This window comes from Carcharodon carcharias, chromosome 34 (assembly GCF_017639515.1).
Source record: "Carcharodon carcharias isolate sCarCar2 chromosome 34, sCarCar2.pri, whole genome shotgun sequence".
Classification (NCBI taxonomy): domain Eukaryota; kingdom Metazoa; phylum Chordata; class Chondrichthyes; order Lamniformes; family Lamnidae; genus Carcharodon; species Carcharodon carcharias.
The window spans coordinates 6,473,968-6,546,056 of NC_054500.1; the positions used below are offsets into that span (position 1 = coordinate 6,473,968).

Below are 72,089 nucleotides of genomic sequence, written 5' to 3' on the forward strand. Positions count from 1 at the left end.
CACTTCATGGGGCATTGGCACCAGTATTGGGACAGGAGGAAACTGCAATGTTAGATGGGCTCAACCTGAGCTGGGCTGTGACCAGGGTCTGAGCAGAAAGTATAAGTAGGACAGTCACGAGGACTTTAAACTAGTAAATTGGGGAAGAGAGGGTTCAGGTGGGAAAAGTTGGATAAATAATAGGTCAAGAATAAATGAGAGATGAGAGAGTAGAGTAAGTGCTTTAGACAATACCGATGAACTTAAGAACATAAGAAATAGGAGCAGGAGGAGGCCATTCAGCCCCTCGAGCCTGCTCTGCCTTTCAATGGGCTCATGGCTGATGATCTTCAATACCATTTTCCTACACTAGCCCTGTATCCCTCGATGTTTTAATAGTTAGAAATCTATGGATCTCAGTGTTGATGGGGTAAAGGGGAAATTAAAAGGTGTGATCTGATTAAACCAGGAGAGGGAAATAAGAAACATGTGAGTAAAACATTAGAGCAAAAGAGCAGGCTAGGGTGTGTGGTTTCATAGGAGAGCCAATATAAAAACACTTGGGGTACAAGGAACCAGCTGAATGGATTGCAGGTACAAACACAACTTGATGAGGGGAGGGGGGATATAATATGGTAGCCGTTATTGAGACATAGCTACAAGATGGTCAGGACTGGAAAATGAATAAAGCAGGTTATAAGGTCTACAGGAAAATTGTAGGACAGAAGCAGTAACCTTAGTGATTGAGGATGAAATCATTCTACTGGCCAGAGAGGACATAATAAGAGATAAATAAACTGTGGAGATGTTATAGCTAGACTTAAGAAATAGAAAAGGAATATTGCTGAAAAGAGATATGTTGGCGAAACCTTTCATCTTGCACTCATCAGGACAAACACAAGAACTCCCTCCCTAACAGCACTGAGGGTGTACCTACACCACATGGACTGCAGCGGTTCAAGAAAGCGGCTCACCACCACCTTCTCAAGGGCAATTAGGGGCGGGCAATAAATGCTGGCCTAGCCAGCGATGCCCACATCGCGTGAAAGAATTTTTAAAAATGCCAAATTTCAAACGATCACAACAATTTATACTGCAGGAGAAATGGCAAGGCAATTCTGATTGGCCAAGGTGTTGCCATGGAGAAATCAATGGGGAACTATAGGCTCCCCAAGATCCCCGGTGATTCATAAAAAGGCTCAAAGTTTGAACATATTCCTTTTGTTTGCAGCGAACTGACCCCTGCGTATGAATGTGTGTCACTTCTAGCAAGCGTAAGTGAGCTACATTTTGAGCTCAACTGATTATCTTAAATTGGTTGTTAGTGTTGCTATTAGCGCACTCAGGATTGTTCAGCGAGTGCTGCCCAATTGCGGAATCCCATCTAACAGTAGATTCAGTAGGGTTTCGTTTTGGGTTTTGCAAGTGAGGTTTGTACAGACTACAAGTTAAAAAGGGCTTACGACCATAGTGAGATTCATGTAAAGCTCCCCCTCCCCAGTAACAACTGTAAAGTGGTAGATTGTATAATTGCAGAGGTTAAACTTTTAATGGGTGTTTTTGACATCATATGTTAGAAAATTTCTTGAGCATGTCTGGGATAGTTTTCTGCAACAATATGTCCTAGAACTGACAAGGAAGCACTCAGTTTAGATTCACTAATGTTAAATGAGCCAGGTTTGTTAACAGTCTAATAGTCCATCCATATTTATCTAACTGTGATCCCAATATGGCCAAATTCAATGTGGCTTTTGAGAAGGGGCAATGTGAGGAAGCTACTAAAATTCTAGATTTAGGTAAGGCTGTCTTCAGTACGATGAGACACAACAAACTGGGGACATCTGTTAATGAATAAACTACAGAAGGCCAGCTAGAGGAGTTTAAAAAAAATCTAATACAAACCAATTTATACCCCTGACCAACAAATGTTCTAGGCACTTAAAAAAAAAAACTCTGACTAAAGAGACATTATATGACTGGAAGAAAAAGGCTTTTAAAACTGCCAAAAGGAGCACAGATCCTGGCAAGTAAGAAATATACAAAGAACAGCAAGAGTAACAAAACTGTAAGAGTTACAAAGAGGAGCATGACAATAAATTTGTGTGATATATCAAAATTAACTCAAAACATTTTTTTACAACTCTATTAGGAAAAAGAAGGCGTTCAGGAGCAATGTGGGTCCCTTGAAAACTGATAACAGTGATATGTCAATGAACCTAAGGAGATGGTGGATCTGCTAAATAATTACTTCACATCAGTATTTATAATAGAGGGAGAGATCAGCATGCCAGACATCCCAAGGAAATTAACATTGCATCAGGAACTCAGCAAAATTAACAGACAAAATAACAATAATGAAGAAAATAATGGCACCACAGAGAGACAAATCCCCAGGACCAGATGGTTTCCTTCCCAGGATTTTAAAGGAAGTGGCTGAGAGCATTGTAGATGCCCGAACTGCCAATTCCAAAGTTCTCTTGATTAGGGAAACCTTCCTTTAGATTAGAAAATTGTACATGTCACTCCGCTACTTAAGGAAGCTGAGGGAGAGAAAACAGGGAACTATAGACCAGTTAGCTTAATGTCTATTGTTGGGAAATGACTAATAATCAAAAATAGGGTGACTGAACACATTGAAAGTTTTCAGCTGATTAGAGAGAGCCAGCACGGGTTTGTAAAGGGTAAATCATGCCTGATAAATCTGATTGAATTTTTTTGCAGAGGTGATTCAAGGAATGGTAAAGAGAGTGTCTATGGATGTTATTTATATGGGCTTCCAGAAGGCATTTGATAAAGTTCCTCGTAAGAGACTGATCTTTCCCTCTACTATAAATACTGATGTCATGTTCCTCGTAAGAGACTGTTAGTTAAAGTTGAAGCTGATGGAATTGAAGGTAAATTGTTGGCCTGGTTAGGAAATTGAGTGAGTGAAAGGAGACTGAGAGTGGAGATAGTGGGCAGACACTCTTATTGACAGATGTGACTAGTGGTGTCCTACAAGATGTCACAACAATGAGAAATTGTGAATGAGTGAGATCTACCCAAACCTTCACCAGCTAACTAAGGATATAGTGAACTGTTTAAAGACACTGGCCAAAAATGGCTGCCACAAATCACCTGACAAAAAATGGCTGCCACAAATCACCTGATGTCTGGAATCGTAAGTTGACCTTTTCTGGAAAGTTACTATCTGGATTGCACTGCTGACATGTTGCTCATGGAATTCCACAGCTGGAGGTGTCGGGATCCACTACAAAAAAGGACTCATGAAAAGAAGGAATTAAAAATACAAAGTGCTCGACTTTAATCAGCTGGAATTCTGCCAAGGTGATGGGAGCTGCTGACCAGCCAGATACCCAATAAACATTGAAAGAGCATCTACAGGGAAAAGAAATTTTAAAAAAAACCTTTGTTGCAGGCAACTAAAGGGGCTGAATAAAGGAGAGCCAGTTCACTCCTCCACACTTGGTCGTAACAAAGGGCACAAGTCAGGGTCACAACCATTCACTTTACACTTTAGTTACTTAGGGCAGGATTTTGCCCTTGGTGGGCGGGCGGGCCCCACCAGCTTGGCAGGTGGGCAGACAGCCGACGCCCGCTGCCGAAACGGGGCCTGCCGCCATTTTGAGTGGGCTGGCCAATTAAGGCCCCACCCAGTGGGCTACCCGACGGGAAGCGTTATGCACTTCCTGTGTGAGGGGGGGGGGGGAGGGAAACCCCCAGTGTCAAAGTGCGCTCTGCTCCCTGAGGCTAAGTCCTGTCTCAGGGAGATTAGTGACAGTCTCAAAAATGTAAAAAATAGAAAAATAAAAATATTATTAACACGTCCCCCTCATGTGACAATGTCACACGAGATGGGACATGTTAATAATGATCACATTGCATTTATTAAAGTTTTTAAAAAGGAACATGAACACTCATCCCGCCGGTGGATGGTTTCATGTATTATCAGAAGCCGCTGGGGCTCCTGGCCTGCCCACCAGCTTTAAGGTTGGATGGGCAGGGCCTTTAGTTACTTTAATTACCCTGTCGATGGCCTCAATTGGCCATTGACAGGTTGGCGGGCGGACAGCTGATTTCACTGCCTGCCTGCCTTCCTGAATATTTAAAGGGACCAGGATGATGTTGGGGGTTCCTCCCAATGTCATCCCACGTCACTTTCCCGTTGGCGAGCGAGCTCCACTCCCAAATCGCCGACGGGAAAATTCTGGCCTTAGATTATGGGATAGAAGGATACTTATCCAAATTTGTCGATGACACAAAGATAGGCAGCATTGCAAGTGGTGCAAGCGAAAGCATAAAATTACAAAGAGATATTAATAAATTAAGTGAATGCGCAAAACTGTGGCAAATGGATTTCAATATAGGCAAATGTGAGGTCATTCACTTTGGCCTTAAAAGAGGATATAACAGAGTTCTGTCTAAATACTGGAAACAGTGAAGGTCCATTAAAATGTCAGGGACAGGAACAGAAAATAATCAAAAAGGCTAAGGGAATGCTGGATTTTATATCTGGAAAACTAGAATACAAGGGGGTTGAAGCCATGTTTCAGCTATGCAAAGCTGTGATAGGACCACACCAGGGGTTACAGTGAGTTGTTCTGAACTCTCCACCTGAGGAAGGATAGATAAATTGGCCTTGGAAGGAGTGCAGCATTGATTTGCTAGGACTTTGGCAGGTGTCCGCTCCGCTGACTTTATCGAAGGCCTTTGAGAGAACAAAGAACAAAGAAAAAAGTACAGCACAGGAACAGGCCCTTCGGCCCTCCAAGCCTGCGCCGATCATATTGCCTGTCAAACTAAAACATTTTGCACTTCCGGGGTCCGTATCCCTCTATTCCTATCCTATTCATATATTTGTCAAGCTGCCTCTTAAACATCACTATCGTACCTGCTTCCACCACCTCCTCTGGCAGCGAATTCCAGACACTCACTACCCTCTGCGTAAAAAACTTGCCTCGCACATCTCCTCTAAAGTTTTCTCCTCTCACTTTAAATCTGTTTCCCCTAGTAATTGACTCTTCCACCCTGGGAAAAAGCTTCTGACTATCTACTCTGTCCATGCCACTCATAATTTTGTATAACTTCTATCAATTCGCCCCTCAACCTCCATCGCTCTAGTGAGAACAGTCCGAGTTTCTCCAACCTCTCCTCATAGCTAATAACCTCCAGACCTGGTAGCATCCTGGTAAACCTCCTCTGCACCCTCTCCAAAGCCTCCATATCCTTCCAACAACCAACACACAGTGAAGGTCCAAGTCTAATTCCTGACACTTTATTTAAAGCAGTGAGTGGTTAGGATCTGGAATGCACTGCCTGAGAGTGTAGTGGAGCCAGATTCAATCGTGGCTTTCAAAAGAGAACTGGAGAATATCTGAAGTGGAAACATTTACAGGGGGACGGGGGAAGGAAAGGCTGGGGAGTGAGATGGGCTGAATTGCTCTTGCAGAGAGCTAGCATGGACATATCAGGCTGAATGGCCTTTTTCTGTGCTGTCACCATTCTATGACACTCTGATTTTCCTAAAGGTTGAATGGCTGTGAAGACCAAATCAGTCGGAGCTTTGCCTTTTCCGAATCCACACTGGCTGACAGGGAGGATGTTCTGAAGTTACACAGAGGCAGAGATGCTGGTCAGCGAAAGAACTGGGCAAAACTGTGGCAAATGGAGTTTAATCTGCAGAAGTACGAACGTACAAACATATGAAATAGGAGCAGAAGTAGGCCATTCGGCCCCTTGAGCCTGGTCCACCATTCAATAAGATTGTGACTGATTTGTTTGTGTTTTGAATTCCACATTCCCATTTACTGCCCCTCCCACAACCCACCCCCCGATAACCTTTGATTCCCTTGCCCAACAAGAATCTATCTACCTCTGTCTTAAAGATATTAAATGACCCAGCCTCCACCGCCTTCAGAGAAGAGACTTCCAATCCTCAGAGAGGAAAAAATTTCTCTTCTTCTCCAACATGAGGGGTCATTCATTTCGGATTCAGAAAAATGATTTGGAATGTTTTCTTAATGGGAAAACACTAAAAGCTGTTGGAGGGGACAAAGGAGATTGGGGTGTCTCTGTACACAAATCACTAAAACCCGCTACACAGGGTCAACATACCATCAGAAAGATCAATGCTTTTATCGCAAAGGAGCGGAATACAAAGGGGAGGAACAGATGCCTCATTTGTACAGAGCACCTGGAGCACTGTGTTCAGTTCCAGGCACCAAATGTCGGAATCGTTTTTTGGCTATGGAGAGGGAACAGTACAAATTCACCAGAATGATACCAGGGCTTAAAGAGTTACAGAAGCCTGAATCTTCTGATTCTCTTGAGCTTAAACGGTTGAAAGGATGACCCAAACAAGGTGGGTAAAATGATGAAAATATTTGACAGGGTAGGCACAGAGAAGATATTAACCCAGAACGCGAGTATAATCTTATTAGTTAGGCTATTCAGGGGTTAAACCGGAACATATTTTTCACACAGAGACAGGGGAAATGTTGAAATCACTCTCCCAAAAGACAGTGGACGCTGGGCCAATTGGAAATTTCGAAACTGAAATGTGGTGAGTAAAGGGATGTAGGATATGCATCAAAGGTGGGAAGTATCTGCAATAAGATAGGTGAACTAGTGGCACAAAGAGAGGTAAATGAAGCATCAGGTCAAACATGGGCAAGGAAACCTGTTGATTACCATGTACTGTCCCTCACTCCCTAAGCTGATGAATCGGTTCTCTTCCATGGTGAACACCACTTGGAGGAAGCAGTGAGGGTGGCAAGGGCACAAGATATATTCTGGGTGGGAGACTTCAATGTCCATCACCAAGAGTGACTCAGTAGCACCACTACAGACCGAACTGGCCGAGTCCTGATGGACATCGCTGCTAGGCTGGGTCTGTGGCAGGTGGTGTGGGAGAACGATACTTGACCTCATCCTCACCAACCTGCCTGCTGCAGATGCATTTGTCCATGACAGAATCGGTAGGAGTGACCATCGCACAGTCCTTGTGGAGACAAAGTCCCATCTTCACAATGAGGGTACCCTCCATCGTGTTGTGTGGCATTACCATCGTGCTAAATGGGATAGATTTTAAACAGATCATGGGCCTTAAAACTGAGCATCGATGAGGTGCTGTGGGCCATCAGCTGCAGTAGAATTGGACTCAAACAGTCTGTAACCTCATGACCCGGCATATTCCCCGCTCTACCATTACTATCAAGACAGGGGGTCAACCCTGATTCAATGGAGAATGCAAGAGGGCATTCCAGGAGCAGCACCAGGCATATGTAAAATGAGATGTCAACCTTGTGAAGTTACAACACAGGACTACTTGCATGCCAAACAGCATTAGCAGCAAGTGATAGACAGAGCCAAGCTATTCCACAACCAACGGATCAGATCTAAGCTCTGCAGTCCTGCCACATCCAGTCGTGAACGGTGGTGGACAATTAAACAACTCAATGGAGGAGGAGGAGGCTCCACAAATATCCCCATCCTCAAAGATGAAGGAGCCCAGCACATTAGTGCAAAAGATAAGGCTGAAGCATTCACAACAATTTTCAGCCAGAAGTGCTGAGTGGATGATGCATCCCTGCCTTCTCCAGAGCTCCTCAGCATCACAGATGCCAGTCTTCAGTCAATTCGATTCACTCCACCTGACATCAAGAAACGGCTGAAGGCACTGGATACTGCAAAGGCTATGGACCCTGACAATATTCCGGCAATAGTACCGAAGACTTGTGCTCCAGAACTTGCTGTGCCTCTAGACAAGCTGTTCCAGTACAGCTACAACACTGGCATCTACCCGGCTATGTGGAAAATTGCCCAGGTATGTCCTGTACACAAAAAGCAGGACAAATCCGACGCCCCCCCCCACCCCCCCCCCATCAGTCTACTCTCGATCATCAGTAAAGTGATGGAAAGGGTCAACAGTGCTATCAAGCGACACTTGCTTAGCAATAACCTGCTCACTGACTCCCAGTTTGGGTTCTGCCAGGGCCACTCAGCTCCTGACCTCATTACAGCCTTGGTTCAAACAAGGACAAAAGAGTTGAACTCCCGAGGTGAGGTGAGAGTGACTGCCCTTGACATCAAGGCAGCATTTGACCAAGTGTGGCATCAAGGAGCCCCAGCAAAACTGGAGTCAACGGGAATCAGGGGGAAAACTCTCCGCTGGTTAGAGTCATACCTAGCACAAAGGAAGATGGTTGTGGTTGTTGGAGGTCAATCATCTCAGCTCCAAGACATCACTGCAGGATAGTGTTCTCAGTCCAACCATCTTCAGCTGCTTCATCAATGACCTTCCTTTTATCATAAGGTCAGAAGTGGGGATGTTCACTGATGATTACACAATGTTCAACACCATTCGCAACTCCTCAGATACTGAAGCAGTCCATGTCCAAATGCAGCAAGACCTGGACAATATCGAGGCTTGGGCTGACAGGTGGCAAATAACATTCATGCCACACAAGTGCCAAGCAATAAACATCTCCAACAAGACAGAATCTAAGCATCACCCCTTGACGTTCAATGGCATTACCATCACTGAATCCCCCATATCAACATCCTGGTGATTACCATTTACCAGAAACTGAACTGGATCAGCCATATAAATAGTCTGGCTACAAGAGCAGGTCAGAGGCTGGGCATCCTGCAGTGAATAACTCAGCTCCTGACTCCTCAAAACCTGACCACCATCTACAAGGCACAATTCAGGAGTGTGATGGAATACTCTCCACTTACCTGGATGAGTGTAGCCCCCACAACACTCAAGAAGCTCGACACCGTCCAGGACAAAGCAGCCCACTTGATTGGCACCACATCCACAAACATTCACTCCCTCCATCACCAGTGAACAGTGGCAACAGTATGTACCATCTACAAGACACACAGCAGGTACTCACCAAGACTCCTTAGACAGCACCTTCCAAACCCACAACTACTACCATCTAGAAGGACAAGGGCAGCAGACACATGGGAACACCACCACCTGCATGTTCCCCTCCAAGTCACTCACCATCCTGACTTGGAAATACCTACACCCACATGGACTGCAGCGGTTCAAGAAGGCAGCTCACCACCACCTTCTCAAGGGCAACTAGGGATGGGCAATAAATGATGGCCTAGCCAACAACACCCACAGCCCATAAATGAATTTAAAAAAACAATATTTTAGAAAGACAGGCAGAATGGAAAAGGAGGAGGGATAGCTTTAATAGTAAAAGATGGCATAAGGGCATTAGTGAGAAAGGATCTTGTCTCAGAAGGTCATGAAGTATGAGTGGAAATTAGGAACAACAAGAGTCACAAACACTGGTGGGAGTAGTTTATAGGCCCCCTAACAGTAGTTATACCATTGGACAGAGCATTAAACAAGAAATTATTGGAGTTTGTAACAAAGGAAATGTAATATCTGTGGGGGCTTTAATCTTCATATAGACTGGAGCAATTAAACTGAAATGAGTGGTCTAGAAGATGAGTTTGTCGAACATTTTTGTGACAGTTTCTGGAAGCAATACATTGTAGAACTGACTAGGGATCAAGCTATCTTACATCTGGTATTGCATAATGAAACTGGGTTAATAAGTAATGTCATAGTAAATGATCCACTTGGAAATAGTGACCATAATATCAGTGAACTGCATGTTAACTTTGAAAGTAACAATACTCCAATCGCAAGCAGATATCTTAAACTTAAACAAAGCCAATTACATAGGTATGAGGGAGAACCTGCTAAAGTTACTTGGATAAATAGATTACAAGGTTGGGGGGGGCGGTAAATGAACAGTTAAAAACTGTTAAAACATTTAAAAACAACTCAACCTTTGACATAAATACATTCCCATTGAGAAACAAAAACTCAAGAAGAAAGGCTCATCTGTGGCTCACTCAGGAAGTTAACGATAATATTAGATTAAGAGGAGAGGCTTACAATGTTGCAAAAAATAGCATCAAATCTGAGGATTAGGAATGTTTTAGAAACCAGCAGAGGGCCACTGAAAAGTTGATAAAAAGGGAAAAAACAGAATGAGACTAAACCAGCCAGAAATGTAAAATCAGATTGTAAGAGCTTTTATAAATAGGAAGGGAGTAGCTAAAGTAAACATTGGCCCTTTAGAAGCAGGGACAGGAGAAATCATCATGGGGAATGAGGAAATGGCGGGGGCATTGAACATATATTTTGTGTCTGTCTTCACAGCACAAGACACGTATTTCATACCAGAAATAGACGATAACCTAGGGGCCTAAAATGAGTGAGGAAATTAAGGAAATGGATATCAGTAGAGAAAAAGCATTGGTGAAACTTAAGGGACTAAAATCCAGCAAATCCCCAGGACCTAATGGCCTACACCCTAGGGTTCTAATTGAGAGAGCTGCAGAAATAGTGGATGTGCTGGCTATGAATTTCCAAAATTCCTTAGATTCAGGAACGGTCCCATTATATTTGAAATGGGCAACTGTTACACCACTTTTCAAGAAAGGAGGGAGAGAGAAAACAGTGAACAACTGGTCAGTTAGACATCGGTTGTTGGGAAAATACTGGAATCTATTACTAAGGAAGTTTTAACAATGCATTTAAAAAAGCGTAGTGTGATTAGAACAAGTCAACATGTTTTACTAAGGGGAGATCCAGTTTGACAAATTTATTAAAGTTTCTTGAGGATGTAACTAGTAGAGTAGATAAAGGGGAACCGGTAGATGTAGTATACCTGGATTTCCAAAAGCCATTCAATAAGATGTCACACGAAGGTTTAATAGCCAAGATAAAGGCTCATGGAGTTGGATAGAGGTCTTGTAGTTGTGGATAGGAGCAGAGAGTGGACATAAATGGGTTTTTTTTCAAATTGGCAGGCAGTGAATAGTGGAGTGCCACATGGATCAGTGCTGTGGCCTCAGCTATTTACAATCTACATTAATGACTTAGATGAAGGGACAGGGAGTAATGTATCAACATTTACCGAATGACGCCAAGCTAGGTGGGAAGGTAAGCTGTGGGGAGGACACAGAGGCTGCAAAGAGGTATACACAGGTTAAGTGAGTGGGCAACAGGATGGAAGACAATATAGGGAAGTGTGAGGTTATTCACTTTCATTGTAAGAATAGAAAAGTAGAATATTTTTTTAAAAGGTATGAAACTTGTAAATGTTGATGTTCAAAGAGTAGGGTGTGCTTGTACAAGGAACACAGAAAGTTAACATGCACATACAGCAACCAAGAATAAAGCAGTCCTGCTACAATTGTACAGGTTCTTATATTCTCTGGAGTTTAGAAGAATGAGAGGTGATCTCATTGAAGCCTATAAAATTCTGAAGCGGTTTGATTGGGTGGACGCTGAGAGATTGTTTCCTCTGGTCAGGGAATCAAAAACACGACAGCATAGTTTCAAGATAAGGGATCGTTTAGGACTGAGATGAGAGGAAATTCTTTCACTCAAAGGGTTGTGAATCTTTGGAATTCTCTACTCCAGAGGGTTGTGGATAGCCCATCGTTGAACAATTTAAGGCCGGGACAGACAGATTTTTTATCTCTCAGGGAATTAAGGATATTGGGAGAGGGCGGGAAAATAGAGTTGAAGTCCAAGATCAGCCAAGATCGTATTGAATGGTGGAGCAGGCTTGATCGGCTGAGTGGTCTACTCCTGCTCCTATTTCCTGTGTTCTGGTATTCTTGAAAGTGGGGTTGGGATATAAATTAAATACAATCTAATTGAATACAAAAACAGAATTACCTGGAAAAACTCAGCAGGTCTGGAGCATCGGCGGAGAAGAAAAGAGTTGACGTTTCGAGTCCTCATGACCCTTCAACAGAACTGATTGAATATTAGAAGACAGGTGAAATATAAGCTGGTTCAAAGTGGTGGGGGGGTGATGTGGTTGTAGGGACAAGCAAGCAATGATAGGAGCAGAGAATCAAAAGATGTCACAGACAAAGGAACAAAGAGGTGTTGAAGGTGGTGATATTACCTAAACAAATGTTCTAATTAAGAATGGATGGTAGGGCACTCAAGGTACAGCTCTAGCGGGGGTGGGGTGGAAAGACTAGCAAGGCACACAAGATTTAAAAATAATGGAAATAGGTGGGAAAAGAAAAATCTGTATAAATTATTGGAAAAAACAAAAGGAAGGGGGAAGACACAGAAAGGGGGTAGGGATGGAGGAGGGAGTTCAAGATCTAAAGTTGTTGAATTCAATAGTCATTCCGGAAGGCTGTAAAGTGCCTAGTCAGAAGATGAGGTGCTGTTCCTCCAGTTTGCGTTGGGCTTCACTGGAACAATGCAGCAAGCCAAGGACAGACATGTGGGTAAGAGAGCTGGGTGAAGTGTTAAAATGGCAAGCGACAGGGAGGTTTGGGTCATTCTTGCGGACAGACCGCAGGTGTTCTGCAAAGCGGTCGCCCAGTTTACGTTTGGTCTCTCCAATGTAGAGGAAACCGCACTGGGAGCATTGAATGCAGTAGACTAAGTTGGGGGAAGTGCAAGTGAAATGCTGCTTCATTTGAAAGGAGTGTTTGGGCCCTTGGACGGTGAGGAGAGAGGAAGTGAAGGGGCAGGTGTTGCATCTTTTGCGTGGGCATGGGGTGGTGCCTTGGGTGGGGGTTGAGGAGTAGGGGGTGATGGAGGAGTGGACCAGGGTGTCCCAGAGGGAACGATCCCTACGGAAAGCCGATAGGGGGGGTGAAGGGAAGATGTGTTTGGTGGTGGCATCATGCTGCAGTTGGCGGAAATGGCGGAGGATGATCCTTTGAATGCAGAGGCTGGTGGTGATAAGTGAGGACAAGGGGGACCCTATCATGTTTCTGGGAGGGAGGAGAAGGCGTGAGGGCGGATGCGCGGGAGATGGGCTGGACACGGTTGAGGGCCCTGTCAACGACCGTGGGTGGAAAACCTCGGTTAAGGAAGAAGGAGGACATGTCAGAGGAACTGATTTTGAAGGTAGCATCATCGGAACAGATGAGACGGAGGCGAAGGAACTGAGAGAATGGGATGGAGTCCTTACAGGAAGCGGGGTGTGAGGAGCTGTAGTCGAGGTAGCTGTGGGAGTCGGTAGGCTTGTAATGGATATTGGTGGACAGTCTATCAGCAGAAATTGAGACAGAGAGTTCAAGGAAGGGAAGGGAAGTGTCAGAGATGGACCATGTGAAAATGATGGAGGGGTGGAGATTGGAAGCAAAATTAATAAATTCTTCTAAGTCCCGATGAGAGCCTGAAGCAGCACCGAAATAATCGATGTACCGGAGAAAGAGTTGTGGAAGGGGGCCGGAGTAGGACTGGAACAAGGAATGTTCCATATACTCCATAAAGAGACGGGCATAGCTGGGGCCCATGCGGGTACCCATAGCCACACCTTTTATTTGGAGGAAGTGAGAGGAGTTGAAGGAGAAATTGTTCAGTGTGAGAACAAGTTCAGCCAGACGGAGGAGAGCAGTGGTGGATGGGGCTTGTTCGGGCCTCTGTTCGAGGAAGAAGCTAAGGGCCCTCAGACCATCCTGGTGGGGGATGGAGGTGTAGAGGGATTGGATGTCCATGGTGAAGAGGAAGCGGTTGGGGCCAGGGAACTGGAAATTGTTGATGTGACGTAAGGAGTCAGAGGAATCACGGTGGGAAGGGACTGGACAAGGGGAGAGAGAAGGGAGTCAAGATAACGAGAAATGAGTTCCGTGGGGCACGATCAGTCTACCGGGACAGTTCTGTTTGTTGATTTTGGGTAGGAGGTAGAAGCAGGCCGTCCAAGGTTGGGTGACTATCAGGTTGGAAGCTGTGGGAGGAAGATCTCCACAGGAGATGAGGTCAGTGACAGTCCTGGAAACAATGGCTTGATGTTCAGTGGTGGGGTCATGGTCCAGGGAGAGGTAGGAGGAAGTGTCTGTGAGTTGACGCTCAGCCTCCGCGAGGTAGAGGTCAGTGCGCCAGACAACAACAGCACCACCCTTGTCAGCGGGTTTGATGACAATGTTGGGGTTGGACCTGAGAGAACTGAGTGCAGTAAGTTCAGTGAGAGACAGATTAGAATGGGTGAGAGGAGCAGAGAAATTAAGATGACTAATGTCACGCCGGCAGTTCTCAATGAAAAGATCAAATCTCCCTCCAACTGGACCCCTCCCTCTAGATTCTTACCTTCTCGTGATCTTTTCATTGAGAACTGTCGGCGTGACATTAGTCATCTCAATTTCTCTGCTCCTCTCACCCATTCTAATCTGTTTCTCTCTGAACTTACTGCACTCAGTTCTCTCAGGTCCAACCCCAACATTGTCATCAAACCCGCTGACAAGGGTGATGCTGTTGTTGTCTGGTGCACTGACCTCCACCTCGCGGAGGCTGAGCATCAACTCGCAGACACTTCCTCCTACCACTCCTTGGACCATGACCCCACCACTGAACATCAAGCCATTGTTTCCAGGACTGTCACTGACCTCATCTCCTCTGGAGATCTTCCTCCCACAGCTTCCAACCTGATAGTCGCCCAACCTCGATGGCCCGCTTCTACCTCCTACCCAAAATCCACAAACAGAACTGTCCCGGTAGACCGATCATGCCCCACGGAACTCATTTCTCGTTATCTTGACTCCCTTCTCTCTCCCCTTGTCCAGTCCCTTCCCACCTACATCCGTGATTCCTCTGACACCTTACGTTACATCAACAATTTCCAGTTCCCTGGCCCCAACCACTTCCTCTTCACCATGGACATCCAATCCCTCTACACCTCCATCCCCCACCAGGTTGGTCTGAGGGTCCTTAGCTTCTTCCTCGAACAGAGGCCCGAACAATCCCCATCCACCACTACTCTCCTCTGTCTGGCTGAACTTGTTCTCACACTGAACAATTTCTCCTTTAACTCCTCTCGCTTCCTCCAAATAAAAGGTGTGGCTATGGGTACCCACATGGGCCCCAGCTATGCCCGTCTCTTTATGGGGTATGTGGAACATTCCTTGTTCCAGTCCTACTCCGGCCCCCTTCCACAACTCTTTCTCCGGTACATCGATTATTTCGTTGCTGCTTCATGCTCTCATCGGGACTTAGAAAAATTTATTAATTTTGCTTCCAATCTCCACCCCTCCATCATTTTCACATGGTCCATCTCTGACACTTCCCTTCCCTTCCTTGACCTTTCTGTCTCAATCTCCGGTGATAGACTGTCCACCAATATCCATTACAAGCCTACCGACTCCCACAGCTACCTTGACTACAGCTCCTCACACCCCGCTTCCTGTAAGGACTCCATCCCATTCTCTCAGTTCCTTCGCCTCCGTCGCATCTGTTCCGAAATTGCTACCTTCAAAATCAGTTCCTCTGACATGTCCTCCTTCTTCCTTAACCGAGGTTTTCCACCCACAGTCGTTGACAGGGCCCTCAACTGTGTCCAGCCCATCTGCCGCGCATCCACCCTCACACCTTCTCCTCCCTCCCAGAAACATGATAGGGTCCCCCTTGTCCTCACTTATCACCCCATCAGCCTCCGCATTCAAAGGATCACCTCCGCCATTTCCGCCAACTGCAGCATGATGCCACCACCAAACACATCTTCCCTTCACCCCCCCCTGTCGGCATTCCATAGGGATCGTTCCCTCTGGGACACCCTGGTCCACTCCTCCATCACCCCCTACTCCTCAACCCCTACCTACGGCACCTCCTTAAGCAAACGCAAAATATGCAACACCTGCCCCTTCACTTCCTCTCTCCTCACCATCCAAGGGCCCAAACACTCCTTTCAAGTGAAGCAGCATTTCACTTGCATTTCCCCCAACTTAGTCTGCTGTATTCGTTGCTGCCAATGCAGTCTCCTCTTCATTGGAGAGACCAAACGTAAACTGGGCGACCGCTTTGCAGAACACCTGCGGTCTGTCCTCAAGAATGACCCAAACCTCCCTGTCGCTTACCATTTTAACACTCCACCCTGGTCTCTTACCCACATGTCTGTCCTTGGCTTGCTGCATTGTTCCAGTGAAGCCCAACCCAAACTGGAGGAACAACACCTCATCTTCCGACTAGGGACTTTACAGCCTTCCGGACTGAACATTGAATTCAACAACTTTAGATCTTGAACTCCCTCCTCCATCCCCACCCCCTTTCCGTTTCTTCCCCCTTCCTTTTCTTTTTTCCAATAATTTATATAGATTTGTCTTTTCCCACCTATTTCCATTTTTTAAAAATCTTTTATGCCCCACTAGTCTTTCCACCCCACCCCCACTAGAGCTGTACCTTGTGTGTCCTGCCATCCATTCTTAATTAGCACATTCGTTTAGATAATATCACCACCTTCAACACCTCTTTGTTCCTTTGTCTGTGACATCTTTTGATTATCTGCTCCTATCACAGCTTGCTTGTCCCTACAAACCACCACCCCCCCAACTTCTCTCCCCCGCCCGCCCGGACCCCGCCCCTCCCCACCTTAAAGCAGCTTATATTTCACCCCTCCCCTAATATTACTCAATTCTGTCGAAGGGTCATGAGGACTCGAAATGTCAACTCTTTTCTTCTCCGCCGATGCTCCAGACCTGCTGAGTTTTTCCAGGTAATTCTGTTTTTGTTTTGGATTTCCAGCATCCCCAGTTTTTTGTTTTTATTACAATTTAATTGAATGATGGCATTGGTTCAATGAACTGAAGGGACCACTGCTATTCCTTTATCCATTACCCATTCTAGTACCAGTCCTGTATTAGTGCCAGTGTGCCCATTACCCACTCCAGTACCAGTCCTGTATTAGTGCCAGTGTATAGCATCACTCCTATGTCATTTTCATGATGTTTGCAATATATTCCAGTATCAATCCTGTATTAGGGCCAGTGTGCCCATTACCCTTCTCCAGTACCACTCCTGTATTAGTGCCAGTGTGTTGATTACCCACTCCAGTACCAGTCCTGTATTAGTGCCTTCGTGCCCATAACCCACTCTGGTACCAGTCCTGTATGGTGCCAGTGTGCCCATTACCCAATCCAGTACCAGTCCTGTATTAGTGCCAGTGTGTTGATTACCCACTCCAGTACCAGTCCTGTATTAGTGCCAGTGTGCCCATTACCCACTCCAGTACCAGTCCTGTATTAGTGCCAGTGTGTTGATTACTGACTCCAGTATCAGTCCTGTATTAGTGCCAGTGTGCCAATTACCCACTCCAGTACCAGTCCTGTATTAGGGCCAGTGCGTTGATTACTGACTCTAGTACCAGTCCTGTATTAGGGCCAGTGTGCCCATTAGCCAATCCAGTACCAGTCCTGTATTAGTGCCAGTGTGTTGATTACCCACTCCAGTACCAGTCCTGTATTAGTGCCAGTGTGCCCATTACCCACTCTGGTACCAGTCCTGTATGGTGCCAGTGTGCCCATTACCCAATCCAGTACCAGTCCTGTATTAGTGCCAGTGTGTTGATTACCCACTCCAGTACCAGTCCTGTATTAGGGCCAGTGTGCCCATTACCCAATCCAGTACCAGTCCTGTATTTGGGCCATGGTGCCCATTACCCACTCCAGTACCAGTCCTGTATTAGTGCCAGTGTGTTGATTACTGACTCCAGTATCAGTCCTGTATTAGTGCCAGTGTGCCCATTACCCACTCCAGTATCAGTCCTGTATTAGTGCCAGTGTGCCAATTACCCACTCCAGTACCAGTCCTGCATTAGGGCCAGTGTGTTGATTACCGACTCTAGTACCAGTCCTGTATTAGGGCCAGTGTGCCCATTACCCAATCCAGTACCAGTCCTGTATTAGTGCCAGTGTGTTGATTACCGACTCTAGTACCAGTCCTGTATAAGGGCCAGTGTGCCCATTACCCAATCCAGTACCAGTCCTGTATTAGGGCCAGTGTGCCCATTACCCAATCCAGTACCAGTCCTGTATTAGGGCCAGTGTGTTGATTACCGACTCCAGTACCAGTCCTGTATTGGTGCCAGTGTGCCCATTACCCACTCCAGTACCAGTCCTGTATTAGGGCCAGTGTGCCCATTACCCAATCCGGTACCAGTCCTGTATTAGTGCCAGTGTGTTGATTACCAACTCCAGTACCAGTCCTGTATTAGTGCCAGTGTGCCCATTTCCCACTCCAGTACCAGTCCTGTATTAGGGCCAGTGTGTTGATTACCCACTCCAGTACCAGTCCTGTATTAGTGCCAGTGTGCCCATTTCCCACTCCAGTACCAGTCCTGTATTAGGGCCAGTGTGCCCATTACCCAATCCGGTACCAGTCCTGTATTAGGGCCAGTGTGTTGATTACCCACTCCAGTACCAGTCCTGTATTAGGGCCAGTGGGTCCATTACCCGCTCTGGTCTAAGTCCTGCACTAAAGTCAATGCGTTCTGTTTCATTGTGCTCTTCCTGTATGTCACTGTGTACACTATCCACTCCTGTCATATTGACCAAACCAGTGAAGGAGCAAAAAAAGACTTTTGAAAGATTTAGTCCCAGGTTCATGTTTCCAAAACCCAAACACCTGCTCAGCTTTGCAGTGTTTACCCACTGCACCTTTGCCAATAAAGCACTTGATTAACCGATGGTAGAGCTGGATGCCACCTGAACACCCTGGCAACCCCTCACGTTTGCCAAGTACTTTCACCAGGTTTACCTCGGGACCTGAAGGTTCTTTGGTGTCCAGAAGCTCCTCGGGCCTCTTTGCTTCTTGTGCTGAGGACGAGGGTGTGGAAAAAATGGCCTCCGTTTCTTCCTCCTCCCAGTTAATGACCTCCGTGGAAGGTTCCTGCCCGAGCAGGATCACATTCCCAAAATTAGGATCTGACTGGGAATGGTGAGGAGCCTTTCGCTGCTTCATTCCACATCGGTTGGCGAAGTAGCCCATGACTGGTTCTTTCCTATGCCGGTGAGCAGGGTGACTGGCCCTACAGCAAGCCCCCTGGTGGTATGAATGGGGCAGGCATGTGGAACTGCCGGCCTTTGAGGTTGAAGGCTGGTATCCCGCATTTCCTGCTCCCTCAGGCCACATGCTCAGGGCTCCCGGCTCCTCGATGGTCAAGCTGTCCATCTTGTCAATGGCCCTCTGCATTGAGCTGATGCTGGGGATATGGTGGGCCTGCCGACACTCATAGTAATCAGAGTTCGGATAGTAGGCCTCGTTGTAGTAATGTCGGTCAGTCAGAACCCTCCTGTCGCAGTTCAGAGCTGCGTTGAGCCCTTGGATGGATAGGTCGTAATACTTTGTGTGTTCGTGAGTCATTTTGAGCTGCTGTATGGTGACAAAGGGATGCTTCAGGGCTGCGCTGGGCGTGATACGCTCATGAGAGTCCAAAGTAAGCATCCTTTTGATGAGCTCCACCATATTTTTGCGATCGTGGAACTCAGCAATGACCTCATCGTCTGGAAAGACCGTCTTGGTGATGTTAATAGTCTCCAGTTGGTCCAAAGACTTCAGGACGTACTTCCTCCTCTCCAGCGGCTGAACCATGGTCTCGGCCTGATAATCGGAGGCGCACTTGAGTTGCCACTGGTGGGCTGAATGCTGCCGGGGGTTCCTTCTGAAGAAATGGTTTGCCTTGGTGGCTGCGTTCAGGAGGTGGTCCTTGGGCAGACCTTGCGTCTCAACGATGTACCGGATCTGGTCGTACTCGCTGTTGCCGGGGTAGAGGGGCCAGCCCAGGTGTAGTTCAGCCATCACACAGCCCAGGGACCACATGTCCACCTTCTCACAGAAAGGAAGACCAAGGAGAATCTCGGGCGAGCGATAAAACCGGGATTGGATGTATGGTTCTGGTGGGGGGGGAAAGGAGAAAGGGATCATGTTAGTTCACAGAAGCTAAACCAAAAGGAGTTGTGGATCAGAATTGGGGGTTTTTCCAAAGGTTTCTACAGGGCCAAATATTTCTACCAGACACAACAACAACTTGCATTTATAGAGCACCTAAAATGACCCCAGGTGCTGCTCGATGTGTTGTCAAACTAATTAACTAGCGGAACTAATTCGGGAGCTATTAGGACAGGTGGTCAAAGCTTGGTTAAAGTTTTAAGGGGTGTCTTAAAGGAGGAAAGAGAGGCCGAGACGTTTGGGATAAAATCCCAGAGTGTCCGCCCTAGGCACCCGAAGGCCGCTAATGGTGGAACACTGATAAAAGATGTGCCTGAGGCTGGAATTGGAGAAACACATGTCACGGAGGATCGGAGGGCTGGGGAAGGCTACAGGGTTGGGGAGGAATCCAAATATACAAGATCCCCAACGGCCTTGACAAGCTGGACATGGAAAGGATGTTTCCTCTCGTGGGTGAGTCCAGGACTTGGGCGGGGGGGGGGCACTGTTTTAAAATTAGGGGCAGAATCTTCGGGTTGCCGTGCGGGAGCGAGTCCCACTCACCGACGCGTAAAACGATGTCGGACATGCATCCCAACGTCATCGCGCCTCATTCGGATCTTGAGTTTGGCAGGTACGCACCAGAGTCGGCTGCACACCCGCCAAACTGTCAAAGGCCTGTTAAGGCCATTTAAATTCCACTTGAAATAATTAATGGAGCTGCCCGTCCAACCTTAAGGTTGGGGGGGGTGGGGGGTGGGTGGAGGTGGGGGGGCAGGCGAAGAGCCAAGGCGGCCTTCGTATTTATCATGAGACCTCATCCACGGGCGGGATGAGACTTCATGAAGGTTTTAAAACATTAATAAAAACTTTTAATAAAATTCCTGGACATGTCCCAGCTCACGTGACAATGTCTCATGAGGGGACGTGTCTTTACATTATTTTTTTCCCTTTATTAACATTTTTAAAAATCAAAGTAATCTCCCTGAGGCAGCTCTGTGCATGCGTGAAAGACCACCCCCCCCACCGCCCCAACTCAGCCTACTACCCCCCCCCCCCCCACCCCACACAGGGGGCACTCAGCGCTTCCGGGTGCGCATCACGCTGGGCGGGCCTTAATTGGCCCGCCCACATAAAATGGCGGTGTGCAGCCAATCGCAGGCGGCGATCGGCTACGCGCCCGCCCATGCCGGTTCCCACCAACCCCCTCCCGACAGGGAGAAAATTCTCCCCTTAGGACAGAGATGAGGAGGATTTTTTTTCTCTCAGGATTAGGCAGCTTTGGAACTCTCTGTCCTCTGTCTCAGAAGGTGGTGGAGGTGGGGTCATTGAATAATTTTAAGGCAGAGGTAGGTAGATTCTTGTTAGGCAAAGGGAACAAGAGGTTATCGGGGTTAGATGGGAATGTGGAAATAGAAACTCAAGAAGATCAGCCACAATCTTATTGAATGGCAGAGCACGCTCGAGGGGCCGAATGGCCTTCTCCTGTTCCTATTTCTTATGTTTCTTGAATGCTAATTATTGACCAACATTTGGATAAAGGCTTGTCTTCTGCTGGATAACCCTGGAAAGGAGATAAGAAAGGAGAAGATTCCAGACAAAGGAGTCAGAGGAAGAGAATTAATGTGATTGTTTGTTCAGGCTGTAGCCCTGACATAGGAACAGGAGGAGGCCATTCAGCCCTTCAAGCCTGTTCTGTCACTCACTTAGATTATGGTTGAGCTATACCTCAACTCCATTTACCTGCCTTGGTTCTATAGCTTTTAAAACCCCTTCAATCACAGCTTTGAAAGCTCCAGTTGAGCCCCTCAGCCTCAACAGCTTTTTTGGGGAGGAAAGTTCCAGATATCCACTCTGCTTTGTGTGAAGAAATGCTTCTTAACATCACCCCTGTACAGCCTGGTTCCAATTTTAAGGTTCTTCCCCATTGTTCTGGACTCTTCCCCCCATGGAATATAATTTCTCTCTATCTACATTGGTAACTCCTTTAATCATCTTAAACACCTCAATATTATCACTCCTTAATCTTCCATATTTAAGAAAATACAACACTAGTCCATGGAATCTAGGCTCATAATTTGAGTATCTAACAGGTTAGACACCTGAGTAACTCCATCCCAGAGATCAACACTGGACCAGACTTTGATCCCCACAAACACTACAATATAGGACTTGTCAGAGCAAGGGTGTTAATGGCATGTCAATTGTATGTTGAAGTTAAGGATACATAGGTGAACGGCATTGATTCATTAAGTATCTTGAGCACATATAAGGAGAGACTCTGGCAGCAGTTCCCGTGCTGCCAGGTTAAGGTGCTTCACGGGCTCCGAGGTCACATGCATCTTCTGCAGCCAAGCGGAGTCCAATCTCCATGTGCATATAGATTGCCCGAGGTAGCAGCCCCCCATTCATTTTTTTTGAAGGGGCTGCTCCTCAATTTTTGCTTGCGCTTCAGCCCCACACTCCTGCTCTTTGGCCACCCGGTGCAGCAGGGTGCAGGGAGGGAGGAGAATCTCCTCGTAAGCCTGCTCCTGGGCCTGGCCAAGTTAGCCTTAAATAGGCCCAGACAGCCGGCGGTCGAGCGGATAGTCCGGCCCAGACTGTCTACCCCTCTTCCGCAGCTACGTTCGTGTCTGGGTGTCCTTGGGGAGGGAGCACGCGATCTCCACTGGCATGATTGAGGCTTTCAATGACCAGTGGGCACCACGGGGGCTGAGTGCTTCCTCGCCCCACAAAATGACATTCTGATTTAGTTAGCTAAGATTCCTGTGGAATTTTGTTTCCTTTACAGTGCCCTTTTAAGAAGCTATTACTTTAATTTGATTTGTTCATTTGTTCATTTGTTTTAAGTTGCCTACCCAAAGGGAGAATAAAGAGAGACTCTCGCAGCAACAAACAACGAAGGCCCTTTAGGGGCTCCCAGGCCGGTTGTCTATTCTGCAGCCTAGAGGAGTCTGTGCTCTGTGTTTAGATAGATTGTCAGAGGCTGCAGCCCCTGTTTGATTATCTGAAGGGGTTGCTCCTCAAATCCGGGATGCACTTTAGCCTCACGCTCCTGATCTTTGGTGACCCCACTGCGGAGGGGGATGTGCGGGGAGGAGGGCCTCCTCCTGGGCCTGCTTCTGGCCCTGGCCAAAGCGGCCTTTATTTTAATTTAGCTCCAGGCAACAGGCTGCGGAGGGGGTTGTTAGGCCCGGTTGTCTGCCCTTAATCTCCAGCTGTATTCGTGCCCGGGCGTCCCTGGAGAGGGAGCACGTGGTGTCCGCTGGAAGGCTTGAGGCCTTCTACAACTGGAGGTCACCGCGGGAACTGCAATGCAACATCAGCCCCGGGAACATCATTTTAATTTCAGTTGCTAAGTTTCCTTTTAAAGCTTTTTTTTAAACAATGCCCCTTTAAGGGTTGTTAATTTGTTAATTCATTTATTTTATTGGTTTATGGGTCACTTTAAAAGAGCGTATAGAGGGAGAGAGACACTTGGCAGCCCTGTGCAACAAATGGCTAAGGTGGTTCATGGCTCCATTCTGCGGCCTAGTGGGGCCCGTATTCCATGGTTCTGTAGATTGTCAGGGGATGCAGCCCCTCTTTCATTGTCTGAAGGGCCTGCTCCTCACATTTTGCTTGCACTTCAACCCCACACTCCTGATTTTGGCCATCTGGTGTGGAAGGGTGAGGGGGGGGTGGGATGGTGGGAGGACCGGGCAGGGAGCAGGACCTCCTTGTTAGCCAAGCCGGCCACTAGCAGGCCCAGGCAGCGTACGGTCGAGGGGGGTCATTCTGCCCCAATTCCGTGGCTACGCCCGTGCCCAGAGCGGGGGCCTTGGAGAGGGAGCACGCAGTGTCCACTGGCAGGCTTGAGGCCTTCCACAACTGGTGGGCAGGGCAGGAGCTGGAGTGCGACATCAGCCTCGGGAAGGATTTGATTTATTAAAGTTTCCTCTGAAAGCTTTGTGGTGCCCCTTTAAAGGCTGTTCATTTGTCAATTGGTTAATTAATCTATTTTGGTTTCCAAAAGACTATAAAGAGAGACTCGATGGGGGAGCACCTCCTTTACCATTTGGGATTTGGTGTGGAGGGTGTTGCGTGCAGCAGGTCTGTGCAACAAGATACTAAGGTGGTCAACGAGCGCCCGGGCCACTTGCCTTATCTGCAGCCTTGAGATGCCCGCGTTCCACATTTACATAGGGTGCCCGAGACTGCAGCCCCTTTTTTGATTATTTGGAGGGGGATGTCCCCTCATGTTTTGCCTGCGCATCAGCCACATGCAGCTGACCTTGGGTCGTCTGGTTTTGGGGGTGCGGTGGGTGGAGGGTGCAGCAGGGTGCAGGGCCTGCTCCTGCCGCCTGACCAAGGCGGCCATTAACAGGTGTCCAGGAGGCGGGCAGTCGAGGGTGGGGTGGGGGGGGGGGGGGGGGGGGGGGGGGTGGTCACCCTGCTTCTCTCCCGTGGTTACACCTGTGAATGCGGTGTCCGCCGGTACGCTCGGGGACTTGCGCAGCCGGTAAACACGGGCAGGGGCCGGGATGGACCATCAGGCCTGGGAGCGTTATCTTAATTCAGTTTGACAGGTTTCTGTTAAAGTTTTTATGATTTTTTGTTAGTGTGCCTCTTGAAGGAGCTGCGAATTAGCGCCTTTGTTTCACTGCGAAGAGAGGCTCAGCCCCAACAATTTGAGCCGATTGGCGGAAATCCCCCCCCCCCAACCCCCCAGTGCCATCCCACCCCCTGAGCGGAGGAGTTTCCTGTACAGGCTCCTGCTGCCCACCCTTCTCTTCCTGGCCCTCCTCGACGGCCTGGACACCGAGGCGTTCCCTCCTGCTGTTGGGGGTGATGGGGGAGGGCCCCACTGGGAGGCTCGCAGTGTGGGATTTCCTCCCTCCCCCCCTCTGCCGTTGGTGATTTGGCGTGGAGAGCTTTGCAGGCAGCAGCCCCCTGCACAGTCGAAGGTTAAGATGGTTCAGGGACTCCCAGGCCGCCTGTATGTTCTGTGGTGGCGAGGCTCCTGTGCTCCGGGTGTACATAGGCTGGGTGGGGTTAGAGCCCTTGTTTCATTATTTGGAGGGGCTGCTCCTCAGGTCCTGGTTGCACTTCAGCCCCAAGCTCCTAATCTTTGGCCACCCGGTGTGGAGTCGAGATGGGTGGGGATGGGGGGGGCGCCGGGTGGGGTTTGCGCCTAGCCAAGGTGGCCTTTAACAGGAGCAGGCAGCAGGTGATTGAGGGGGTCACTCAGCCTGACTGCCTGCCCCACTTCCAAGGCTACATTCATGTCCAGGCGTCCCTGGAGAAGGAGCACACAGTGCCACTGGTAAGCCTGAGGCCTTCTTTGGCCAGTGGGTGCCAAAGGGGTTGAGCATCATCAGCCCTGGAAATGACATTTTAATTTATTTTAATAAGTTCCCTTTAAAGTTTTTGTTTCTTGTTACATTGTCCCTTTACGGGTTGTTCTTTAGTCAATTGGCTTATTTGATTGTTGTTCATTCAAAAGATGCTGGGGGTCGGTTAGGGAGGAAGCAGACATATATAATGCTGCGTTCTGTAAATAAACCTAGTATTCAGTAAAACAATTGGTGTCTGGCTCCCTATTTCACCGTCTGGCTTCAGAAGGAATTTACACAAAAGGAGCCCCACATTTTTTCTACGGCAGAGGGGTTAAGACTTGGCAGGGGGTGGGTGAGGTGGTTACGCTGGGGCGATGCTCAGCTTCACCATTTTCCAGCATATTATTCATTTCCAAATCTCCACCAGAAATGAGGGCATCACAGAAACAGACAAGTGGCTTCTGTGCAACGCGCAAAAGTGAACAAGTGATCAAAGCATGTGTCCAAATTCTCATTATTTTCACCTCAGTTGTCCTGTGCATTAAGTGCAATTGTGTAGTGTAAGTGGCACCGCATAGATGGAATTTCACAGGTCAAATTATACAGGGGGAATTTCACAGTTGAAATTCTACAGGTCAAATTGTACAGGAGGAATTTCATGGTTGGAATTGTACAGATCAAATTGTACAGGAGGAATTTCACAGCTGGAATTGTACAGGTCAAATTATACAGGAGGAATTTCACGGTTGGAATTGTACAGGTCAAATTGTACAGGAGGAATTTCACGGTTGGAATTGTACAGGTCAAATTGTACAGGAGGAATTTCACAGCTGGAATTGTACAGGTCAAATTATACAGGAGGAATTTCACGGTTGGAATTGTACAGGTCAAACTGTACAGGAGGAATTTCACGGTTGGAATTGTACAGGTCAAATTGTACAGGAGGAACTTCACAGTTGGAATTGTAGAGGTCAAATTGTACAGGAGGAATTTCATGGTTGGAATTATACAGGTCAAATTGTACAGGAGGAATTTCACGGTTGGAATTGTACAGGTCAAATTGTACAGGAGGAATTTCACAGTTGGAATTGTACAGGTCAAATTGTACAGGAGGAACTTCACAGGTGGAATTGTGCAGGTCAAATTGTACAGGAGGAACTTCACAGTTGGAATTATACAGGTCAAATTGTACAGGAGCAATTTCACAGGTGGAATTGTACAGGTCAAATTGTACAGGAGGAACTTCACAGTTGGAATTGTACAGGTCAAATTGTACAGGAGGAACTTCACGGTTGGAATTGTACAGGTCACATTGTACAGGAGGAACTTCATGGTTGGAATTGTACAGGTCACATTGTACAGGAGGAACTTCATGGTTGGAATTGTACAGGTCAAATTGTACAGGAAGAATTTCACGGTTGGAATTGTACAGGTCAAATTGTACAGGAGGAACTTCACGGTTGGAATTGTACAGGTCAAATTGTACAGAAGGAATTTCACGGTTGGAATTGTACAGGTCAAGTTGTACAGGAGGAATTGTACAGGTGGCAGGAATTTCACAGTTGGAACTGTACGGGAGGAATTGTACAGGTGGCAGGAATTTCACAGTTGGAACTGTACAGGAGGAATTGTACAGGTGGGTGTGTGCAGGTGGCAAGAGGACAGTTTTGTTATGTCCGCTGTACCATCAGCTGAATGATCATGAATTCCACAATCAGAATTCTACAAAAAAAACTTGAACATTAGCTGCAGAACGAGGGTCTAACCAGCAGATGGGGCAGCCGACATTCTTGATGATTCCAAACCAGGCAACAAATAATGGCCAGATCCAATGGCTTCAGCTGGGGAAATGTGACCTGTACTGCAGCATCCTTCTTGGCTGTTACAAGGACAAAAACAACCCACATTTATATAGCACCTTTAACATCGTAAATGTCCTCTAATACTTCAATGGGTCAGACCCAAGTGGAGGTACATGAACAACATAGGGCCAGGAGTAGGATATTCAACCCCTTGAGCCAGATTAATTAAATTATTTAATTCGATTATGTCTGATTTGTATCTTAAATCCATTTACCCCTTGGTTTCATGTCCCTTAATGCCTCTGCCTAGCAAACATTTTTCAATATTGGATCTTAAATTGTCAAATGCCCCCAGTCTCAACAGATTTCCATTGTCCTTTGTGTGAAGAAGTGCTTCCTAACACTTTCCCTGAAGAAACTAGCTCTAATTTTAAAGTTAAGCCCCCTTGTTCTGGATTCTCCTACTGGGGAAATGCTCTCTATACTACCGCATGAACCCTTTAATTATCTTAAACACTTCAATCTTGCTGAAAAGGGAGACATATTGCTGAAGCTTTCCATCTTGCACGCATCAGGACAAATTCAAGAATGCCAAATTTCAAATGATCACAACAATTTACACCACAGGAGAAAAGGTTGCTGATTGGTTGGCAAGTCGACTCTGGCTGAGATCGTGTCATGGGGAAAGTGACAGGGAGCTATAGGCTCCCCAAGCTCCCACGTAATTCAAAGGGGTGCAAGGCCAGACCATATTCCTTGAATGTAAGCTGCTTCCGGCAAATCCTGCCCAATCGCAGAACCCTCTGGTTGTTCATAATAAACAGAGTAATAACCAGCCCGTACTTGTAAAACTCAAAACAGAATACCGAACATTAGCTGTGATTCTGTGATAGGACAGCACTTGATGAACAATCCTGAGTGCGCTAATAGCCACACTAACAACCAATTTAAGATAACCAGTCGAGCTCAAAACGTGGCTCACTTACATTCATACACAGAGACTCATTCTTAGTGAACAAAAGGAACATTTTCAAGCCTTGTGCCTTTTTTGAATTACCGGGGAGCCTATAGTTCCCTGTTGCTTTCTCCATGGCAATGTCACAGCCAATCAAAGTCGGCTTGCCAACCAATCAGCATCCTTTTCTCCTACAGCATAAGTTGTTGTGCTGTTTGAAATTTGGCATTTTTGTGTTTGTCCTGATGAGTGCTAGGTGAAAAACTTACGCAATTTGCCTCTATTTTCAGCAATGTTCAACTTCTGTACGAACAAGCGACTGTTTAAACATCTCAATTAGATTCTCCCTTAATCTTCTTTACTCAAGTGACTACAAGCCTAATCTATCCACCCTGTTCTCATAAGTTAACACTTTTAACCTTGCTGTCAATCTGGTGAATCTGCACTGTACCTGCCCAAGGTGTAGAACCAAGAAGTGAAAGCTGGACTCCAGATGGGGTTTAACCGGATCATTATACGGTTGTTATATAACTTTTACCCCTTTAGATTCCAGCTTCTTTGAGATAAAAGTTGTCCTTCCATTAAACACTTTAATTATTTTTTGTCCCTATCCATTAATATCAGTTAGATTTACAAACCTCTCCACCCCTCCCCAGTTCTGAGATTCTCGCCAGTTGGAAACCACTCAGATCTACCTCTTGTTGGTTCCAAGCTGTGAGCTCAGGCCTCCGAGGTAGTAAAGTTGGAGGGAAGGGTCTACTTGTGATTTGGATTTAAGGAGGATTTTGAAAGTGAGTGTCAGAATTAATGAGGAGGAGGGGTTTGTGAGGGAATTTCAGATTTCAGGGCCTGGTGGTCCGATCAAGGGCCCAGAGGCATCCAGTGAAGCAGATTCAGAAGAATGAGGGTCCACACTGAGACCTGGGGAAGGGTCTACTTGTGATTTGGATTTAAGGAGGATTTTGAAAGTGAGTGTCAGAATTAATGAGGAGGAGGGGTTTGTGAGGGGATTTCAGATTTCAGGGCCTGGTGGTCCGATCAAGGGCCCAGAGGCATCCAGTGAAGCAGATTCAGAAGAATGAGGGTCCACACTGAGACCTGGGGGTGTAGGTGGACTGTAGAATTTAGGTGGGGTAAGAGATGAAGTGAGAACTGGGTGTGTGAGGCCATGAAGAGGCTTGGAAACAAGGGTGAGAATTTTGAGATCACTGGACAGTGGATGGGCAACTGCACCACCCTCCCTACACCCCAACCCCAACCCCACCCCCACCCCCACTTCCCCCACTCCCTACCAACCCCCAACCCCAACCCCACCCCCACCGCCCACACTCCCTACCAACCCCCACCCCCACCATCCCCACTCCCTACCAACCTCCAACCCCACCCCTACCCCCACCGCCCCACTCCCTACCAACCCCCACCCCCACACTACCCCCCACTGCCCCACTCCCCACCAGCCCCCAACCCCCACCCCCGCACTACCCACCCACGCCAACCCCACCACCTCACCCCCTACCAACCCCCAACTGCCCCCCATTCCCCACCAGCCCCCAACTCCCATCCACCCCATCCCTACACCCCAACGCCCACCCCCACACCACCCACCCACCCCACCCCTCCCATTTGAAACATTTTTCCAGCTGTTTCTTTCCCCTCATGCCTCTTTCAATAAAGCAACTGATTGCTGAACCCAAATTTCAAAATTTGAACGACCCGCACACAGCGCCCACCACCCAAGAGACCCTTAGAAACAGCTAAGTGGCCACCAGCAATGCATTAAGCACCGGTGTCCTGTTGGAAGGTCATCCACCTGAAACATTAACCCTGTTCCTCTCTCCCACAGATGCTGCCTGACCTGCTGAGTCTTCCCAGCATTTCATTCTTATCCCTTCATGGGATGTGCGTGTCACTGGCGAGGGCAACATTTATTGCCCATTCCTAATTGCCCTTGTCCAGAGGTCACTTTAGAGTCAATCACGTTGCTGTGGGTCTGGAGTCACAAGTAGGCCAGACCAGGTAAGGATGGCAGATTTTCTTCCCTAAAGGACAATAGTGAAGTAGGTGGGGTTTTTTTTAACATCAGTCAGCAATGATTTCATGGTCATTATCAAGCTTTTAATTTGCAGCTTTTTACTGAATTCAAATTTCACCATCTGCCGGAGTGGGATTCGAACTCCAGAGCTTTAATCTGGGTCGGTTAATGTCAGATTCCTAGAATCCTCCGTGAGTTGCTTTCTCAATGCACAGGCAACTCAATGTCCCAGAGCTGCCCAAGGAACTGACAGCAAACCTGTTGTGCGATGCACTTTCCTCACTGACTGACAATGGCCAAATGCTCGCGTGTCAAACTGTTTCAGGTTAAACATCAAACCGTCCCAGGTCAAACCGTCCCAGGTCAAACTGTCCCAGGCCAACATTAAACGTCTCACGTCAAGCATCAAACTCTCACTGGTACAATTGTAAAATAATTAGCAAAGAAGAACACACGATAAGGCCATTAATTGGAGTCTTCGATTTACAAGCGCTTTCCCTCTCTAATCATTCTGTCCACTGACCATTTTGACCCTCTGCGTAAGACGCATACACAGAAATTTAGACTGTGTAATTGAGTCCTATTTTGAGATCCAGGGCACTCTCTTAGCAATAAATGTGCACAATCCTCCCCACCCAGTGCGACTCAACTGTGACATTTAGAAGCAGATCACAAAAACTCGCTGCTTACACTTTGTTCCCTTGTATCGCCTCTGGTTATTTTGGCCAATCACCTGAAATTTGTGTCCTAATGATTCGGGGCGGGGGGGGGGGGCACCACAGTTTGGGCTTTAAAAGGTTGCAAGTTGAAGGAGGAAAGGTTAGACTGGGTGAGGTGAGGAGCATCACAGTTGAAGTGCCAGGAAAGACACTACGCACAATATAAGAGTTACAGAAACTTTAAGTAAGGAGCTGTTCCTCCCCTATTATTTATATTGCATGTGGTGTTTATTCACCGATGGTGGGTACCAAAAATTGGGGAAGGGCAGGGTGCGAAATTACTTAAGCCAGGATTTTTAGGATGGGCGGGGTTTACCTTCCCTCCATCCAAAAAGGTCACCGGGGCGCACATCCCCACCAATGGTTCCTGCGCCACCACGATTTCGCACTCCAACACGCGTTCATTGGCCGGAGGCGGGAATTCCGCCCCTCACTCAGGAGGAAGTCCCGCCTCAGAGAGCTGCTGGCCAATCCGATCGGCTGGCAGCTCTCTCACCACCACCACCCACCACGCCCCCCCCCCCCCACCCCCCCTCCCCCCCGGCCCTGCAGCGCCGGAGGCTGCAGTGGGCAGGGCTGGAACTGCAAGCAACTCGCCATAGCCTAAATCCCAGGAGGTCAGGGCCAGGGAAAGGTTGGGGGCGGAGGCAATGTTCCTCAAGGCAGGGGTGGGATGTTCCTCAGAGCAGGGGGGGGGCGATCAGGGGGGTGGTGTGGGGGGCTGTTCCTCAGGGCGGTGGGGGCTCGGTGTTAGGCTCAGGGGAGCAGGCAGAGGTGGGGTGGGGGGATGTTCCTCAGGGTGGGGGGTGGGGGGATGTTCCTCAGAGCCGGTGGGGGTGGGGGGGGTGGGGGGGAGTTTCCTCAGAACCGGGGGATGGGGGGGTGGTTAGGCCCAGGGGAGCAGGCAGAGGTGGGGTGGAGCTGCTGGTAGAGAGGCCGAGGTGTGGGGTGAGAGCAAGGGAGCCCCCACAGGAGTGAGACCTTTAGAGTTGGGTGGGGGGCACCTGATGTTAAAAAGGGGGCTGTTGATGGAGGCCCGCCCCCCCACCAAACCACCCCCACAACCCTTCCTGCTCAAGGGTTCATTTTCAGTCATCCCCCCCCCCCCTACCCCTGGACACCTCCCGCCTGCCTGAAAATTGAGGCTGGGTGGGAAAGAGCTCGTAAGCGGTCAGTAATTGGCCGCTTAAGGGCCTCAGCTGGGGTTAGGGCGGGCGGGCCCACCTAGGCCTCGCCTGTCCAAGCGTAAAATTGTGCAGAGGTCAGGAGGATGGGAACCGGGTGGGAAGCCCATCCGAGGAATGTTACGGTCACTCTCCCCACCGACAAACCCACCAGGTGTGTTGGGCGGGGTCGCGGGAGAGACATAAAATTCAGCCCTTAGAGTTGGAAGGGCACAAAGTGGGTGATTACCATCGCGGGGGAGGGGGGGGGTGCGCGTGTGGTGAGGGTGGGAAATTGGCACTGGGCGCCCTAATCCACAAGGGTTTGAGTGCGGATTAATCTGGGGCGATGATTGAGGGTGTTCCCTTCTGCCCTAAGATTCTAAGCAGGGGCACACTGTGTCCCCAACAGCCGAGTGGCAAGTTTTGTTGGGTGAGAGAGAGGGACAGGAACAACTCACCCACCTGACCTTCCACTCCAGCCGGACTCTGTCAGTGTCCCAGCGTTATCCAATTGGACATTCAGTTCCCCAGTCACTCGGAGGTAAGGATTATTCCCTGCTTACGCACGACCCATGGAGGTTCCTGAATGACAAAGCCAATTCCCCCTGTGTTTCAAAAAAATCTAGCTGTAGCGGACGGGCGATCAAAACGTTAACGGGGTCCACACCTCCAGCCGAGAAAGCGGTAATGATTTGAAATTGCTGCACCTTCCCCTGGAACATGGGATTCACAGGCAGCTGGGCTAAAAATTCGATAGCTCCCATTCTGTGCTGGGGAGTGGTGATTTGCGAGCCGCTTGTGCCCAGTCCCATTGAGGCAGGCGGTATGCAAGCTTCAAGCTGCCTCCTCGGTCCCCTAACTGTAGCCTTCGGCCCTCTGCCTGGCTGAAGATTCGTGTTTCAGCCAGGCTTCTGCTCTTAAAGGCAGGCTGTCCATCTTAAAGCAGAGCTGCACTCATTAGGAGAAGCTGCCGCTGGAATTGCAATTGGCTACGAGTGGAAGCTAAAACAAATGGATGGCCAGGGAGGCCTCTGAGTTTACACCTGTGGCGCTGGAGGCCTGAGTGATGGAGGTCGACAGGAGGGGAGAGGCCATGGGCTGGGAGTTAACCCGGAGGTGGTGTCCCTGCCCTCTGGCTGGAAAGTTGGAGTCAAGCCCGCCTCCGTTGGCCCTGGAAAACATGACCGGATTTTACGTTGCTCAGGCAATTCGTTGCCTAGAGACACGGCTTCCAGGATGACCCGCCCTCAAGAGCTGCCAGCCAATCAGAGGGCTGGTAGCACTTCAGTCCCCAGCAGCGAGGTTGATCAAGAATAAAATTCTGACCATTGTTCCTATGGAGACCTTTCCATGAAACAAGTAGTACGTTGCTTTTCAGAGGGTGAATGCTGCTTTAAACACATTAAAAACAGAATTATATCGTTTCCAATCCATTCTGAGTCAATCATCAAATTCGAACTGAAGGAATGGCCTCTGAAGGGAATGGGAGCAGGGAGCGGGCAGTGAGGGAGCTTAACTCCCAGCGTCTGGATCTAAGGACCTGGCAGCAGTGTTGTTAGAAGTCCAATGACCTCGCGCGAGTGCTCAAGGTCACAGCATACCTACCCGCTGCTCCGCTATCCTCTAACCCTGCTCAACGCACCACACCCCTATCACTTACCCACTGGCATTCCCTGGCACTCAGGACCCAGGCCCAACATTCAGATACCCCACCTCGCACTCACACGCCTTCCACTGATGCCAGCCTCCCCACCCTCTCTCTCGCAGCCTCTACCTACGTGTAAGCATGGCAGGGACATCTCTGAACACATTGAAACACAGTCACTGACATTCTCCCCTCCCTCTTGCAGGGAGCAGATCAGAACCCATGGGAGGGGATAAGCACAGCTGGACTCTAGAGTGCTACAGAGGAGGCAATTCCCTGCATCTATCATCACTAAGACTATTCCAGTTGTTTATGTGTTCCTACCTCTGCCCCTTAACTCTCACCTCACCCTCATCCTGCTGCCTGGCCTAATGGTGTGACCATAGGCCTCTGGTTTTCCACAGACCACCACCAGCCTCCCCCACCAACCCCCAGACCCCACCTCTACCCTCACGCCAACCTCCCCCTCCAGCTTTCAGAACCCTAAGAGCTGCCACCTGCCCAGCTGCAGTGGGCCAGGGAGGAGGAGGGAGAGAGAGCAATGGCACAGTGATGATATAGAAACACTGCTGCTTGACCTGACACTCGCACCCACCCTCTCAGATACTGGCACTAGGTGAAATTTGGAGGGTCGTATAGAGTCAGGATCTGCCCATGGTGAGTGCCCGGGCGAGTGTGTGCCCACAAGGATGCAGGGAAGGGGATAGTTCATGTGTCAACTCACCAAAGGATCCTACTGAGGATTTTGGTGGGACATCCTACAGGAGAATCCTGATGAGGGTGCACACTGAGATATCTGATGCACTGACGGGCCTGCCAGGCAGCTTCCTGTCACTGAGCAGGAGTGTGGAGGCGTCCGGCTCCAGTGTGGCACAGGGCATGGCACAGAGCTCGGAGCCCGACCCTTTCCAATGTGGGAGTGGTGGGCAACTGAAAGATAGCCGTGTGGAGCCAGCTGTGGTATAGCTGGCCGTACATGTATCAGCTTCTGTAGTATTAGGGTGTTCAGAACTGAACGGGTTAATGCGGGGCTGGAGGAACAGTACTGTCCACATGATGAGGTAAAGAGGAGTTGGATGAGTAGCAGTCCAGATGAAGAAAGCTCCTGGCTCATGACTGAAGGCCTACCTATCTATAAAGTGTTATGTTCTACAGTAAACAGTTATTTTCAGGTTCTATGTCTCTGAACCCATTCCTTAGCCAATCAAAAGCAACGTACAACAATGTGGACCCAGCCATGATACAGAGTCTGGTGACCACTGTGAGAGGCACCCAACACCTGAGAGCAACAGTGGAAGCTCAGACAATGGTCATGAGGCCCATGCTGGCTGTCATGCAGGCTCAGACTGCAGCCATCATGGCTGTGGATCCCAGTGCTCAAAGGGACATGCAGGGTGTTCAGCAGACTACTGGGATTGCTAAAGTGCCAGCCCATGGGAGTGCCAGTGACTCCACGGAGCACGGACCCGCTGTCCCCTCTCGGGGTGACAGCGTCCGCCCTCCGCCAATGCCCTTGTGAATGCCTCTCAGTCGGCCTAGACGTGCTACCACCCCAGCCGAGATAGTGCAACCCGAATGCAGGCCCTCGAGACCCAGAGCTGCTGGAGGTCCTTCTGCAGCCCTCCCCAGTGAACCTCAGCTGCCTTCTACCAACCAGGCTGCAGTGACTGGGGTAGCACTGTGTAAGAAACACCAGGACAGAGTCGGGCGCTAAGGGGACGCACAAGAAGGAATACTTAATTTCTGTGTGTATATGTGGATAAAAATGTTATGCAAATATTTTTGTTGCTGGCTTTTATTGTCTGGTTTTGGCCAGGAGGATGTGGTGACAGGACATAGCAGGTGGATACGGAGGTGAGGGAAGGATGGGGCCCTGGGATGATCTCCAAAGGAGCCTGAGTAGGTCCTCAGGCACAACCCATCTGAAGCGAAATGTCCACATGTCTCCTCTCAGCCTCCTCCAGAGGTGTCCTCACATAAGCCTGGTGGTAGTAGTTGGAGCCTCATAATCATGAGGAGGCCACTATGAACTTGGAGGCATGTTCCAGTACGTATTGTAGAGACCCCTTTCCCAACCCCTCACCCCACCACCATGTGTGGTCCAGGCAGTGGAGCCATTGCTCTCAAACACTAATGGGCTGCTCCACAACATATCGGGCAGTAGCACAGCTCTCATTGTAGGCCCCCTGGCCTTGTAGATGTGACAGGGATCGCCAGCCATATGTACAGGCACTACCCCTTGTCTCCAAGCAACCAGTCTCTGGTTCTCCATGGCTTGAAGATGCCAGGAATGGCAGAATGCCTCAGGATGAAGGTGCAATGCCTTCTATCAGGATATTGGGCATTCCTTGACATGATGGTTTGGGCGCAGTTGCACACCAGCTGCACATTAATTGAATGGTAGTGTGCTGTACCACTCCCCTTTGACACGAGGGACACGCAGAGTGATGTGTGTGCAGTCGAAACCTCCCAGCTCCTTCAGGAATCCGGCTACCCTGGTAACCCTGTGCCCAATCCTCCCATTTCTCTCCGTGTGGAGAGCAGGCGATGAAATCGGTTCTCCTCACCCACAGGGCCTCCATCACCCCTGCAGCGACGGATGGGGTGTCGGAATATAGTTGCAAAATTCCCTGTTCCCGCCTGGAATGACCCCGTCATTTAGAAGTTTAAGGTGACAATGACCTTGGCGGCCATTAGTAATGTAGTTCCCCCCCACCCCCCCCACCTCCCCCACCCCAGCTCCAACCCGTGACACTGCAGGCCCTGTGGAAGGAGCTGATACATTTCAGTGACCCACCCCCTTGGTGAATCTCAGGTGCCTCAGGAGTTGTTCGTGGATGAGTTGGAGCAACACCAGGGCAAGTGTTTCCTGGAAATCGGTGGTGGGCAGGGCCTCCTGTAGAGAGCCCTCTCCTTCCTCCGTCTGTGCAGAGATTCCAACCTCTGCAACCTCTGCTCCATTTGTCTGTCGTGTTGGAGATCCAGAGGCCCCGCAGGGAACTACAGCCCCCAGAACTGACACCCTTTGCGCGGACAGCTGACCGAATCGCCTGCCTTCTCCAGGAGGATACAGTAACACGCTCTCTACTAAATCCAGCAATTCACCACAAAACACCGCGTTAAAAAACACTCCAGCCATCCCACAGGCTTTCCAATGGCGGAAGTAAGTCGAAGGCAGCTCTCCTGCAAACTGGATGCCTGTCCCTTTAAATAGTGTTTGTGAGGGGGGAAAATCGCTCGTGCAACTGAACACATCTCCAGCTGTGAGGGGTTAATCCAGGCGTTCGCTGGATCTGAGCGGTCTAACTTTTTGAATGTGCGTCGAATTAATCAGAAAGGTGGCGTGGCATCATGATCTGCTAACATCAAAAGCTCCTGGCGTATGTGCTGCCTGTCCACGCTAGTGACCATTCCAGTATGGGGCATTGTGTGGGGCTGTGCCAGGAAGTGGTTAGAAGCAATGTACCCACAGTGTTCCCTCACACTGGGCTTTCCATACCACTGTCACCAGTGGCATTATGCAATCCAATTTCGCAGCCCCTATTTCAAATCCATACTCTGCCAGGTCAAACATGCCCATTCAATCATCAATAAGTTTTCTGGAACCATACAAGCAAACAGCACAGAAGGAGATCAACTCGCCTATTGTGCCTGGGCTGGGTCTTTGTGAGAACAATCCAAAACCTTTCTCTTTCCCCTCAGCTCTCAGTATCATTCCCAAACTAATACCCCCGTCCTGGCCCAGCATGCAGCACAAACTAGTTCTGCTATCCCAATCTGTCCCCAAAGCCCTGAATCAATACAAAACAAATCACACTACCCATGTTTTCCCCAAGGCCCTGTCTATTCCTCTTTTAGAAAATTCATTCATGGGATGTGGGTGTCGCTGGCTGGACCAGTGTTTATTGCCCATCCCTAGTTGCCCTTGAGCAGGTGGTGGTGAGCTGCCTTCTTGAGCCGTTGCAGTCCATGTGGTGTAGGTACATCCACTGTGCTGTTAGGGAGGGAGTTCCAGGATTTTGACCCAGCAACAGTGAAGGAACGGCAATATATTTCCAAGTCAGGATGGTGAGTGGTTTGGAGGGGAACTTTCAGATGGTGGTGTCTCCATGTGTCTGCTGCCCTCGTCCTTTTAGATTGTAGTAGTCGTGGGTTTGGAAGGTGCTGCCAAAAGAGTCTCTGATGGTCTTTCCCAATGGTCCTTCCCAACCACTTCCTACGATAAAACATTCCGTACTCCAATAGCCTTTTGTGGGAAGAAATTTCTCCCACTCTCTCTCAATGACAAATTTAACTTGTGTAATCTCTAACTCTCCAACCAGTGAGAATAGCTTCTCACTATTCACTCAATCAAAACTCTTCATCATTTAAACAAACCATTCTATTAAACTTCTGATTATCTACGGTGCAAAATGCAAGATAGTCTCATCTCAAGAGAAAAGATGAGGTAGAACAATCTGGAGTGACTAGGTGATGCTAATGTTCAATTTTAAAAGTCTGTGGATTGGGGAAGAAGAGATTGAGATTACAGGAAAGAGAAGGGTAGGAGATGCAATAACTTTAACAGTGAAGATACTTGAACATGTTCAGCTTTGAAATTTTAAATTTCTCATTGTTGTTTTCAAATCCCTCCATGCTCTCGCCAGTCCCTATTTCTGGAACCTCCTCCAGCCCCACAACCCTCCGAGATCTCTTTGCACCTCCAATTCTCGCCTCTTGTACATTCCCGATTTTAATCCCTCCACCATTGGCAGTCGTGCATTCAGTTGCCTGGGTCCTATGTTCTGGGATTCCCTCCCTAAACCTCACTGCCTCTCTACCTCTCTCCCTTTAAGAGGCTCCCTAAAACCTACCTCTTTGACCACCTGCCCTAATATCTCCATACAGGGCTCGGTGTCGAATTTTGTCTGTTAATGCTCCTGTGGAGGGGCCTTGGAATGCTTTATTACATTAAGAGATGCTGTATAAATGTTGCCGTTGTTGTAAGACATTTGGAACTTCTTCCCCAGCCCTGTGCACAGTTGGTATGTCCCAGGTTGGTACTGTAGGCTTAATCACCACCATGTTCAGAGCTCACTCAAGCACGGTCTAAGGTCAGTGTAACAGGGAGCTAGCACGCACTCCTACCTTTAACGTACCGCACCTCGTGAAATATGCTTGCAGATCCAAAATCGATCACTTTCACACGGAAAGGGAATCGCTTCTGATCAATGATCATGATATTCTCTGGCTTGAGGTCAGCGTGGATGATTGACAGGTCCTTTAGTTTCTGGAGTGCCCTCAGGACCTGGGTGGTAATCGTCCGAATGTGCCTGGCTGGGAGGAGGGCAAAGTTGTTCTCCTTCTGAAACTCAAATATGTTCTGCTCCATGAGCTCAAAGACTAGGTATGACTTGATGTCATCATGGAAGCACTCAAAGAATCGGATGAAGTGGTATTGATCAGGATCCACTGATCCCAGCACTCTCAACATTTTTAATTCATTTTTGATGATTCGAGCTCGGTACGAGTCACTTTTGAGAATCTTGATGGCGACGAAATGGCCAGTGCTCCTCTTCCAGCATTTTGCCACCTCACCAAATGTCCCTTTGCCCAGGATCTGAATAATGTCGTAGATGTCTGTTTCAGAATGGATGACAGACATTTTCAGGGGTCCTCTGGCCTTCGCCCTCTGCCTGAGTTGAAGATCGGCCAGCTGGTATCCAACAATAGAAGCTTCAGGTGTAATAATGGGGCCTTTGTTACCAAGCCAGGTTCTAGGGGCTGCGATTTGAAGATCCCAGAGCTCGAGGAACATCTACACAGGTACAGACCAAAAATGAAATGATGCCACCTCCAACATCATCTCTAGCCGGAGCTCTCTCCCCAACTCACAAAGTATCCATAGAGAATAGCTCTCTTGTGAAACAATCACTCACGAATTTCATTCATACTCGATACCAATTAACATGATCAAAGGTCTTTAACTGGGCAAACAGCGCATTCCTGCACCGGATCATTCCTCCTGCTCTTGAGAAGGGTTATAAGAGGGTCGTGGGAATGTGTTCTTTACATCGAGGTAAGAATATTGAGCCACTTATTGAGCCATGTTTTGCTGATAAAACTAATGGCCTCTGAATGATATGTGTTTATTATTAATGCCTAAATCAGACAGCAACTTGTGGCGAGGGAGAGATGCGCCAGGAATTGTCTGCAGCTTAGGCAGCTTCAGCTCCGAGTGGCTGAGCTGGAGTCTGAGTTGTGGGACATTGCCGTGCATCAGGGAGGGGGAGAGTTACCTGGACACTTGGTTCCAGGAGGCAGCCACTCCCCTTAGGTTAGGCAGAACGTCAGAGTTGGTCACTGGTCAGAGACAGGAGGTTGTGACTGCGAGTCAGGCAGGTAAGGGGAACCAGAATGTTGTGATGGAGGAGCCTCAGGCCCTAACTTTGTCCATAAGGTACGAGGTGCTTGTGTGGATGGGGAGAAGGATGGCAAGGTGGATGAGTGAACTGACCATGGCACCATGGTGACAGATGCCATCCAAGTGGGGGGAGTGAAGAGGTATGTGGTAGTGATAGGAGACAGTATAGTCAGCAGGATGAACATTGTTGTCTGCAGTCCACAGCATGAGTCCAGGTGGCTGTGTTGCCTGCCGGGGTTCAGGATACCTGCTCAGGGCTAGAGAGATACTTGCAGCGGTTGTGGTCCAAGTAGGTACCAATAACATAGGTCAGACTAGGAAAGAGGTTCCGCATAGAGAGTATGAGGAACTAGGCACCAAATTAAAAAGCAGAACCTCAAAGGTAATAATGTCTGGTTTATTACCTGAGCCATATGCAATTTGGCATAGGGCAAACAAAATTAGAGAGATAGATGTGTGGCTCAAAGACTGGTGTGGGAGAGGTGGGTTCCGATTCGTGAGGCACTGGCACTAGAGCTGAGGAAAATGGCAGCTGTACCTTTGGGGGCACCTGAACTGTGCTGGGACAATCCAATCCAATGGTACTAGCAAATTGTTGGGGCTGCAGGCTGACAAGTCCCCAAGTCCTGATGGATTTCATCCCAAGGTCTTAAAAGAAGTGGCTAGTGAGATAGTAGATACGTTGGTTTTAATTTTCCAAAGTTCCCTAGATTTGGGGAAGATTCCATTGGATTGGAAAATAGTGAATGTAACTCCTTTATTCAAAAACGGAGGGAGACAGAAAGCAAGAAACTACAGGCCAGTTAGCTTAACATCTGTCACAGGGAAAATGTTAGAAGCCATTATTAAAGAAGATAAGAACACAAGAACTAGGAGCAGGAGTAGGCAATTCAGCCCCTCGAGCCTGCCCCGCCATTCAATACGATCATGGCCGATCTCATTTCAGTCTCAACTCCAATTTCCTGCCCTCTCCCCATAACCTTTCAACCCGTTACTAATTAAAGATGTTATAGCAGAGCACTTAGTAATTTTGAAAGCAATCAGGCAGGGTCAACATGGTTTGGTGAAAGGAAAATTGTGTTTAAACAAGTTATTGGAGCTCTTCGAAGGAGTCACGTGTGCTGTGGATAAAGGGGAACCGGTGGATGTACTGTACTTAGATTTCCAGAAGGTATTTGATAAGGTGCCACATCAAAGGTTATTGCAGACAATAAAAGCTCATGGTGCAGGGGGGGGTAACATATTGGCATGGATAGAAGACTGGCTAGCTAACAGGAAAACGTGGGCATAAATGTGTCTTTTTCTGGTTGGCAAGATGTAACAAATGATGTGCCACAGGGTCAATGCTGGGGCCTCTTCTTTTTACAATTTATATAAATAATTTGGATGATGGGACTGAAGGTATGGTTGCTAAATTTGCTGATGGCACAAAGGTGGGTAGGAAAGGAAGTAGTGAAGAGGGCATAATGAGGCTACGAAGGGATATGGATAGGTTAGGTGAGTGGGAAAAGCCTGGCAACTTGGAGTACAATGTGGAAAAAATGTGAAATTGTCCATTTTGGCAGGAAGAATAAAAAAGAAGCATATTACCTAAGTGATAAGACTGATACCTGGAATGGGCAGGTTGTCTAATGAGGAAAGGTTGAACAGGCTAGGTATGTATCCACTGGAGTTTACAGGAATGAGAGGTGAATTGATCGAAACCTTTAAGATCCTGAGGAGTCTTAACAGAGTGGATGTGGAGAGGATGTTTCCTCTTGTGGAAAAATCTAGAACTAAGGGTCACTGTTTATAAGTAAGGGGTCGCCCAGTTAAGACAGAAATGGGGAGAATTTTTTTCTCTGAGAGGGTTGTGAGTCTTTGGAACTCTCTGCCTCAAAAGGTGGTGGGAGCAGAATCTTTGAATATTTTTAAGACAGAGGTAGATAGATTCTTGATTAACCAGGGGGTGAAAGATTACCAGGGTTAGGCGGGAATGTGGAGTTGAGGTTACAGTCAGATCAGCGATGATCTTATTGAATGGCGGAGCAGGTTCGAGGGGCCGAGTGGCCTACTCCTGCTCCTAATTCATATGTTCTTCTGATCGCGTAAATTGTCAATCACCATGAATTGTCAGACAAGTTGCACCATTTGCCATCAGTTTCATGAAAGTGGCACCTTGTCTTTAACCTCTCCATGTTCTCCACGAGGTTATCGTATATGCAAATGAACTGCCCATTCAATTCCCCACAGCAAATTATGTTTTGTAATTTAAGTACGTAACTACCCTTTCAACTGTGCAAAAATTGTTAATGACTGTGAATCAGCTTCTCTTGCTCAGAAAGTAAGCAATCTTGAGTTTTGCATAGTTTACATAGAAAATACCAGACAGAAATGGGCCATTCTGTTCACCCTGTCTGTGACAATATTTATCTCCCATTCAAGCTTCCACCCCACCATCCTTCCTCATCTAACTATTAAATGGATCTAAGTCAAATGGTGAAGTATGAAACAGGACACAGGTCTTTTCCTCGTTAATAGGTTTATTCACAGAATGCAGATTACAGATCTCAGGGCTTGGCCTAAATAGCCAAGTGGTTATGGTACTGGGTTTGTAACCCCAAGATTAAGAGTTCAAATCTCACAATGGCAAACTATGAAACAATGTAATTGCTTGGCCTAAATAGCCAAGTGGTTATGGTACTGGGCTTGTAACCCCAAGATCAAGAGTTCAAATCTCACAATGGCAAAACTATGAAACAATATAACTTCATCTGAAACAGATGGAAACGGGTTTGTACTCGAAAGAGTTACATCCTCAAAAGAGTATCAAGAGTTCAAATCTCACAATGGCAAACTATGAAACAATGTAACTTCATCTAAAACAGATGGAAATGGGTTTGTACTCAAAAGAGTTACAGATCTCTGCTGTGCCTGATTTATCCCAATTTTGTTGATTTGGTTTAATTGGTTTCACTTAAAAGATTATTACAGATCTCTACCTCCTAACCACTTACGCAGTGTTCCAGCTGTCTGTCTTCATACTCTTTTGAGTATACCAATTAAACAAATTAATTAATTAACAAGTTGACAGCCTCTTAAAGGGGCACTCTAATAGAAGCAACCTTTAATGGAAACTTGACAAATTACATTAAAATAACATTTTGGGAGGAGATAATATTTTGAGGGGAGATAATGCACTCCACCCCATGAGGTGCACACTGGTCGTGGAAGGACATCATGTGCTCCCTCTCCAGGGACACCTGGGCATGAACATAACCACAGAAGAGAAGTAGACAGCTGGGTTGAATCACACTCCCAACCTTCTTTGTCACCTTCAAAGACTTATATACATATACACCCAGATTCCTCTGCTCCTGCACCCACTTTAGATTTGTACCCTTTAGTTTATATTGCCTCTCTATGTTCTTCCTACCAAAATGAATCATTTCACATTCATTTGTATTGAACTTCATCCACCACCTGTCTGTCCATTTCACCAACTTGTCTGCGTCTTTTTGAAGTTCTGCACCATCCTCCTCACAGTACACAATGTTTCCAAGTTTTGTATCATCAGCAAACTTTGAAATAGTGCCCTGTATGCCACAGTCTGGGTCATTTGTATACATCAGGAAAAGCAACGGTCCAACACTGATCCCTGGAGAACTCTACTACAAACCTTCCTCCAGCCTGAAAAACAACCATCAACCACTACTCTCTGTTTCCTGTCACTCAGCCAACTCCATATCCATGTTGCTACTGTCCTTTTTATTCCATGAGCTATATCTTTGCCCACAAGTCTGTTGTGTGGCATTGTATTAAACGCTTTTTGGAAATCCATGGACACCACATCAACTGCATTGCCCTCATCAACCCTCTCTGTTACCTCTTCCAAAAACTCCAGCAAGTTAGTTAAACATAATTTCCCCTTAAGAAATCCATGCTAGCTTCCCTTAATTAACCTGCATTTGTCCATATTGTTCTGACCCCAGCCGGTGTTAATTGCCGCGCAAACCAAATCCCAGAGGGAAACTTGGCTTTATGGGCCACAACCTTTTTTAGTATTCCGGGAAATGAGAAGATGATGTAATGATCTTAGCAGCAAGAAGTCCAGTAACACTTTGGGGATTTTAAAAGTTAAAAGTAAAAGTTTTATTAACAAGAATAAAAGGAAACTTAAGCACACTAGGTTACATTTGCACAATTAAAGTTAGTCTTACAAAATATTTTCCCAAAATACTCCCTACTTGGTCAGACCCACAATTAAACATCTTCCAAACAACAATCCCTTACAGATGCTTAACTATAAAAAAAAAGCTTAAATAAAGGCATACCACATGAGCTCTAACTTTCTTGCACTCTTAACTTCCTCTTGCACAGGACTGCTGCATGCAACACCCTCCACACCAAACCTGCAATGGTAAAGGGGAGGACCCCCAAGTAGAAAGCACTCCACTGGGGGTCCCCACCACCCCTGATGGCAGTACAGAACACCGTGACATGTCCAGATGGCTGACTCCCTTAATATCTGTTCTCAGTTCTTAATCAAACAATACCCAGCACTGATTCTTATAAGGTGTCACTTTCCACCTCACCATGCCCCACCCACCTCCCCTCAATCCCCTGCCTTCTGCCTATCAGCCAGCTAGTTATCTGTTCTGCTGATGTCTCCTGACTCCACATGCTCTGAACTTCTTCATTAATCTATCATCTATCAGTTTGTTGAAGGCCTTTGGAAATCTAGATATATTACATCTATGGAATTACCTTTGTCTCTCCCTGCTAACTCATCAAATAATTCAATGAGGTTATGCAAACAAGACTTTTCCTTTTGAAGTCCATGTTGATTATTCATTATTCTATTTTTGGTTTTGAGGTGTTTTTCTATTTTCTCCTTTCATAGGGATTCCATTCTCTGTCCTGCTATCGATGTTAAACTGACTGCTCTCTCGTTCCCTGAACATTTTCTATCTCCCTTCTATAATCTTGGTATAATGTTTGCTATCTTCCAGTCTTCCTGTAATGCACATTTTTCTAATGGATTATTTAATTTCTAGAGAATAGTGCCTCTGCTATCGTTTGCCTAAGTTTCTTTAAGATACACAGATGTAATCCATTTAGACCAAGAATTTTATCTTCTTTGAGTTTGGTTAGTTTATTAAATATCTCTCTTTTTTATTTAAAATGCAGCTATATCATTTCTAATCATACCTCATCTGCCTCCCCAGTAAATAGTATGGTATGTGCACCATCTACAAAATGCACTGCAGGAATTCACCAAGGCACCTTCAACTGCATCTTCCAAACCCACGACTACAACCATCTAGAAGGACAAGGATAGCAGTTCAGTTTCTGGCCAATGGTAACCCCCAATATGTTGACAGTAGGGGATTCAGTGATGGTAATGCCATTGGATGTCAGGGTGCTGATGGTTAGATTCTCATGGAGATGGTCATTGCCTGGCACTTGTGTGGCACGCATGCTACTTGCCACTTGGCAGCCCAAGCCTGGATATTGTCCAGGTCTTGCAGAATTTGGACATCAACTGCTTCAGTATCTGGGGAGTCGTGAATGGTGCTGAACATTGGGCAATCATCAGTGAACATCCCCACTTCTGACCTTATGATGGAGGGAGGGTCATTGATGAAGCAGCTGAAGGTGGTTGGGTTAGTGACACCACCCTGAGGAACTCCTGCAGTGATGTCCTGGGACTGAGATGATTGACCTCTGACAACCACAACCAAATGGAGGACAGTGTTCATTGTATGAAGTTGTTGATGCCAACATTGTGCAGAATGCTGCAAAGTGCCTAATCAGAAGATGAGTTGCTGTTCCTCAAGCTTTCTTTGAATTTCACTGGTACATTGCAGCAGGCCAAGGACAGAAATGTCAGTCTGAAACCGAGGTGGAGAATTAAAAGGGGAGGCCATTGGGAGGTCGGGGTGGACTGAAGGGAGGTGTTCCGCAAAGCAGTCACCCAGCCTGCATTTGGTCTCCACAATGTAGAGGAGATGGCACTGGGGGCAGTGAATACAGTCTATGAAATTGAATGATTTACATGTAAAATGCAGCTTCACCTGTTTGGCTGGGGTTTTCTATCAGGGAAATTCTCCGTTTCAGGTTGCATCACAAATTATAAACCAATGGCTGCTTGCATCTGTATAACTCCGGTTATGTAGAGCAATCTCCCAGAACACTTCGTGGAAATGCAAGGAAGAAACAGGCCAAACAAGAAGCATTTAGGAGGAGGAGGACCAAAAGCTTGGGCAAACAAGTGATTTTTAAGGAGACCCTTGAAGGAGCAGAGGGATAAGAAGAGGCTGAGAGGTTTAGGGAATTTCAAAGTGTTGAACCTGGTTGACTGAGGTCACATTATTGGCGGAGAGGAGAGAGAGTCAAACTGCACTGATCTCCTCTTACCACCTGTCTGTAAGCAGAATGTGTTTTGAATTTGCTTTTCCTACGATGGGTAGTGGAGTGTTCCTGGTCTGTTCATAATTAGTGGACATATCAGGAGTCAGCATGGAGTCAGCCTCTTGGGCTCCCCACAACAGCTATACTTGAATTACAAACATCCAGAATTCTAGTGGCCATTTTAGCTGTCCTGCTGCTTTCTCAAAAGTGGCGAAAGAGGAACTCCACCTCACTCTCTTCAAATTTGGGAATGAACCTAGCGTACTTAAGGGCCTCGGAGAGTGGTCCTGTGGTAGGGAGATGGGGGCTGCTACTGGGTAGAGGGAGGTTTTCCCTCTTGGCTTCCAGTTGGTTCTTTTTATATCAGGTTTGACTCACGTCTTATGATTTGCACTCTGGTCAAGTGTTTTGTCAGGTTCCCTTTGTTATAGGGTTGACTTTCCAGGGAACTTTTCTGGGTGGAAACATTGAACTTTATTTTCAAGCAGCAGCAACTACACGTGTGCATCTAACTCTTACTAAAGAAGAACTCTCTCCTCGAGGTTCCCTGCACAGCTAACCCATTGGTTTACACAGATCATGTGACCTGACAACACAGGATTATCCTTAAAGCTACAGCCCTACGTTTATCAGAACTACAGTTCCTACACCCTTGTTTGATCAACTTTTGGCCAAGTGAGTCTTTCCCGGACATGCACTCCCAATTCCGTTATGGACAGAACAGAGAGATTCAAACTGTACTCAAATTTCCTCTTACCACCTGTCTGTCCAATTTTACTAATACTCCACAGCAAATTCGAGTTAGAATTAACTCAGAAGGTTAGTTTATTTTACACATTCCAAACTCGGAAGAGGGAGTGTTTATCACTTCCCACTCCGCACACACACAAACAATATAAGGGGTGGGATAGAAGGATGGACTTATACAGTATAAAGACCATCGAAAATGAATATTAGTTCACATGAGTTTCAGAGTGCAATGAGGGAATCTTTCATGTAGGGGTTCAGCTGGAGAGTTATAGTATTCACTTTTCAGTTGCTGCTGATCCCTCAAAATGAGGTAGGTGCAAAGAGATTAAATTGGTTCTGTTGGCAATGGTATGAAATCTTCCAGTAGAGCCAGGTTAGATGGGCAAGGTGTTGTTGAGCTTAGAGGTTCCTGCGTTATGGCTCAACAGTTCAATGTTAAAACAGCAGACTAGCTGTGAGGCCCAAAGCTGCAATCTTAAAATTGTTCCAAATGGCGGAGGCTTGGGTCATGTGGCATGGCCAATTAATGGTAAATTGCAACTTAACAATCAGTTTCCGTGCTTCTGGCCAGAATTCCATTGTTTCTCCTCCGGAGAGAGACGAGATGGTTAATAGCATCTCTCCCAGAATAATGAGTTATGGCCTCCATCTTTTGTGATAGTTCAGGATGGGGTAGCCAGTCCTCCTGCACCTCCTCTGCTTTCATTAATTATGGGGGGGGCGCAGGGGGTTGTGCAATGGAGTGTGAAATTCCAGAGGTTGAGAAAAGAATTCTTTTGTTCTTGAAACTCCTGAGGATAGCTCCCAGACAAAGGGCCAACCCTGTGGTCAGGTGGCTTCTAGAGCCCATCTTTTCTTCGTCAGCAGAAAAGTCCATTTTTTAAAAAAGTAGCAGTAAGGATCAAGCTTTTGAACATACAGTGTTGGGTTTCTTATCGTGTTGTAGGACCCCAACAGATCCAATCGAGGGCTGAGGTGATGTGGTTCTGCCAGGGCCACTCAGGTCCTGACCTTGTTACAGTCTTGGTTAAAGATGGAGAAAAGAGCTGGGGTAAGGTGAGAGTGACTGCCCTTGACATCAAGGCCACATTTGACCGGGTGTGGCATCAAGGAGCATTGGCAAAATTGAACTTATTGGGAATCGGGGGAAAACTCTCCGTTGGTTGGAGTCATACCTAGCACAAAGGAAAATGGTTGTGGTTTTTGACGGTCAGTCATCTCAGCTCCAGGACATCACTGCAGGAGTTCCTCAGGGTAGTGAAATTCCAGATTGGGTGACAGAGCAGATAGGATGGATGTGGCAGAGTTCCACTAGAGAGCAGCCAAAATATGCAGAGCAGAAAGTGTGAGGATCAGTTCCCAGTCTGGGCTGAAATGGTTGATCTCAGCTAGGGGTGCACAGGGTGGGTCGGGGGACAGATTACCAGCCTCAGTGCCCCGGTGCTACTAAGGGGAAGACAAAAATCGGTCAGAAGAGAGCCAGTCGCTATCCACCGACCCTTTACCCACAGTGCATGAATGTCAACATTGAGTGAGAGCAGGCTAGGGCTTGGGTGTGATGCTGCCACAGTGGAATTCTCTGAAGGGATTCTCTATCCAGACTCACACATGGACAATGGCCAACTGAATGAGGTACTGAATCAGTCCAGTGTCCCTGGAACCTGTATCGCAGCAGCAGTCAGCACGCCGAGGTAAGGGCTGAGAGATAAGAGATAATGAGGCACAGATGTTTGAGGGGAAAGTTTCCATTCCATGGGGAGAGAGGCCCTGATCCCTATCAGTGTGTGCTCCATAAACTCTGCTCAAGATGTTTTCTCAACCAAATCGTATTGTGATTAAACATCAGTGACTGAAGCTAATTATAGATGTGCTGGTATTGTCAGGGTCTTTCCTGTTTGATCTCAGCAGTGATAAACACTCCAAGAATAGGCAGGGTGGAAGCTCTTCAACAATGATTTCATTTTAAATCTGGCCTGAGCTCTTGGCTTAAAGATCCCAAAAATCAAAAGAATTCATTGTGTCTCACTGAGAGACTGGCTTCTGGATTTTCTTTTCCTTCTGTCGACACAGTTCAGACAACTTGGCAACTTCATCAAATGATCTCCACACAAACATCTCTACTTTCTTTTAGTTCTGAAGAAGAGTCACAAATGACTCAAGGCATTAACTCTTGTTCGTCTCTCCACAGATGCTACCAGACCTGCTGAGTATTTCCAACACTTTCTGTTTTTGATTTTGTGCTTTCTGTAGTGGCTTGCTCAGTTATTCAGCCACATTGCCATGGGCTAGGAATAACACATAGACCAGATCAAATAAGGATGGCAGACTTCCTTTAAACATAGAAACATAGAATATAGGAGCAGGAGTAGGTCATTCAGCCCTTCGAGCCTGCTCCGCCATTCAATATGATCATGACTGATCCTCTATCTCAACACCATATTCCCGCTCTCTCATCCCTTGATTCCTTTAGAGTCCAGAAATCTATTTCCTTCTTAAGTATATTCAGTGACTTGGCCTCCACATCCTTCTGTGGTAGAGAATTCCACAGGTTCGCCACCCTCTGAGTGAAGAAGTTTCTCCTCATCTCAGTCCTAAATGGCCTACCCTGTATCCTGAGACTGTGACCCCTTGTTCAAGAACCCCCCCAGCCAGAGGAAACATCATCCCTGCATCCAGTCTGTCCATCCTTGTCAGAATTTTATACGTTTCAATAAGATCCCCTCTCATTCTTCTAAACTCCAGTGAACAGAGGCCTAACTGGCCCAATCTCTCCTCATAAGACAATCCTGCCATCCCAGGAAACAGTCTGGTGAGCCTTCTCTGCACTCCCTCTATGGTAAGTATATCCCTTCTTAGATAAGGAGACCAAAACTGCACACAATACTCCAGATGTGGCCTCACCAAGGCCCTGTACAGCTGCAGTAAGACATCCTTGCTCCTGTACTCAAGTCCTCTCGCAATGAAGGCCAACACACCATTTACTTTCTTAACTGCTTGCTGCACCTGCATGCTTGCTTTCAGTGATTGGTGTACAAGGACACCCAGGTCCCTTTGTACATCAACATTTCTCAATCTATCACCATTTAAATAACACTCTGCCATTCTGTTTTTCCTACCAGAGTGGATAACTTCACATTTATCCACATTATACCGCATCTGCCATGTATTTGCCCACTTATTCAACCTGTCTAAATCGCCTTGAAGCCTCTTAACACCCTCCTCACCACTCACATTCCCACCAAGTTTCATATTGTCAGCAAACTGGCATATATTATATTTGGTTCTCTCATCCAAATCATTGATATATATTGTGAATAGCTGGGGCCTAAGCACTGATCCCTGTGGTACCCCACTAATCACCGCCTGCCACTCTGAAAAAGACACGTTTACTCCTACTCTTTGTTTCCTGTCTGCTAACCAATTTTCAATCCATGCCAATGTATTACCACCAATCCCATGTGCTTTAATTTTGCACACTAACCTCTTATGTGGGACTTTATCAAAAGCTTTCTGAAAATCTAAATACACCACGTCCACTGGTTCTCCCTTATCTATTCTGCTAGTTACATCCTCAAAAAACTCCAGTAGATTTGTCAAACATGTTTTCCCTTTCATAAATCCATGTTGACATTGTCTAATCCAGTTGATATTTTCTAAGTGTCTGTTATCACATCCTTTATAATAGACTTTAGCATTTTCCCTACTATTGATGCTAGGCTAACTGGTCTGTAATTCACTGTTTTCTCCCTCCCTCCTTTTTTAAATAGTGGGGTTACATTTGCTACACTCCAATCTGCTGGGACTGTTCCAGAGTGTACAGAATCTTGTAAGATAACAACCAGCACATCCACTATTTCCATGGCCATCTCTTTTCGTTCCCTGGGATGTAGATTATCAGGCCCTGGGGATTTGTTGGCTTTCAGTCCCATTAATTTCTCCAGTACTATTTTTTTAGTAATACTAATTTTCTTCAATTCCCCTTCTCACTAGAACCTTGGTTCCCTAGTATTTCTGGGAAGTTATTAGTGTCTTCCTCCGTGAAGACAGAACTAAAGTAGTTGGTTAATTGCTCTGCCATTTCTTTGTTCTCTAATATAGATTTTCTCATTTTGGGCTCTAAGGGACCTACATTTGTCTTCACTAATCTTATTTTTTTTACATACTTAGAGAAGCTTTTACAGTCCACTTCTATGTTCCTAGCAAGTTTACTCTCATACTCTATTTTTCCCTCTTAATCAATCTCTTGGTCCTCCTTTGCTGAATTCTAAACTGCTCCCAATCCTCAGGCTCGGGTTTTAATGAAATTGATGGGATTTTAATAATCATTATTAATGAGGCTTGCATTTTATTCTTAGATTTATTAACTGAGTTTTAATTCCCCCAACTGCTGCTGGGCATTTGAACATAAGCCTCCAGAGCATTGGACCAGGTCACTGCATTATTAGCCCAGTAACATTACCACGGTGTTAGAATCTCTATATAGGAAGGCTTCAAAGATTCCATTGGTGAATGGGAAGACTCGAGCAAAAGTAAAACCAAAGCCAAGCTACTCTTGCAGAAAGCTACAAAAGGCATGTTGAAATGTTGAGGGTGTAGGAGTAATTATATAGTATCCTGCCCCACTGAACTTATTTCTTTCTAACTTGGTTCTATATTTTCTCCCCTTGTCCAGTCTCTTCCCACCTACATTCATGAAACCTCTGACACCTTACGTCATCTCAACAATTTCCAGTTCCCTGGCCCTAATCACCCCCTCTTCACCATGGACGTCCAATCCCTCTACACCCCCAGTCCCCACCAGGCTGATCTGAGGGCCCTCCACTTCTTCCTTGAACAGAGGCCCGAACAATCCCCATCCACTATCCCTCTCCTCCGCCTGGCTGAACTTGTTCCCTCACTGAACAATTTCTCCTTTAACTTGTCTCACTTCCTCCAAATATAAGGTGTGCCTATGGGCCCCAGTTATGGCTGTCTTTTAATTGGGTATGTGGAACATCCCATGTTCCACTCCTACTTAGGCCCCCTCCCACAATTCTTTTTCCAGCACATTGATGACTCTATTGGTGCTGCTTCCTCCTCTCATCCAGAACTGGAAAAATTCACCAATCTTGCTTCCAATTTCCACCCTTCTTCTCCTTCATATGGTCTATCTCTGCCACTGACCTTCCTTGACCTCTCTTTCTCCATTTCTGGTGACAAACTGTCTTGTAATATTCATTACAAGTCCACTGACTCCCACAGCTACCTCGACTCTTTATACCCTGCTTCCTGGACGGACTCCATCCCATTCTCCCAGTTTCTCCGCCTTGGTCCATTCTGTTCCGATGATGCCACCTTCCACAATAGCGCTTCTGACTTGTCTTCCTTTTTCCTCAATTGAGGATTCCCCTCCACTGTGGTTGACAGGGCCCTCAACCATGTCCGACCCATCTCCTGCTCCTCTGCCCTCACCCTTTCCCCTCCCTCCCAGAACCATGATAGGGGCCCCCTTGTCCTCACTTTCCACCTATCAGCCTCTGCATTCAGAGGATCATCCTCCTCCATTTCTGCCACCTCCAGCATGATGCCAGTACCAAACACACCTTGCCCTCCCAACCCTTGGCAACATTCTGAAGGAGCTGTTCCCTCCATGACACCAGGGTCTACTCCTTTATCACCCCCACCACCTCATCGCTTTCTCACAGCACCTTGCTATGCAATGACAGGAGGTGTAACACCTGCCCCATTACCTCCTCCCTCCTCACTGTCCAAGGCCCCAAACACTCCTTCCAGGTGAAGCTGCGATTGACTTCTTTCAATTTAGCCTACTGTATTCGCTGCTCACAATGTGTCTCCTTTACATTAGGGAGGCTAAATGCAGGCTGGGTGAGCGCTTTGCAGAACACCTCCATTCAGTGCACAAGCATCACCCCGACATTCCTGTCACTTTCCATTTCAATTCACCATCCTGCTGTCATGCTCACATTTCTGTCCTTGGCCTGCTGCAATATTCCAGTGAAGCCCAAAGCAAGCTTGAGAAGCAGCACCTCAGCTTCTAATTAGGCACTTTACAGCCTTCTGGACTCTTCAATGAGTTCAATAACTTCAGGCCATGAACTCTATCCTCCATTTTGTATTTTTCCCCCTAGTGCCAGTCTGGATCTTATTCTCATGTTCTGCTTTCAGACAGCCCTTATCTTTATTCTGCAATTACCACCAACTCCAGACCAATGCTTTGTACCTTTGCACCTGCCATTTCCACTCTATCTGCCTTTGGTTCCATGACATCTTTGTCATTTAATCTTCCTGCCCTCTAAACTATCCCTGGCCCTCTGTTTTGCTCCATCTGCCCCTCCCCACTTTTCAACAGCATAAAACCCATCACATTCCTACCTCTCTTCAGATCTGTAGAAGAGCCATACTGGACTCGAAACGTTAACTCTGTTTCTCTCTCCACAGAGGCCTGCTGTGTTTTTCCAGCTCTTTCTGTTTTTATTATAGTAATGGTATAGTATGTGTGCTCAACTCAATGGCATGTCCTTGGTTCATTGTCTGCTGATACTTCATCTTGAACCATTTGTTTGACAGTCATTATGAGCTGACAGGGAGCAATGGAATGACTGAGAAGCCAAATACTTGCTCTGTCTGAGATTTTTAAAAATTCTTTCATGGGGTGTATGCATTGTTCATGACTCGATGGGCCGAAGGGCCTCTTCTGCACTGTGATTCTGTGATTTGTTGCCCATTGCTAATTGCCCATGAACTGTGTGCCTTGCCAGGCCATTTCAGAGGGCAGTTAAGTGTCTGTGGGCCTGGGGCCAGACATGGATGGTAGATTTCCTTCCCTAAAGGGAACCAAATGAGTCTTTTATGACAATCAATGATAGTTTCATGGTCATCATTATAAAGGCCAGCTTTAAATTCCAGATTTTATTAATTCAATTTAAACTCCACCCACTGCCATTGTGGGATTTGAACCCATGCCCTCAGGGCATTAGCCTGGCATCTCTGGATTACCAGTCCAATGGCTTTACCACTGCACCATCGTCTACCCCTAATATTTGTGGAAGTTATTATTCAAAGAGAAATACGACTAAAGTTTGTTAAGTTTAGGATAAACATATCACTGGGGCCTGCTGATTTATGTCCAAGGATGTTGAGAGGAAGATAACAAATGTGCCTACTCTAACTGGCCAAAATTCTATGGACAGAAATGTCTGGTAGGATTTCAAAGGCTAATGAGGGTGGGTCTGGAATTTCCTGCCTGTGTGCCAGTTTGCCAGCACCATACAAATTGCAAATGGTGGGTAACCAATCCTGGTAATTAAGGGGCCTTTCCCATGCTGATTGGAATTTTCTAATTGGCCTACGGGTCCCACCCTACACCTGAAACATGGTCAGTGAAAGGAAACTCTACACAGGAGCTTGAGGTGGGGACCAGTGCTCCACGTTTATGTCATGTTAATTATTAAGGTTTGTTAATGGCAAACTGCTATAAGGGAGGATCTTCAAGTAGCTGACAATTAGAAAAAACACATTCCTTTTAAAAGAAGAAACACAAGCAATAGGGAAGTAAAGTTAAGTCAAGGCCAGATAAATAAAGTAGCTTAAGAAAACCAAAGTAAAATAAAGTTAACATAAAGGAATTAAATTGAAGCAATGGCAGGACAGCTTGGCTGTGTGGAATGCGTGTCCTGTAATATGTAGGAAGTCATGGATGCCACTGGTGTCCTAGATGACCACATGTGCAGGAAGTGTCACCAGCTGCAGAACCTTGAGCTCCAAGTTTCAGAGCTTGACTGATGGCTGGAGTCACTGTGGTGCATCTATAAAGGCTGAGAGCTATGTGGATAACACGTTCAGAGAGGTGGTCATACCACAGCCTAGGAACTTGGAAGCAGAAAGGGAATGGGTGGCTGCCAAGCAGTCCAAGAGAACCAGGCAGGTTCTGGGGTTCCACTCACCAATCGGGTTTCTGTTTCAGATACTGGTGAGGGCGTTAGTCCCTCGGAGGAGTGTAGTCAGAGCCAGGTGTTTGGCAACATAGGTGTCTCTGCTGTACAGCGGGGAAGGGGAAGAGCAGTAGTAATAGGGCATTCGTTAGTTAGGGGAACAGACAGGCATTTCTGTGTCATAGACGTGACTCCAGGAACGAATGTTGCCTTCCTGGTGCCAGGGTCAAGGATGTCATGGAGTGGCTGCAGGATATTCTTCTAGGGGTGAACAGCCAGAGGTCGTGGTCCACGTTGGTGCCAACGATTTAGGTAGCGAAGGGGATGAGGTCCTGAAAGCAGATTTCAGGGGGCTAGCTCCCAGTGGGGTAGACCCTCGGGTGCCTGGGCTGTAAGTAGTCTTGAATGCCCTGAAGAATCCACACAAGTCGTGGCTGTTGGTAAGTTGCTGTATTTCCTGTGCTCTTTCCATCCACCATCTCTCCTTTTGGTCCCAGGTTATTTTTTTGTTGGACCTGGGCTTTCACTTGTCCGTGGACCTGCTTTCTTTCCCTCACATTTTGGTGGTGTTTCCAGTTCAGGAACACCTCGCACTTGCAATTTAGTAGCTCCTGGATCTCCTGGTCATTCTCGTCGAACCAGTCTAGATGTTTCCTGGTGGAGAAACCAAGGGTCTCCCTGCAGGTGCTGATTATGGTCGATTTAAGGGCAGAGCAGACACTGTGGACATTCTGGGGTTCCTGTTCGGGGTCTGCTCAGTAAGTTAAACATCTTGTGAGATTGTTAAAACATCCCTGTGGGTGAGATCATTAAACCTCCGGATCCAGTCTGTCTGACAAGCATCTAGAATGTAGTTGGCCGCAAACGGGGTGGGTTAACTGCGCAAGAAATAGAGTAAAAGCCAAAATAAGGAGAAGTGAGCCCTCCAATCATCTTTCAGATTGATTTGTGATGCTGATGCCGTTGGTCGGAGGAAGTTTGATCACACTCGCATTTTGGATACAAAGATTGAGGTTTATACCGATATATGTAATATTAATGTTTTAATGTATTGCTTGTAACTAGTTGTGCCATTTATGGTTTAGTGGGATAATGGAACTACATCAAATTCATTGGCAGAACTCTTTGTTCAATTGATACCAAGTGAGATTAAACTGCCTGACCGGGTCCATGCACCAAAATCACTAAAAGCCTGTGGGAAGATGGAAAACATAATGAAGGTCAGTGGAGTATTGGTCTTTATCGCTAGGGGGCTAGAATTAAAAGGGCTGAAAGTTATACAACTTGGGTTGGAGTCAATTTGGAGAACTGTGTTCCCCTCTGGGCACTGCACCTCAGGAACAGGATGGTTACAGCACAGAAGGAGGCCATTCAGCCGGGCGTGTCTGTGCTGGCCCCCTCAGAGGAGCAATTCACCTCGTGCCACTCCCGTATGTATTTCTGTGCTTTTCAGATAATGAGCCAGTTCCCTCAAATGTTGGGACTTGCTGGGGGGTGGGGTGGTGGAGCACAGATTCACTTGAATAATCCAGGGGCTAAAAGGGTTTAAATGATGAGAACAAGTTGCAGATTGTGTTCCATTGGGTATAGATGCTTAAGGGTTGATCTAATTGAGGAGAGTAAATGGAGTTAAGATACAAATGATCTAAACGAGTGGTGGAATAGGATGAAGGGGCAGAATGGCCTGCTTCTGCTTCTATATTCTTAAGTCTGCATTGACTGGGAGCTGGTGAGTGCAGTGTGTGTTAAAACAGTCTTTTCAATACATGCATGTCCAATTGCAAAACAAGGACAATGAATTGGTAAACACAGGAAATTGTAGCAACAGGAAGACGCCATTTATTTCAACAAGTCCACTCCTGTTTGATTGATGTTTGTCCCAAATTCCTCCTTTTCCTTCAACCCTGCCTTAAATAAATAGGTTAATGACTATATTTAATACTGGCACACAGGAATCTCACCTTACGTTTTCTCTACAGCCTTTGCTGCTGGGACAAACAGAGGATTCAGAGATACAAACGTGCTGTTTGCTAGCTAGCTCTCTTGGCCACAGCCCCATGTGCAGCTGCCAATGGCACAATATCCAAGTCAGGGAAACAGCGAGGAAACTTCCAGAAGCAAAATATTGGGACAAGCCAACATTGACGTTTCCTGAACTATTTCTACTCGGCTAGAAAGTCTCCTGTTTCTGATTTTTGTAAGAGGGCAAGCCACTTTGATGGGGGATATTCCCAATGGTAAATCCATTGAAGCCATGATAGTGATGAAGTCAAAAATCTTCCCACAGAAACACAAGTGTCACACGGTCCCAAGGCAGCAGAAAGACAAATGAAGAGATGGAGTCCAGGTAAATTTGGTTAAAACGTGGCTGGAGAAATGGTGGTGGAGGGAGGGCTTCAGATCCCTGGGACTTTGAGACCAGCTCAGAGACGGGAGCACCCTGTTCAATGGGGATGGGCCACACCAGAACAGAACTGGGGACAATGTGCACATTGGGAGGCTTACTACTGCTGTGGGTAGAGAGTTTAAACGAATTTGGCAGGGGGAGTAGAACCAGAATGAAGCAACAGAAAGGGGACACAATGTGCATGGCGGACAGGGAGAGACAAGCAGCGATAGGATAAAGAGGAAGAGGAGAGTTTGGGCATGGAACAATGTAAATCGGATTCATGCAGGTTTGGGCTGCATGTGCATAAAGATACTGGGTGTAGCAAATAAAGTTGGAGAGCTGCAGGCACAAATTGCCACATACAGTTATCAAACAGTGAGTAAATCACCTTCTGACACCCTGAAGTCTTTCCACCATCTACTAGGCACAAGCCAGGAATGTGATAAAGAGCTTGCATTTATATAGCACCTTTCATGACCTCAAGATATCCCAAAGTGCTTTACAACCAATGATGCACTTTTGAAATGTGGTCACTGAAATGAGGCAACCAATTTGCACACAGCACGCTCCTGCTAACAGCAATGTGATAATGACCAGATAACCTGTGATGGAATACTCTCCACTTGCTTGGGTGAGTGCAGCTCCAAAGACATTCAAGAAGCTTGACACCATCCAGGGCAAAACAGGACAAAGGACAAAGCAGTCCACTTGATCAACACCCCATCCAGCACCTTACAATTCACTCCCTCCTACACCCATGCACAGTAGCGGCAGTGTGTACCATCTACAAGAAGCACTGCAGAAACTCACCAAGGCTCCTCCAGTAGCACCTTCCAAACCTGCAACCTCTATCATCTAGAAGGACAAGGGCAGCAGACACATAGGAACAGCACCACCTGGATGTTCCCCTCCAAGTCACTCACCATCCTGACTTGGAAATATATCGGCCATTCCTTCACTGTCACTGGGTCAAAATCCTGGAACTCCCTCCCTACCAGCACTGTGGGTGTACCTACACCACATGGACTACAGCGGGTCAAGAAGGCAGCTCACCACCACCTTCTCAAGGGCAATTAGGGATGGGCAACAAATACTGGCCTCTGTGGCTATACCCACATCCCGTGAATGAAAGGAAAAGATAACAGACACCTGACTCAACCGTGGGCACAAATGGAAGCTAGTATTCCTTGTTACAATGTATTCAGGAAGATTAAAGGCAAAATAGGATGGAGGACAAGGTGGGTGGCAGTACTGATCAATACTGTTACAGTTTGCAAATGGACAATGAGTTTGAGTGTTCAAAGACAGATCTATTTGGAGTGAGTTAAGGAGTGTTACGGCTGGGATGGGAGGAATGTGCAGTTTCTCCAGCCGCACTCCTCCATAGGTCGCACTGTGAGTGTAAATGTTTGACTCACCAAAATGGCCAATTGGTTACCCCCACTACTGCTAGACCCAGGATAAAAAAGGCTTTAACCAGGATTTTTTCCAATAAATTCAGGATAATTGATTTATTATGAAACAAAACTTTTTTTAAAACAAGTTGCAAAACTGGTTAACATACAATTTGTAATTCAGAAGTGTAACGATTTACCCCTTTTAAAAGCCCAACACACATATGCCCGCACACACATGCACACACACACGCACATATGCGCACACACAGGCGCACACACATAAGCACCATGCACGCGCATGAATATATACACACACACACACACACACATACACACACACACACAGATAGACACACAAAAAAAACAAAGGACAAGACAAATAAGATCTCTGCAGAGATTGGTGTAAGGGAACACTTCATGAAAAAGGATAAAGTTCAAAGAGGTCTTGACACCATCAATTTGGTATTCCTGCGTCCAAAGATGGAGCACCAGTCATAATAGTTGTTTGGCAGTCCTTTCCAAAGGATCTTCAGTGAATACTGTCTTTGTTAACTCTCGGTTGTCACAGCTTCGCAGGCTTTCAAATACAGACAAGTTATTCTGATTTGAGAATTTTCTGGCTGAAGGTAAATATCCATTCTGGGCTGCAGGCAATACAGGGAGAGGGAGAAGGAAAGAGAGACAAGCAATCTTCTTTCACAGTTTGCTCCCGAACCAAAAAACATTTTCAGACAGAAATTCTCCCAGGCCAGATGTTTTCCAGCCAACCAGCTGGAGCCCATAGTCTGGCAACAGCAGCTTTTTTAAATTTCAACTCAAGATAGCAAAATTACCCTTATCTCCCCAGGTGTCTTGCTGGTCATTTAGCTGAAGTCATGTGATTTCTTGGAAAAAGCAGCTTGCTCACAGACCAAAGTGAACTTGTAACCTTTTAAAAACTAACTCAGGAGAGTGCCCAAATGATTCACTGTCCTTCCAATCTTTTAAAAAAGCCTATAGTTCTTAGAGATAGGGTTTCTAAACAGGAGAAGAAGAGCAGAAGTCGGGGGGGGTGGTGGGTGAGGTGATGGCTTAGTTGTATTGTCTAGTGGACTAGAGACCCAGCGTGATGCTCTGGGGTCCCAGGCTCAAATCCCACCATGGCAGATGGTGAACTTTGAATTCAAGAAAACCGTTGTCGATTGTTATAAAAACACATCAGGTTCACTATTAGGGAGGGAAATCTGCTGTCCTTACCTGGACTGGCCAACGTGTGACTCCAAATCCAAAGTAATGCAGTTGACTCATAGCTGCCCTCTGAACTGGCCCAGCAAGCCACTCAGCTGTGTCAATCTGCTAAAAGGAATGCAACCAGAAGGACCACCCAGCATCGACCTAGGCACCAGAAACAACAAAGGCAAATTAACATCTGAGGGCTAGTGCCAAAATTGGGAGAGCTGTCTCACAGACTAGTCAAGCAATGGCCTGACATAGTCATATTCATGGAAATCTCTGCCCTCACACCTTCCTCTCCCTCCCAGAACCATGATAGGGTCCCCCTTGTCCTCACTTATCACCCCACCAGCCTCCGCATTCAAAGGATCATCTACCGCCGTTTCCCCCAACTCCAGCATGATGCCACCACCAAACACATCTTCCCCTCACCCCATGTCAGCATTCTATTGGGACCATTCCCTCCGAGACACCTTGCTCCACTTCTCCATCACCCCCAACACCTCAACCCCCTCCCACGGCACCTGCCCCTTTACCTCCCCCCTCCTCACTGTCCAAGGGCCCAAACACACCTTTCAAGTGAAGCAGCATTTCACTTGCACTTCCCTCAATTTAGTCTACTGCGTTCGTTGTTCCCAATGTGGTTTCCTCTACATTGGAGAGACCAAACGCAGACTGGGTGACCGCTTTGCGGAACACCTTCGGTCTGTCCGCAAGCATGACCCAGACCTCCCTGTCGCTTGCCATTTCAACACTCCACCCTGCTCTCATGCCCACATGTCCATCCTTGGCTTGCTGCATTGTTCCAGTGAAGCTCAACGCAAACTGGAGGAACAGCACCTCACCTTCTGATTAGGCACTTTACAGCCTTCCGGACTGAATATTGAGTTCAACGACTTCAGGTCATGAACTCTCTCCTCCTTCCTCACTCCTTTTTTATCCCCTTTTCTCAATATTTAGTTTTATTTTTTACCACTTATTTTTATTAATATTTTGTTTTATTTCTTTTCATTTTTATTCATTGTTTTACCCTCATCTTATAGCCTATTTTTGATCTTTTTTGTCACCACCGTCCCCTGCCCCCACAAGGGCCATGGGTCACTTGTTCATGTTGTTCTTTCCAGAGTTACTTACTCTTGTCTGGCTATTACTACATCCTGCTTTCTATCCTCAATGTCACCATTAGCACCTCCTTTAGCCAGTACCACCACCATTAATACCCCTTCGACCTTCTGTTTATGACATCTTTGGCAATCTCTCCTTTATCTCCACCTGTCACTGGCCTTCTAACCAGCTTCACCTGCTCCATCCCCCTTAAACAGTATAAATTTCATCATATTTTTATTTCTCTTTAGTTCCAAAGAAGAGTCACACGGACTCAAAACGTTAACTCTTTCTCTCCACAGATGCTGTCAGAGCTGCTGAGTTTTTACAGCATTTTTTGTTTTTGTTTCAGAATCTAACCAATGCCCCTTGATGTTCAATGGCATTACCATCTATCAACATCCTGGGGGTTACCATTGACTAGAAACTGAACTGGACTAGCCATATAAATACTCTGGCTACAAGAGCAGGTCAGAGGTTAGGAATCCTGTGATGTGTAACTCACCTCCTGACTCCCCAAATCTTGTCCACCATCTACAAGACACAAGTCAGGAGTGTGATGGAATACTCTCCACTTGCCTGGATGAGTGCAGATCCCACAACACTCAAGAAGCTTGACACCATCCAGGACAAAGCAGCCCTGTTTGATTGGCAGCACATCCACAAACATTCACACCCTCCGCCATCGACACACAGTAGCAGCAGTGTGTACCATCTACAAGATGCACTATGGGAATTCACCAAGGCTCCTTCGACAGCACCTTCCAAACCCATGACCACTACCATCTAGAAGGACAAGGGCAGCAGACACATGGGAACACCAGCACCTGGAAGTTCCCCTCCAAGTCACTCACCATCCTGACTTGGAAATATATCTCAGTTCCTTCACTGTCATTGGGTCAAAATCCTGGAACTCCCTCCCTAACAGCACTGTGGGTGTACCTACACCACATGGACTGCAGCGGTTCAAGAAGGCAGCTCACCACCACCTTCTCAAGGGTAATTAGGGATGGGCAATAAATGCTGGCCCAGCATCCCAAGAATGATTCTTTTTAAAAGCTGCTAATTGTTTAGTGCGTCAAATAGTGTGAAAGAGGTGGGGGGGGAAAGAATTTGCAGGCAAACTTCAGAAAGAACTAAAAACACTAGAGTAGTGATAATGGAGGCCTTAAATAATCTGAATACAGAGACGGAGGGAAGACAGTGTACATCCCAAAGAGGGGGGGGAATTCCTGAAATGTGGACGAGGGAGCTTGATCAGTATCTTTCCAGCTCAGCAAGGAAGGCATCTCGTTCTGGGGAAATGAAGTGAGGCAAGAGCAAGGTCTGAGAAATAGAGATCACAATCTGAATGGATTTGGGGCGGAATCATCCAGTCCCATTGGTGGTGGGCGTCGTGATGGGCTGGGGGGGTGAACAATTCGGCAGGGGGAGGCAGAAATCGGGTTTCAGGCCAGCGGGAAATCACAGTGGGATCATCCATTGGTGTCCATCACAGTGGAATGCGAATCGCGCTGGAGGCCGGCGTGAACCTCATCTGCATCCCGGGAATTGGATGCGAAATAAGGCCTGGTCGGAATCGTGCCCGATTTCCTGTTACACGGGCGGGAAAACACACCAGCCCGGAACATGTCTGGGCCAAGTGTGACGTGCAGAATTCGGGACCTGCCGCTGAGGCTTCACTCAGATCGCGGACGTCTGAGGAGCAGAAGATTCTGGAGCCTTACAGCTACTGGACGCTGGGGGAACATGTGCATCACATGCTGGGTGGATTTGCACGGACATGGCTCTGCCATGAAGCAGCTCACAGAAGGTCAGAGGTCTCCTTTGATGCTTCGGGCCTGTTTCAGAACATCACAGCCTTGGCTACGGGTGATCGGAGAGCGGGGGGAGAGGAAGATCCAGCTGTGAGCGGGAAAGCAAGGTGTACCAGGGTGGTAGGGGGGAGTGAGGTTGTGGGGAGGGGGGGAAACAAAGATGTCAGGGGGCGGTGAGGTTGGGAGGGGGAAGGAGGGAGTATGGGAGAGGAGGGTGTAATGGGGGAGAATGATGCAAGTGGGGAGGTAGGTGTAAGGAGACAGGAACGTGTGAGGATGGGAGTTCTGAGGGGGGAAGGTCTCCAGGAGAAGGAGGAAGATCGGAGAGGGGAAGGTGGGGAGGAGAGAGTCAGGGTGGAGGAGGGAGTAAGGGTGGAGAGATGTGCAGGTGAATATGCAAGGGAGGAGTCTGTGGAGTCGATGACTGCCTCCTGGAGAGCGAACTGGGGCTGGGTGTGGTAGGAGGGAATGGTGAGAGCGAGAGAGGGCAGAGGGAGTAGGTAGGATGGGAGAATGAGGGTGCGTCAGTAACAGTAGAAGGGATGGCGAGAGTGGCTGGTGAGGAGTCAGAGGCAGACTCAGACCCTGGGAGTGGAAAGGAGGAGATCAGGCAGGTCAATGTGGATGGGGGTGGGATTCTCAGGAAGGTAGGGAACCTGAACATCCTGGAATGACAAGGGTTCGGGTTGGTAGGTGATGGTGGGGGAGTGGAAGGTGATGCCGGGGGGAGGTCAACAGTGATGGGCGAAAGGACATGGGTGACTGGGAGAGGGGGAGCTGATTAGAAACTTCATTATGACCATGGTTTTCAAAGCGATGCCCCATCCATGAACATTCCACACCCTCCACAGTGACACACAGTAGCAGCAGTGTGTACCAGCTACAAGATACAGTGCAGGAATTCACCAAGGCTCCTTCGACAGCACCTTCCAAACCCGTGGCCACTACCACCTCGAAGGACAAGGGTAGCAGACACATGGGAACACCACCACCTGCAAGTTCCCCTCCAAGTCACTCACTGTCCTGACTTGGAAATATATCGCCATTCCTTCACTGTGGCTGGGTCAAAATCCTGGAACTCCCTCCCTAACAGCACTGTGGGTGTACCTACATCACATGGGCTGCAGCGGTTCAAGAAGGCAGTTCACCACCACCTTCTCAAGGGGCAATTGGGGATGGGCAATAAATGCTGGCCTAAGCAGTGAAGCCCACATCACGGGAATGAATTTTTAAAAAATTAAAATGAAACAGGAAACAACAGTTTGGGACAATTGTAAGATTCTAAAAAATAAAGGGGGCCACAGAAAAGGGACAGTGAAGAATTGCGGTAGGGAGCGAGCGACAGGACTACTGGCCTCGATTTTGCGCACGTTGTGGACGTGCGATAGGCGGGTTTGGGAGCGGCCGCAATTGCTGCTTCCGTCCGGGAACATCGAGAGAACTCGGCTTCAGGCTGACTGGCCAATTCAGGGGCGACCAGGGTGAAACGCGCCCCCCACATTGGGGAAGCGGTGGGAGCGTGGCAGGCGCTGGGTCCAATGGGGACCTGGCAGTGGGGACGGGGGAGTTGGGGGGTGGGGGGGGGGGTGGGGTTTAAAATGGCTGAGGCTGCCAGGAGTTCCAGAGGAGGCACAGGGTACAAGCTGAAGGAATGGCATCAGCACCTGCTCGACACGCGAGGCGGGAGGGCAACACAGGAGGGTGCTCTGCATCCCCCCTGCTTCTCGGACGAGTGCCCGCGCACTCCCGCGGAGGCAGTGAGTGCCAGGCGGGGCATCGGGATGGCAAGAGGAGGCCACCCCACCAAACGAAGGAGGGTTGGGCAAAGGCAGCTGCCCAGGTCATTGGGCATGGCGTGGGATTCCGCAGCTGGATTCTGTGCCGGAAAAGGAGTAACGACCTTCTGTGCTCGGCAAGGGTGGGTACTGATTTGGCATGGTACGGTGCGGAGAAGTCCTGAAGGGTGGCTGTCCTTCAGGGGTGTATGATTCAAAGTAACAGAGGGTACGGATATTGGGGGATCAGCCCTAGGTGCATATAAGGGTCAGGTGTGCAAATATGACGAGCTTCCCTGTGTGGGGAGGGAGGGGGATGCTAGCCTGGTATGTGTGGTAGGTAGAGGGTGGACTAATGAATGGACATTTGTCCGTACAGGAGAAGGGAAGCCATAACGCCGCTGGGCGCACAAGGATGGGTGGGTGGGGCAGCCAACCAGCTCATCCTGAACAAACGTGAGGTGGACGCTCTAGAGCTCGATAGTGAGCGCGCACCAAGGTCATCAGGTCACGGAGGGGCAGGTGTTATCAGAGGAAGGTGAGTCCAGCAGACAGATACAGGACAGGCGGAGACTCCAGACAACGTAGGCTCCTCTCATCTCAAAAGATAACTTCTAATCCAGGGGTCCGCAGTGATCCAGTAATGACGATGGCAAACTGCTGTCCATAGTCTCCCCAGACTGCCCAGCATGCACATTCAATAAAAACAAAAATACTGCGGATGCTGGAAACCTGAAACAGGAACAAAAATTGCTGGTAAAACTCAGCAGGTCTGAGAGCATCTGTGGAGAGAAAGACAGAGTTAACGTTTTGAGTCCGTTTGGCTCTTCATCACAGAAGAAGAGTCATGCGGACTCGAAACGTTAACTCTGTCTTTCTCTCCACAGATGCTCTCAGACCTGCTGAGTTTTACCAGCAATTTTTGTTTTTGATGCACAATCAATGGGTGGTGATTGATACCACTGACATATCGTCTGCCTCCCTCAGGTGCGCCATCCTCAGAGGCACCCAGGGCCCCGAGGACCCTCAGCTGACACCAGAGGAGGAGCCACACGCAGACCCACCTGCGTCACACCCTCTCTCACTACCAGGCACCAGCGCAGGTACAAGCATGTCGGTGGACTGTAGTTCGTAGGCTCAGACGGTTGACTTCAATTGTGCTTTTAATCGTCCTAAGCGGTTGATTGTTGGCGAGCACACATCCAAATCCCACGTGTGCCCCCCTGACCGAAATATTGCGTGAGTGCCCAATGACATCAGGACGGGCACCTGACTTCTTCTTGGAAGATTTAACGCTGTTCCAGCTCAGGCACATGCCTGCTACTAACGCGCAAAAATTCTGGCCACTTATTTCTTTATTCTCTCATGGGATGTGGGCAGCATTGGCAAAACCAGGATTTGTTGCCCAGCCCTAATTAACCCTTGAACTGGGTATTTCAGGGGGCATTTATGAGAATAGATTAATGGGTAACATAAAATGCAGCTCTTAAAGTCTGTAATAAACATATAAAGCTAAAAATTGGCTTTGTCACGTTTGTGGGAGTGAGGTTGGTGGTTTGTGATGTGCCTGGTTCTGATGAAACAGCCAATGTTTCTCATTTGATTGTGGTGTTGAGCTGAGCTGGGCCCCCTGTGTTGAACAGCCAGCACGAGGGACCCAGCAGCGTGCGTGTGGCTGGCAGGTGTTTCAATTCACCTCCAGCTCTTCGAGGGCTTCTCGAAGGGGAGCCGCACTCATTGGAAGGAGGTTGCTGCTGATTGACACTTAAGGGGTTGTGTGGAAGACAAAGCACCAAAGGTGGAGCAACTGGTCAGCGAGGCGGCTTCCAGGTTCTTAGATATGGTGCTGGATGCCTTAGCGCAGGAGGTCGACTGTAGTGAGGCCAAGGAACACCCTCCAAAGGAGATGGGAGTACATGGCCAGGGAGATAAAGCGGCCCCAAGGATGTGGCAGCAGTGCCACAAGAAGTACAATGACCTCACGAGGGTGGTCAAGGTCAGTGAATGCATCTGCACATGACATCTGCCAAACACCTCACCACCAACCTTTTACACTCCTCAGTGCACCACGTCCCATCATTCACTCAGCGGCAGTCTCTGGCAGTCAAGACGAGAGTCATCATCCATATCTAACCCCTCACAGGCCTTCCTGTTATGCAACCCTCAAAACCCACCTCTCATCACTTCCACATACCTCCAGCTGTTAGGCACATGAACTACCCCTTGCTCCGGCCTGGCTGCAGCCCACTCACCCAACTCTATACTGCCCTCTGAGAGGTACTCAGTGTGCCAGTATCTGAGTTGGTGGCTGCGAGTGACGGGAGGGTTCCTTCCTCAGAGGCCCGGTGTGTCTCTCACCCTAAGGCTGCTCTGGCTGGGCAGGTAGGCAGTTCGTAGGTAGCTGAAAGCAGCAAATCAGTAGGGGAGGGTTGGGGTGAGTGTGCAATGGCCAGGTGGGGAGCAAGAGGCTCATGGTCACACCATCAGCAGCTTGCATGCCAAGTAACAGGTTGAGAGGGAGGTGGAAGGTGAGAAGGAGCAGAAGTCAGAAAAATATCGTCATCCAGAATGGGCTCAGTGGTGCTGGATGTAACAGCCTCTGCCACATGATATGGATAACCCTCTCCTCCCGAAGGATATGAGGTGATGCTGGCATAACTAGCACCACCACCGCCCCCCCCCCCCACCCACCCCCCACCACCCCACCGCCCCACCGCTTTCCTCCCAGCAATTATTGGCCATCTTTTTTGCCAAGAGAGGGGCAAGGATGTCAATGGTTGTGCTGCGCTGCGTTTGGGTGAAGTATCTGCCGGAGAACAAGGTCACAAACAAGTTCGGCTACAGGGGACTCAGCTGAGGCCTTTGATGAGGCAGCCAACAGGAGAATGCTGATGGGGGTGCACACTGAGATATTCGATCCATTGACAAGCCTACCAGACAGCCTCCTGTCACAAGGAGCATGGAGGAGTCCAACTCCAATGTGTCACAGGGTATTATGCAAAGCTTGGAGCCCATCCTTTCTACTGTCTAAGTGGTGGCCAACTCCAGGACAGCCACTGTGGACCCAACCCAGATGCAGTGTCTGGTGGCATTGTCTCAGCTTCCACTACAGCACTGGCAGGCATCACTTGGTGCCTGAGTGCTGCAGTGAAAACTCAGATGGAGGTCCTGAGATCCATCCTTGCTGCCTTGCAGGTTCAGATTGCTGCCATGTGCTGCAGAGACTTGACTGAATTCTTTGATCAAGTAAGAGAGAGTAGATGAGGGAAGTATAGTTGATGTTGTGTATGTGGACTTTCAAATGGCATTTGATAATTTGTCAATTGACATGTTAGCAAAATTGAAGGCCTTAGGATTAAAAGGACATTGGCAGCATTGGCCAAAGATCAGAAAGCAGAGATTAGTGGTGAATTTTTCAGACTGAGACAGTGATGTCTCCCAGGAGTCAGAATTGGGCCCAATATTCTTTGAAGTATATCGTTGTAAACATCTAGTTCATAATTCATATGTTTTAGAATATAACTTTTAGGTTTAGGAATTAAAGTTTTATCTGTAGATAAATTGGGGAATCTGATTGAGAAACAGATAAGCAACACTGAAGTAAATGTGATTCAAATAAGCTTGGAGTCAATTACAGTTAAAGCCTACCCTATGCTTATCTTGCAAGGTCAGAGTTGAACAATAGGTACCCATTTCTGGACCAGATCCAGGGTGTATTTGGTTATCTCCATAAAAGAAGTTAAAATTCTGAAGCTAAAAATAGCAATTCTGGGAAGAAGATTGTAAAATTCCATTAGAGATAGAAATTAGTCATATGGTTTCTCAGGATCAAGGAATACTTTGGAATTAAAAGGTAATTAATTTATGTTTCTACCTGGAAATGTGTGTGTCACGTTGCCATAGAGATATTCAGATTCAGAGTGGAGCCTTGGTTAGAAGCTTCTTTTGTGTAATTTATGGGTAGAATTTTCCCCCTCTTGGGGGGGAGGTTTATGAGAGGGCTTATGCAGGCGGGCCTCTGATTGATGCCCCCACTATGCCATTATCTCCCCCTTGTTTTGTTTCGATGAAGACTGTGGCCTGAATTTTCGGGCAGGAGAGGCTTTCCATCTTAGCAAAATAATGGCAGAGGCACAAATCCAGTAGTCCCACCCCTAAACCCAGCACCTGCTATTTTTGCAGGGAGGGTAATGAGGGCAGGTCTAAATTGCACATCCTTGGTTCAGGGAGGCAACTGAATGGCCCAGATTTTCACCATGACTACATACTAACTTCATTGCTCACTGCATGGAATGTGGGTGGGACCCTATCTCAGTTTGGATCTCATGAGGGAAAAGCAGCTGGAAGATTTGTTCTAGTTTGCAGCTGGCGGAAGAAATCTACAATGGTCCTCACAGAGCTTTGTGGCAAGAAGCAGTCAGCAGAGTTAACTTGGGAAGCAGTGGGGAAGGCAGTTGGATATCTGCCTGAACAAGGAGCTGAGGCATCCACAATTATGATGTCCGCAAAGTAAAGGTGTAGGGTCGCGTAGCCAAAAAGCTAATGGCAGGACCCCAATAGAATCTTACTTCAAGAAATAGTTGGAATACAAAGGAGAAATAAAGTAAATGACAGAGGGCTGTGGCATACCTTTTGGTTGGTCCAAGAAAAGGTAAACGAACCTTCAAAGTTTCATAAGATGAGGGAACTCTTGGCGGGGTGGGGGGGGGGGTGTAGTAAAAAGTCGAACTGAGTTAATAGCATAAATCTTTATAAGCTATAGAGTTAACTAAATAATGCTTAGTTTGTTTAATTTGTTTCAATATATAATTAAGTTCATTTTTGTTTTAAAACGTGAAATCCTGTGGTGTATTTCTGCCAGTTAATTGCTGGGTGTTCGGATTTCTTCTTTAAGCAGTAACAATCCCTAACAGGGTCATTACAAAATGAATAACCTGGATTTGGGTGTAAAGGGAATAATAACTTCAAGGTTTTGCAGATGATAAAAACCATGGCAATGAAGTAAACAATCAGAAGAATAGTAACAGAACTCAAGAGGACATAGACATTGGTGAAATGGGCAGATACATGGAAGATTAAGTTTATTGCAGATAAGTATAAGATGCTGCATTTTGGAAAGAAACGTGAGGAAAGGCAATGTAAACTAAATGGCACAAGTTTACCTATATAAACCTTTGAAAGTGGCAGGACAAAGTTGAGAAGGCTGTAAGGAATGGTATCCTTGGCTTTATACACAGGCAGAAGAGTACAAGGCAAGTTCTACTGAGCCTTTATAAAGCACTAGTTGGGCCTTAGCTGGAGTATCATGTTCTGTTTTTGGTGCCACACTTTAGGAGCGATGCGAAGGCTTTGGAGATGGTGTAGAAGATGTTTATTAGCATGGTACCAGGGAGGAGGTATTACAGTTATCTAGGTGGACTGGAGAAATTGGGTCTGTTGTTCTTAGAGCAGGGGAAGTTAAGAGATAAGACCATAAGACCATAAGACATAGGAGCAGAAATTAGGCCATTCGGTCCATCGAGTCCACTCCACCACTCAATCATGGCTGATAAGTTTCTCAACCCCATTCTCCCGCCTTCTCCCCGTAACCTTTGATCCCCTTACCAATCAAGAACCTATCTATCTTGGTCTTAAATACACTCAATGACCTGGCCTCCACAGCCTTCTGTGGCAATGAATTCCATAGATTCACCACTCTCTGGCTAAAGCAGTTTCTCCTCATCTCTGTTCTAAAAGGTCTTCCCTTTACTCTGAGGCTGTGCCCTCGGGTCCTAGTCTCTCCTACTAATGGAAACATCTTCCCCACATCCACTCTATCCAGGCCTTTCAGTATTCTGTAAGTTTCAATCAGATCCCCCCTCATCCTTCTAAACTCCATCAAGTATAGACCCAGAGTCTTCAAATGTTGGAAGAGACATTCGAAATCATGAGTGGTGCTGACAGAGTAAATAAAGAGAAGCAGTTCCCAATGGCAGGAGGAGGCTCAGTGCCCAGAGGGCACAGGTTTAAGGTGATTGGCAAAAAGGTCCAGAGAGCAGATGAAGAAATATTTTTCTTTTGCACGGCAAGTTTTCATGAGCTGGAGTGCGCTTCCTGAGAGAGTGGTGGAAGAAGATTCAAAAGGGAATTGGATAAATAGATTAAAAGGAGGAACTTTGCCACGGCATGGCATGGGGTGTTGGGGCTAATCTCTTTCAAACAGCTGGCACAGACTAGATGGTCTGAATAGCCTCCTTCTGATTTTAAATATGCAAATTGAAGTTGCTCATGGGCTTTCCATATTTGGCTGCTTTCTGACTGGCCCCTCCCCACTGCCCACCCACCACGCACCACCCCCTCCCCACAGCCCCCCTGCAGACTGGACACTCCAAGAACCATTTCGCAATGAACTAATGGAACTACCCTAGGCTGCAAATTTGCCTTCCTGAGACTCACTGAGAGCCACTCAGTAAAGTTGTTGTATACCAAGTATTGTTGTATACCCAGGGTTGTATACGCTGTTTTGTTGTATACCCAGGGATGTATACCCTGTATAAACCATGCTTTAGATCAAAAAAATAATTCTTGAATTTACTGACTGGAAACCCCTAATTGATATTTTTTAAACTACACCCCTGTGAACATATTCAAAGATGGCTACACATTTGCATCACTGTTACTTCTACATCCAAAAATCATTGAAAGGAAGACAACTCATCTGCAAAGCTGCACCAGGAATATTGGCCTTAAAAGTGGATGAATAGGAGCCATCTCCTATCCCATTAGCAAAGTGTCTAGGCAATGAGCCTGAGTGCTCAACTGGGTGGGGACAAACCGTTAAACATAATCAGTTGGACAATGAGATCCTGGCTGAGTGAGGAATTACCAGCCATGAGCTAATCAAGTTACAATGGAATACATTAGTCATGACCATATTTGGGTCACTGCGCAGTTTGAGAGAAGTCATGTGACAAGCCAACCCTTTCTGTATTTTAAGCACCTCCAGAACTAGACATGCAACAGAGAGGCTGAAGGAACAAGACCCTGTGTGGGTTCCTTCTCCCTCACTCTCTCTATCCAACGTTCAAGTTTTTGAACACTGCCTGCTGATTTTGACTATCCAGGTGCTGCAGGCAGAGTTTTTAAAAAGAACTCAACCCAGTGCTGTTGTCCCCAGAAGAACAGATAAATTGTCCAACTACAACTTTGAACCACCCTGACACCAGAAACAGCAGCACCACCGAGTGAAAGCAGCGGGACCACCGAGTGAAAGCAGCGGGACTACCGAGTGAAACTAGCAGGACCACCGAGTGAAAAGAACGGGACCACCAAGTGAAAGTAGCGGGACCACCGAGTGAAAGTAGCGGGACCACCGAGTGAAAAGAACGGGATCACCAAGTGAAACTAGTGGGACCACTGATTTCAGCCTGAAGTCAGCTGAGTCACCAACATTCAGAGCTGTTTACCCCTTTAATATTACTGGATTCTAAATTACTTAATCTATCCTCCCCACTGTAATCTATTTATGTGTGTGAACTTTGAGTGTGTGTCTGTGTGTGTGTGTGTATGTGTCTGTGTGTGTGTCTGTGTATGTGTGCGTGTCTGTGTG

The 72,089-nt window shown here is 47.3% G+C and overlaps 1 protein-coding gene across 1 annotated transcript; it reads right to left on the reverse strand.

Moving 5' to 3' along the window:
- Window positions 1–6,155: 6,155 nt before the first annotated feature.
- LOC121272523 (homeodomain-interacting protein kinase 4-like) lies at window positions 6,156–38,974 on the reverse strand. Its single transcript, XM_041179138.1, has 3 exons — window positions 38,458–38,974; window positions 18,415–19,659; window positions 6,156–6,223 (listed from the first exon to the last, which is right to left on the reverse strand). The coding sequence occupies exons 1-3, from the start codon at window positions 38,972–38,974 to the stop codon at window positions 6,156–6,158; spliced, it is 1,830 nt and encodes a 609-aa protein (XP_041035072.1).
- Between the last annotated feature and the right edge of the window lie 33,115 nt (window positions 38,975–72,089).

What these genes read in the sequence shown, in the direction of transcription:
- LOC121272523 (XM_041179138.1), bottom strand. Translation starts at nt 38,974, where the DNA reads ATGTCTGTCATCCATTCTGAAACAGACATCTACGACATTATTCAGATC. An exon ending in CGAGGTGCGGTACGTTAAAG is followed by an intron (nt 19,660 to 38,457) that starts GTAGGAGTGCGT and finishes CCCCCCCACCAG; the next exon opens with AACCATACATCCAATCCCGG. An exon ending in TATTGGCAAAGGTGCAGTGG is followed by an intron (nt 6,224 to 18,414) that starts GTAAACACTGCA and finishes CCCTCTCCATAG; the next exon opens with CCAAAAAACGATTCCGACAT.